This window comes from Malus domestica, chromosome 06, assembly GCF_042453785.1.
Source record: "Malus domestica chromosome 06, GDT2T_hap1".
In the NCBI taxonomy this organism is placed as follows: domain Eukaryota; kingdom Viridiplantae; phylum Streptophyta; class Magnoliopsida; order Rosales; family Rosaceae; genus Malus; species Malus domestica.
In genome coordinates, this window is record NC_091666.1 from 12152656 (window position 1) to 12224744 (window position 72089).

A 72089-nucleotide genomic window follows, 5' to 3' on the forward strand; every position below is an offset into this window, starting at 1 on the left:
TAAACTTTGCATTCATTTGATGGACTATATAGTTGCCTTAGGGCCTTAGGATGACTATGAACCTTTTGTTTAGATTCAACACGAGCCTAGTGTTGAATCTCGGTCTAGGGATGGTGATTGATTTTAGTTACACATTTAATCATATTAAGGTGTGTTGTCTTAGGGGCGTTGGACCCTCTACTCCATTTTCATGCATATCAAATAAAACAAGAAAGGAGTACTTCAAAGTAAAGATGAGCTTATGCTCTTTACAACATTTGAATAAAACAAATTACTTTAAAGTAAAGAAGAGCTTATGCTCTTTTACAACATTTGATCAAATCAAATTACAACCAAAATCTAAAGTACACATTCCCAAGGTTCAAACAAATTTGAAAAGGCCTTTCACATAGCTCGATTATCGTAGGCTTAGGTTCATAATCACCCTTTAATTAATTAACACTTTAACTAATTAAATTGAATGCAACATTTTCATTTGTTTTTTGTATCCATAAAATTGATTTAAATGGAGCTAAATGAAATGAAAATCCAATTCTCATTTAAAGAGACAAAACCATTTTGTTCTCAACCTAATTTGGGCCAAAATGCAATAACCTCAACCTTTTGGGCTATGTTGCAAAACTTAAACTTTTGAGCTCATTTTGTAAAAACACAAAAGTCCACTACTTCATGTAATTACAACTAGAACCCAAAAATTCAACAAATTGAAAAACATCATTAAAGGAACAAAACAATTTGTCCTTTAATGATTTTGGGCCTTTACGTAAATACGTAAACTTTTGGATCAAACTACAAATTACACAAAAGTACCAAAACTTTATGTAATTGCATAAAAGCCCCAAAAGCACCCCACTTGTAGGGTGGCCGGTTTTGGAGAGATTGAAGCCACAAAATTTTGAAAATTTTTCAACAATGTCATAAAGCCATGCAAGTGGAAATAAGTTGGTGTGAATAAAGCCATGCAAGTGGTGTGTGTGTAAGAGAAATACTTCTTACACACCCATCACCATTTCTATCACCTTTCAAAATTTCAATAAATGTTTTGTTGATAGATAAGTCACACCCACCAACACAAAACAAAGACTTTATGAAATCATCCAAAACTTTGAATCAAAACACCAAACCTTTTTGTTCTACTTCAAGAACAATGAAGAACATCCATGAAAACCCATAAGAGTTCCATGAACATTTTCAAGCAATAAAACTTAAATTTTCACTACTCAAAATGGGGTTAACATCCTAGGGTACTTAGGGGTTCCAAAAGACTACTTTGCATTATCCCAACCATGAGTTCTAATGTGACATGAATATAGAACTCTTCGTTGATCGTGTTCAGTGAACTCATTCTCTATTGAGCACCTACGTACTTGTCTTGATGTCACACACACCAATGACTCGAGACTAGTCACTCTCCCTGAGAGAAGACACAACACGTACTAATCTTAACGGACTGTCAATGCCCAATTGGCAATCCTATGATCAGGAACGTTTAGGATGTGTCTACGAAAGAATGGTCTCATGAATCTAACTTCTTTAGATCGTATTCTCCCAATCACATATTCCTTGGACTTATTGTTTAAGCGTATAACATTTATATGAGACGGCTCAAACAATAATCTTTGCCCTTGATATTAAACTAGATTAGTTTAACATGTGAAATGTCCGTAAAGTATCATCATATGATTGGTTTTAGGGCGCATTTCCAACACAATTCAAAGTGTTTGAATCTCTTTCTCACCCTTCTAGTTCACTTGATTGTTCTTCGATTGATGTGCTTGATTTGCTTGTTTTCAATAACTTTCTGCAGACATAATCTAATGATCCATTACAATTTGTTTTGAGTCAATCTCAAGATGATTTTGACGAAGAATCTGCATTCATGGAAGTGGTGGTTGCCTTGGAAGAATTAAAACCATATCCCTCCACTATTTCACTTCTTATAGAGTCATTACAACCATTTTCCGAGAGCTATCATTAGTGATGGTGGCAGCCACTTCTACAACAAACCCTTCGAGGCTTGATGCAAAAGTACAACATCACACATAAGGCGGCAACTCCATATCATCCTCAAATCTCGGGCCTAGTGGAGATTAGCAATAGGGAAATAAAGAACATTTTGATGATGACCGTTAGCCTTATGAGGAAGGATTGGTCATTTAGGTTGAATGATGCACTTTGGGCTTATCAAATAGCATACAAGACCCCAATTGGAATGAGCCCTTATCGACATGTGTTCGGAAAGGCATGTCATTTGCCAATGGAGCTCGAGTACCGTGCATATTGGGCCATAAAGAAGTTCAATTTTGATCTCAAAGAAGCTGGTACAGTGAGGCAGCTTCAACTTAATGAGTTGGACGAGCTCATAAATGAATCATATGAGAATGCAAAGATCTACAAAAAATGAACCAAGCTCTACCATGACAAAGCAATTCTGAGGAAAGAGTTTCAACTAGGTATGAAAGTACTTTTGTATGACTCACGTTTGCGACTTTTTCTAGATAAATTGAAGTCTAGATGGGTTGAACCTTTCAAAGTGATTCAAGTATTTCCCCATGGAGCTGTGGAGATAGAAAACATCAAGAATGACACTCATTTTAAGGTCAATGGGCAGCGTTTGAAGGCTTATTTAGAGAATGTGGAACAAGAGCAGGTCTATCTAGTTGTGGATTCTCTCAAGTTTCCAACTTAAACATGCTATCATGTCTTGCCTAGACATTAAATAAAGCGCTTGCTAGGAGGCAACCTAGTTGGGTTTGTGTTCTTTCCTTTTATTTGTGTTTTTTTTTCTTTATTTTATTTTCATTCCATATGCCCTCTACCTATTCGCATTGCATGCATTCCATTCATTTTTAAGCATCGAGGACAATGCTTAGTTTAGGTTTGGGGGTGTTGGAAAATGAAAATTTGCTTTTGATTTCAGTTTTGGTTAAAGTTTGCTTTTGCTTACTAATGTGAATGTATATAATGGTTGTGTATACAATCTAACTATGATGCTATCATGAAAAGTTCCATATCATAACTATGATTTCAGTTTTGATTAAAGTGTCATACTCAAATTCTGGAAGAAGAATAGTGGAGACTACCCTAGTGAGTTATTTTGAGCCTATTTGCTTCTTTTTGAGGGTTTAAAGTGTTACTGCTCCTACTTTTTCTTTCAATTTCACTTTAATGATCTCATTATTTCTCTTTGATTGAATGGTAAGAGTAATCCTATGTTGCAGATACCATGAGTTTATTATCACCTATGATTGAACTCAATGAGACGATGCTAGGCTATGCATGTTTTAACCACTAAAAGGCCTAATTCCCTACCTTTATGTGTGTGCCATTACCCCGTTTTGAAGCCCACTTTTAGCCTTTTTCTTTTCTCACCACTATATTTCCTTACCCTTTCATCTCAATCAGAGATACTTAGCCATTACAGCATACCCTATAGTTTGGAAAATACCAAAGTGATGATTAAGCTTTACATCAAGATAATGGCGTGTACCGAGGTAACACGTGCTGGAATTGCAAAATAAAAAGAGAAAAAAAAAGTTTGAAAAAAAAGAAAAGAAAAAAATGAATAAAGAAAATGCAATTTCCAAATCCTTCACTATCGCACGTGTGTCCTAGACGCCAAGAACAAACAACGAAGATCAATTCAAGAGGAGTGCTTACTGGTTTCACAACAAAGACACTTTGGTATGTCCCAGGCTCTAGTATTTCCTATCCATTATTTCGTAGCCCCTAGCCTAAGCCTTACATTACAACCTTGTGAAAGACCTAGCTAATCTTTGGGGATATATTCATGGGTGCTAGTAAGTATGTGTACTATCCATATTCTTAGTGTTTGATTCCTTTCATGAGAAATATTCAGCAATTGTGCTTTTATTTCATATTTCATATGTCAGAATTTTGATTCCCTTTTACATAACTTCACTTATATATGTTGGATGAGAGACAAAACCTTAGGATCTAAGTGAAAATTTGAGTGACAATCTGTGAGAATTAAAGTTAAGGCGAATTCTATCTTCCATCTTTGAGTATGGCGCTTTTGAAGTCATGATTCATGGAGCAATACTTTTACACTACACACATGATATGATTCTTTGAAGTCGCAGTGTTTTATTTGATGGTATGACTAAGCATGCATTTGTTCTTATTAGTTTGTTTCAAGTGAGTCTTAACTAATTTATTTGTCAAGTCTGTAGATGTTTGTGGGCGTCACTGCTGTAAACCCTCAGGAGACACAACTCCTCCGACTAGGGACACCTAGAGGTTTAAAGGCTTGTTGCACATGCTCAATGCAATCATTTAGCTACCGAAAGTGGTCTAGTTAGATTTTTCTTTGTTTTGTTCGTTTTCAATTTTAGTATTGCTCGAGGACCAGCAAAAACCAGGTTTGGGGGTATTTGATAACTCATATATTTCATACATTTATATCATCCATTCCTAGTTCCTTTGTGATATTTTTTAGTTAAACTTGTTACATTTTACCCTCTTTTGTGTTAGTGTGCAGCTTATCGTATTTTGGAGCTCAGTTGAGGACATATAAGGCAAAATGGTGCTAAATGTGTGATGTGAAAATTACTTGACACACAAATTAAACCTTATTGATGACAATTGTAGCAAAAGATATAAGTAGGGATTGTTCTAAATTGGGGATTAACTAGGGCTGCTAATCTACTCAAATTAAACTCTAAAACACTAAACTAAACTTAAAAACATAAGAATAGACTCTAAACTGACCTAAGACACTCAAATCTGCAAAACTAAGTTAAAAAGACTCAATTCTATACCTAACAAGTGATTTGGACGAAATTAAAACTTACTTTGACTCGAAGGATTAAAAGAAAATAGATTGTAACTTAACTAACTCATAATACACTTAAAAGACTCAAAACAGCACAATACTAACAATTAGACTCATAATAGATTCTAGGGATTAAATTGGACGAATTTAAGACTAAACTAAGACCCAAACAATGTTTATGGACTAATTATAACCTATATTGACTCAAAACACTCTAAAGAACCTAATTAGGACAGATTCTGACCTAATAACACAAAACAGAAAAAGGGGTTTGGTTTCTGACGAAATTGAATTAAAACTAAACAAATTGCAAAACAAAGTAAACTAAAACAAAATTGAGATGAATTCAAGGGTGAAAAGCTAGTTAGAGGATCCTTCTCTACACATGAACATATGCAACATAAATTGATTTCTAGTATTGTTTCTTTAAACCATGAATGAGAATGCCCCAAATTAATCGTGAATGCACAAATTAACTCTTAGATTTCCCTAAATTCATTGAATTGGATGAATGCATGCAACAACCCAAATCATTCTTCTCAAGTTCCCTATATGAACAGCATGATAGAGATACATTCAAAGATCATTAAATTCTATGGAAATCATAAGCATTGACAAGGCAATTATAACTATGAACTGCATGATACTCTTGCCAAGGATCTACTTAACAAGATTGTGACTAACAATCTTCACTACTTGTAATTATAAGTTCCTAACGATTAGGTGAAAGTCCCTTATAATTTAGCATCAGATTCAAGCATGCAAACTAAGTAGGCCTCCTTAATCAACATACAAGAATAAGTTATCAATCAAATAGATATGTAAATCGCATTCATGTTTTATGAAATAATAACTGAAAAGACTCAATTCATATTAAACATATGTCCATGGTTTCGAATTCACCACTAACTAATAAGAATTTAGTTACACATGTTCATAGCAGTTGAAAAGAAAATTGAAATAAACATCGAAACATGAAACGAGGGAAGAAAGAACTCTTAGAACTCCCAAGGATGCGGATGGCTTGTGCACAAGGCCCTCCTTCATCAATGGAATGCACGACAAGGCTCTCCTTTTTCTCCAAAAGGTGCGGCACAAATGTATCTTGATGTAGAATGATGTTTTGAGATGTAGAATGGTGGTTAGGGTTGCAGCAAAGGTGTTTCTGAGTGGTATGAAGGGTGGTGACAAATTTGTACTGAAAATATGTATATATAGGCTCAACAAAACGCTAGGGTAAATCAGATTAGGGTTAGAAATCAGTACACTAGGAGAATTAGGGCCCTAGGGTTTGGCACAAGGATTTAAATCCACTAAGGAAAAGGTTTAGCCCAATTAATTTCAGAAAAGGATTTGTATAACCCAAATCCACAAGGAATAAGGCCTAAGAGATCAGAATCCACAAAGGAAAAGGGATAGAGGGGTGCGGCACACATTGGAGGGAAAAGAGAATAGCTTGCAAGGCAAGGCAAAAGTCTTCTAGAAGGGAAATAAGCGCCACTTTTGTAGGGTTTCTAGAAACAATGTGTTTTTTGGCTGATTTGGGACTTCTAGAAGAGAATTCTTCTAGAAATAAGTTCTAGAAATATAAATTTAGGTCCCCTTGCAGATAGGATTAAGACATGATAAGATTAGGATAGGATAAAATAGGGTTGGTTTGGATAAGATAAGGTTGGATAAGGTTGTGGATAATGTTTCCTCTTTTGAGCTTATTCCTTATCTTTGTCTTGAATTTAATTTCTTCATCTCCTTATCAGATTCCTAGCCTTTTGAACTCAAAATTTGTCCATCCATCTTGGCCCATACATGTGCTATCCATTTAGTGCCCAAAATGCTCCAAAATGCACTTTATTGCCAACTTTGTCATTTGGACCTACAAACACAAGAAAATAGCTTAAAACACTATAATAACCATGAACTAACTATAAAAGTGCAAGAAAACAAGCTAACTAAGTGCAAGAAAACAAGCTAACTAAGTCGCATAAATATGCTCCTATCAATGTGGAGAATTGAATAAGGATGCTGATGTTGACAAAGAATTAAAAGTGGAAACTGAATATGGTGATGAATATGGCTCTTTATAAGACCAATAATAGCAAAAAAATGTGGGAAGTAAATGCCCAATTACTAGGATGTATTGGCAATTTGTAACAGCTCTTTAACATTATAAAACCTAGCCTTTCAGCCATTTTCATATACACCTTTCACTCTAAGCGAATTTCACAACTCTAGTAACTATTTTTTCTCTCATTTCATCCACACTCAAAACCCCACCCATTCTATACAGTCCAACATCATCGAAGACTCATCCCGACAGGCTGTTCTTAGAGAAGTTCCACATCATAATTGCTTCAAGAATTTCCTCTCTCTTTGATTTATTTTCACTCATGTTGTGTATTTCGAATTTCATCTCTATGAACATGATGTGTAACTAAATTCATAGCTAGGGATTTCAATGTAGCCTTGTTTTTATGTTAAAATATTCAATTCATCAATCTGTCTCTTGTTTCATTCACTAAATCTTTTGTTAAATTTGTTTGTAAATTTTAATGATTGATCACCATTAAGATTTCTTACAGATCTTTTGATAAAGATTATAGTAAACATCAAGCTTAATCTGGGTAGACATGTGAATGAATGAAGAGAATGCTATGCAAACATCCTACCATGTATTTTCTTTGGTAACGTTTTCTTGCATTCTAAAGACTCTTAATTTGGAGCCAAAGTTGAACATCCCAATTAGGTTGTAGATTAGGAGAATTTGATCAAAACCACACATCATATGGCTGATTATATATATGTAAAACAAACTCTGGAAACAGGTTGGTAATTGAATACGGTTTAATTTTATAAACATGGAGTTGGTTTTGTAATGGTGAACTCGAAATCCATAGACCCATCCTCATCGTTTCTCAATCAACATATCATTCGTTGTTACATTTTTCTTGCATTTTTAGTTATTATCATTAACAGAACAAAACCTACATTGAATTTGTTATTTTCATTGTTTAGTTGGGGTTCTATCAAGTCTAGTAATTTATAGACGTCTAATCACTCTCTGTGGTTTGACACCCTTACTTATGCCATTATACTAACCATATATTGCACTCGGAAGGAACGCAACAGGATGCTCAGCTATGAATGCTAGCTGGTCACATTGTGGGCTCAAAAGGGATGTTCCTCTAACGAGTAAAGGGAATCATATTCCGTAACACAAAGATCACTAGTTGGTCACATACAGAATGCTCAGCCGAGGTTGCCAACAGCTGGTCACAAGAAGGATGCTCAATTGCGGTCCATCATCATGGGCAGCCATCCAAAGGGTAAGCCATGGAGGCCATTGTGCACAGTTTACCCTTTCTTAAGGGGAGAGCATGGTTAATCCCCACAAGGGGCGTAATTCCTGCAATAAGTCCCTGATTGGGCGCGATCTTCGATGAAAGCAAAAGTTGTAGATACGCAATCAAGCCAAGTGATGAATACCTTTAGAAATCTAAATTAAAAAATGAGAAAAAGAATATCGAACTTAGCTGGAAGGTAGAAACTGCGTAACAACTGGATAGTCCTCGGCGTGCAAGGTAGTGTTCACCGAGCTGCTTGAGTCTTCAAGCTTTATTTCGTTCGAGCAAGGCTCAGGGAAAAGTAAGAGGTCATGAGTAATACTTATACAAGTAGTAGGCTTTCCACTACTTGTCAATCTCTTTGTCGTCCATAGTGGTAAGGGTGTAGGCACCCTTGTCGTCTGCTCCACTAACTTTGTACAAACTTTCTCATATAGGATTCATCTTTTTGGAGCCTTCTCTTTGGGCATTGATGAATGTTTTTCTTAAGACCAGATCTCTAGGCTGAAACTGCCGGATCTTTGACCTTTTGTTGTAGCTGGAGAGGAGCTGCTGTTAGTGATGACTTTCTCGAGTTCCTTCTCTGCCAGATCTAGATTTGTGGCCATGTCTTTTCTGTTCTCCTCCATTGTTGGTAGTATGGTGCTGATGTTCGACATGATGACATTAGGAATGATGATTGCTTTTGAACCAAATGCCAAGGAGAAAGGAGTTTAACCAGTTGCTTGTTGCTTGGTCATGCAATATGCCTATAATACACCAAGAAGTTTGTTTGGTCACTTCCGCTGCTTATCTGTAAGGGATTTCTTAAGGTAGTCCAGGATTGTCTTGTTGGATCTTTCTGCATACCCGTTGCCTTGGGGATATCTAGGCGTAGACACGTGTAGCTTGATGCCATATTTCTAGAAAAACTTTACCAAGTCTTTGCCCACTAATTACGGGCTGTTGTCTGTGATGATATATTATTGTATGCCAAATCGACAAATGATGTTCCTCCATATGAAGCGCTCTATGTCTGTTTGAGTAGTGGTAGTCATGGGTTCGGCTTCTACCCACTTAGTGAAGTAGTTAGTAACCACAATCATCATGCCCCTACCCTAGTAGCGAGCGACATGGGCCCTACCAGGTTGATTACCAACTGCATGAATGGCCATGGTCTTGTTTACAAGTGGAGCTCACTAGCAGGCAATACGGGTACACGCTTGAAGCGTTGGTAGCTGTCGTACTTTTGAACAAATTCCTTAGCGTCTTGATGCCCGGTGGGCCAGCAGTAGTCGGCATTGAAGACCATTGGTGCTAAGGATCGACCTCCTGAGACAAACACTTTCGTGGATCGAGCTCAAACCTTTTAAGTTGTCAGGAGACACAAGGCAACAAAGATGTAGGCTTGAAAATAACCTTCGGACGAGAATGTCGTTCCACATGTAGTAGCTAGCCGCCTTTATTTGGAGCTTCCTAACTTTTAATTTTTCTGTAGGGAGTGTCTGATGTGATGAAAGTTAAGCCCTCAAATTAAACCCTCTTGTTGTCAAATTGTTGTATAAATGCAAGTAGGGATCGTTCTAAACCGGTGATTAGGAGGGCTTGCTAAAACCTCTAAACTTACTCAAAAACATAGAAACAAAGTTAAAAATGTTTGAATAGACTCAAGGGACTCAAAATAGATTCTAAAGACTCAAAACAACTTAAAAACACTTAAAACTGCCTAAAAACACAAACTGGGCAGATTTGACTCTAACACAACTTTAGACGAATTTAGTGTTTTGACTTAAATCAAAACACTCTAAAACAAAAACGAAACAGATTTTAAACACTTTGGAACAAGAAAGTAAAATGGGGGTTTTGATTTGGATGAATTTGAAATAAACAAGCAAGTTATGAAACTAGGAAGATTATAAAATGAATTTGAGAAATAAAATGATGGATGGATTAGTTAGAGGTCCGTTCTTCACACATGACACACTTGTACATGAATCGATTTCCAATTGCTTTTCAATAAACTATGATGCTCAACACCCCAGATTAACCGTGATGCACAAATTAACCCTCAGATTTTCCTTTACTCATTGAATTGGATGAATGCATGCGACAACCGAAATCATTCTCTAAAAGTCCCCTATATGAATGCATAATAGAGATACAATCAGAGATCATTACGTTCAATGAAAATCATAAGTGTTGACGAGGCTATGAATGCATGATACAATTGCCAAGAATTCAATTAACGCGATTGCGATAAACAACCTTCACTGCTCATGAATATAAACTTGTAACGATTAGGTGAAACTCATTTATATTCTAGCATCTAATTCATGCATGAAAACTAAGTATGCATCCTTAATAAACATACAAGAATCAGTTATGAATAAAATAGATAATTGAATTGCAATCACAACTTATCAAATCACAATTGGAAGAAATCAATTCATATCTCAAGCATGTTCATGGCTTCAAACTTCCCCCTAACTAAATAGGGGTTTAGCCACTCATAATTGCAACAAAATTAGAAAATAACAAAGTAGACATTGAAAGCAAGAACGAAGTACACCTAAAACGCTCCAAAGTTCCAAGCTTGAAACGCCAAGGACCTTTGTTTTCACCACCTTGTTGTAGCACAAGTGTCTAGGCTGTGTATGGATATATGGATGGAATGGATTTGCACGGCTAAGAGATGAAAGTGTATGGATTGGTGAGATGTAAAATGTAGTGTCTTTGGATGATGGCCCCCCAAAATTATGGTGAAGGGTGGATGTATTTATAGGCTAGGGAGAGGAGTGTATGGAGTTGTAATGAGTGTATGTAATGGGTGTAGTGGGTGAGTGTTGTGGTAATGAGTGGATGTAATGGGTGTAGTGGGTGGATGTTTGGTAATGAGTGAATGTAATGGGTGTAGTGGATGAGTGTTTGGTAATGAGTGGATGTAATGGGTGTAGTGGATGGATGTTTGGAGAATGGATGTGTTGGGTGAAATGAGTGGATGTAGTGGTAGGTGAATGTGTTGGGTGAAATGAGTGGATGTAGTGGTAGGTGAATGGATGTGTTAGGTGAAATGAGTGTGCTAAAATGGTTATTTATAGGGAGAGGATAATGCACAAATTTCAAATTTCGTCCATTCCTTTTGCTTCAAGCATATGCTATCCATTCCATGCCCAAAAATAAACAAGCAAATAACAAACGACAAATAAACATGACAAATATGGCAAAGTAAAAACCAGACAGAGTAGAGTTTAAGAACGCAAATCTGGTTTTGGAGATAGTTCATCTTGTTGACTTTCCACAGCTTTGATTTTGAACTGGATTGGAATTGTACAGCGAAGCTTTGCTCTTTGGTGATGTTGCAGTTCCTTATTTGTTCTCCAAGCAGATGTGGTAGCTTCTTTAGTTCTTCATCTCAGACTCCTTGTGCTGGGTTGATTGTGCAAGCTGCATTCTTCTCTGCTTGTTTCTTCTGCACGACGGGCGGGCACGAGGTAAAGGTGTTGGTCTGTTTCTTTCTTCAATCTTTCCAAGTGCCCACCTCTTGCTTTCTTTCTCCTTGTCCCTAGTTGAGGATGAATCAGCACGTTGTCTCCACATGCTTCGAGGTATCATCTTCACTTCCCTTATACGTGAGAGACGAAGCGGAAGCATAAGATGATGAGTACTCGAGAGCAGGTGCTGGCTGGAGAAAGGACAGGGAGAAAGCATGATATGAGATACTCGTGCTCTCAACCTTTATGATATGAAATACTTGTGCTCTGGATGGGTTGTTTGCAGGGGTATCCCAGGGGATGAAAAATACAGAGTGACTTGAGAGGGTTTGTTGGAAAGCCATTTCAGAGAGGATGAAGGGTTAAGTGAGGCTGAAAGTTGGGTGAGACTGCTTCACTTTGAAGTTCAGCATTTATAGAATTTTCTTAATGGCTGGGAAGGCATTGTTCCATTACTCGTGTCGGCAAGCCTGGGATAATTTAACAGTAGTTTTCACGTGCATTCCGCTTCTCCAAAAATTTTTGACAGATTGCGCGTGATTTACGCAACGCAGATGTGCAAATTGACAGATGCTGACACGTCTCGATAAAGCAGATGCCTCTTTAATATCCAGAATTTACGCTTCGAGTTCTGAGCTTCGTTGAGGGTAGAGATTGCATGTGACAAGTGCTGACGAGGCTGAGAGAGACAGATGGTTGGAATCGATGCTTCGACAGACTGCCCGTAATTTTCGCAAAGCTGAGTTGCGTGTGATGGGTGCTGACGAGGCTGAGACAGTTGACACTCTTCGGTATCTGGAATTGGTGGTTTGTGAGTAAGCCCAACTTTTGAGAAAGCTGGCGTCTCTTCGATCTCCGAATGGCTTCTTCGATTTCTGAGCTCACCTCTTCGATCTCTGAAATCCCATCGCGTGCTGATTTTTATAGAGGTATGCAGGACATTCAAAGCACTCTTGAATTTCTGCCTGTAAAAACTCCCGTTTTGCACTTCTACGATCTTGACTTGTCTGATCTCCTCTTTCTTTAACACCTTTGAAAAATGTCTGGCCCTTCCGACCGTCGTTTTGACTTGAACCTTAGTGAAGGAGCAGCCCCTCATTCTCCAGACAACATATGGCGCCCGTCCCTCATATCCCCTACTGGTCCTCTCACCGTTGGGGATTCGGTGATGAAAAATGACATGACCGCTGCGGTGGTGGCCCGGAACCTTATCACCCCAAGAGATAACAGACTACTCGCTAGACGGTCTGATGAATTGGCGATTAAGGAGTCTCTGGCTCTGAGGGTGCAGTGTGCGGGTTCTGTGTCCAACATGGCCCAACGCCTATTTGCTCGAACCCGTCACGTTGAATCGTTGGCGGCTGAAATACAGAGTCTCAAAGAGGAGATTAGAGGACTCAAGCATGAAAATAAACAATTGCATAAGCTTGCACATAGTTATGCCACAAACATGAAGAGGAAAATTGACCAGCTGCAGGAAACTGATGGTCAGATTTTACTTGATCACCGGAGGTTTGTGGGTTTGTTCCAACAGCATCTGCCTTCGTCTTCTGGGGCGGCACCGCGTAGTGAAGCTTCAACTGATCAACCTCTGATACCTCCTCATTCCGTGGCCCCACCGACTGCGGAGACTCTGCCGACTACTGCAACTCCGTCGACTACTGCGACCTCTCCCAAGCAGCCTTTGTGAAGGCTCCCTCTTGTATTATGCTATGTTTCTTTATTTCCCAGTTTGCTGTTCATTTCCACGAAGTTTAATGTTAAAATCCTTTGCATATTTGTTAATGTTTCAAAATAGAAAGTCACAACCAAAAATAATTAAACAAGTAATAAAATTGACAATCAAGCAGAATAAATGGGTTACCTCCCTTAAAGCGCTTGGTTTAACGTCTTCCAGCCGGACGATGAACACAATTACTCCCCACTGGAGCCCACGGCATGCAGTGGGATCTCCTCCACAACATGCTCCACAAAGCTCTCGTACATTGCATCCTTGAACGAAAATGGATAGTGATGTTTGTTGATGGGTGTGTTGTGTTACCTAAGGTTCACGTTCCTGTGCCCACCGTCGGGGATCTGCTTGGGTATCTGCACCAAAGAAGGGAACCACCTATCAACTTTAATGGGAATTGGATTTGGATTAGGTGGCTTACCTATGTGATGTGAAGAAGTGGTAGCAATGTGAACATTCTTCCCCATGGTGCTTTTGGCCAATTTGAGCACTGTGAGGGCAGTGGCCGTATGGTCCTTGTACTTCACTCCAATTCCCTCGTCTTGCATGGTTGTTGATGCATCCTTTGTGCTTGGTGCTGAACGGTCCAGTCCTATCTTTTCAATTTTATCAATGGCACAACAAGAATGAACAACATTAGGAGTCTCAATGGATTCAGAAATTTTAAAACTAATCATGTCACTACCAAATGCCATAGTGACTAATCCTTTGGCCACATCAATCTTCGTTTGAGCCGTTTTCATGAATGGCCTTCTAAGGAGGATGGGCAATGAAGGGGCATGGTCCGATTCATCCATTTTGAGGACATAGAAATCCGCCGGGAAGATTAAATGATCAACCTGCACTAAAACGTCTTCCAAAACTCCTTTTGGATAAGCGTTAGATCTATCGGCCAATTGTATGATTACACCATCATTTTTCAATGCTCCTAAGTTCATAGATGCATAAATGGAATATGGCATAACATTTATAGAAGCACCTAAATCAAGCATGGCAGATTTGAAACGGGTATTACCAATGACACACGGAATTGTAAAACTCCCCGGATCTTTGCATTTGGGGGGTAGTTTATGTTGCAAGATGGCGGAGACATTCTCACTTACATGTACCACCTCTTTCTCCCAGACACGTTTCTTTGTTGTACAAAGCTTCTTTAAACACTTGGCATACTTCGGGATTTGCTTTATGGCATCAAGGAGGGGAATGTTGACTTGCACCTTTCTAAACGTCTCTAGAACATCTTTTTCCTCCTCTTCGTTCTTTGATTGCAAAAATCTGCTAGGAAAGGGGACATTCAAAGGAAAAACATTAGTAGGAATTGAATTTAACACATTCTTACCCTTATTGGACAGATTTGAAGGTTTAGGGGCCATGGACACTTGCGGCATAGGCGTGTCCATCTTTGCCATGGGTGGGCTTGATTCCTCCTCCTCCATTTGCAACATTTCATCCTCTTTGGGACCTGTTTTTGATGAAGAACCTACCCCAACCTCCTTACCACTTCTTAGGGTGATTGCTTTGGCTGATTCAAACCCTCCCTTTGGATTTGGAATGGTAGAACTAGGGAGCCTTCCTTGGTCTCTAATCTGCCCAACAACCTCGGCAATCTGTCCCATTTGTTTCTCTAGTTGGTCCACCCTTTTGTTTTGATTTTCCTGCCCATTAGTCAAAGTGGTTAGTAACTTAACAAGTGTATCATTATCCAAAGCATTACCTGAAGTATTTGGGGCAGATTGTGGTTGGATTTGAGGGGGTGCGTATGGTTTGGTGTAGAAGCCCGGGGGTTGTTGCCTAAAGCCTCCTTGTGGTTGGGCTTGTTGTGGATCTCTCCATTTGAAGTTTGGATGGTCTCTCCACCCCGGATTATACGTGTTGGAGTATGGATCATGTCTTGGCTGATTTTGGCTTTGAAACCCAATGGCATTAGCACTCTCCCATCCACCATTCTCAATGAGTTGAGGACACTTTTCGGATGCATGTCCTTGGATAGAACATACGCCACACACCATGGGTCCTTGAATCTTCATTCCCTCGGCCATCTGTGAAACAAGAGAAGTAAGATTAGCTAACTGAGATTGAATATTGGAAGTGGAACTTACCTCATGCACTTGTTGCCGTGGGGGTCCTCTTTGGCCTACACCCTCGTATTGTTGAGTGTTTAATGCTTGATTAGCAATCAAGATTTTTGCAGCCATGGGTGTTTTGTCTACCAATGCTCCACCCGCCGAGGCATCGAGCATTTGACGTTCTAGTGGTAGGAGCCCTTCGTAGAAGTATTGCAAAAGCAATTCCTCCTTCATCTGATGCTGTGGACAAGAAGCAACAAATGATTTAAATCGTTCATAATATGTAGGAAAAGACTCACCTTCATCTTGTTGAATTCCACTTATTTTTTTAAGAAGAAAAATGATGCGAGAAGTTGGGAAAAACTTCTCCAGAAACGCCCTCTTCATACTCTCCCAAGATGTAACTGTACCGGGAGCCAACTCGTATAACCAATCCTTGGCTTTGTCCATTAAAGAGAATGGAAAAGCCTTCATCTTTAAAATACTTTCGTCAACGGTAACCGGAGTCATACTTGAGCACACCACTTCAAATTCTTTCAAATGTTTGTTCGGATCCTCCATGGACAGCCCATGGAACTTTGGAATGTGGTGGAGCAAACTTGACTTTAACTCGAACTCTTCGGTTTTACCTTGAGCAGCCATGGGATATTGGATACATAATGGCGCGGCATTATCCAAACCCGAGGCGGCAAGCTCCTTGAGCGTATGGTTGTCCATGGCTATACCTTGCTCTTCTCCACCCACTTGTGCCGTGGCCTTCTCTTCAACCTCAACTTCTTGCTCTACTAATTCAGGCTCAGGACTAGGAGGATTAGACTCTTGCAATTTCTTTTTCCTTCTCAAAGTCCTCTCAAAATCACCGTCAAAGTCGGAGATATGCTCACGAACAGGTTGTGAGCTACGGGTCATAAACTAGTACCTAAAAACAAAGAAAACAAAACAAATCAGCAACTTAAATAGAAACTTAAACAAAATACAATAATTCGAAAGAAAACAATCCAAGAGATTAGCAAAGTTGCTAATCCCCGGCAACGGCGCCAAAAATTTGATGCGAAATATATAAGCACACAAATTAAACCCTCTTTTTATCAATTGTAGTAAAGTATGTAAGTAGGGATCGTTCTAGGCCGGGGATTAGGAGGGATTGCTAAATCACTTGGAAACTGACTTGAAAACGTAAAAACAAAGTTTAAAACACTAACTAGACTCAAAGAATGCAAAACTATACTTTAAAACACTAAAACAAACCAAAAGACTCAAAACAGCCCCTAAACACTCAAAACTACCTTAAACACACAATCTGGGCAGTTTTGGGACTCTAACACAAACTTGGACGAATTTTGGTTTTCTAATGAACTAAAACACTTAAAAACATAATCTAAGACAAGTTCTAATTAATATGACTCAAAGAAATAAGATGGGGTTGATTTTGGACGAAAATAATTAAATTAAGACAAGAACAAAGTAAACAAATTCTTAGACAAATTTAAGTGAATCAAAACAGATTGTAAAATGAATTTGAATGAAACTTATGGATGGAAGGCTAGCTAGGAGGTTCTTCTCCACACATGTCACACTTGCATACAAAACGATTTCCAGTTGCTTTTCGATAAGCTATGAATACTCAACGCCCCAAATTAACCGTGAATTGTACTAATTAACCCTTAGTTTTTCCACAAGTTATTGGATTGGATGATTGCATACGACAACCCAAAACATTCCCTACAAGTTCCCTACATGAATTGCATAATAGAGATACAAGCAAGAATCATTAAGTTCTATGAAAAACATAAGCATTGACGAGGCACTCGTTATTATGATTTGCATGAAACTTATGCCAAGAATTTACTTAACGTGATTGTGACTAGCAACCTTCACTACTTGTGAATATAAGTTCATAACGATTAGGTGAAACTCCCTTATATTCTAGCGTTAAATTCATGCACGAAAATTAAGCGTGCACTCTCAACCAACATACACAAATCATTTTTTATACGATCGGATAAGTAAATTGAATTCACAACTTATGAATCACAACTGGATGTAATCAAATCATATTGCAAGTATGAACATGGTTTCGAATCACCCCCTAACTAAGAGGGATTTAGTTCCTCATACTCACAAAGCAAAGATACATAAAATTAGACATTAAAATCAAAGGAAAGAAAACACCTAAAATGCTCCAACTTGGGTAGCAAGTGCATCCAAGAATTCTCCTTTGCTTGCTTACGGCAGATTGCTTTGTGGACGGATTTTTGGGTAGTTTTATGATGGGGAATTGTATGGAAAGGTTTAGGGTAAGTGTGGAGGAGTGTTTGAGGGTTGGAGGGTGGTGGAGAACTAGGCAAAGAGGGTGGAAGAAGGTGGAGTGGCTGTTATGTTTTCTATGCACTAGAATGGTGTTTTTGGGGTGTTTTGCTACCTAGAGGTTGTATGGACGAATTTTCTGTGATGAATGATGAATATGAGAGTGTGAACCCTTTGCCAAGGGGTGTAAACATGTATATATAGGCCCCAAAAACCTTAGAAAATCAGGTTAGGCTAGGGAGAATGCATGGCAAAGAGTGTATGTGGTGTGCAATGGTCCAAGGGTGAAAATGAAGTGATGATGCAAAGTGTGAAGGTTAAAATGGAGTGGTCTTGTAGCTAGGGGGCATGAATGATTGTGTACATTGCATAGAGATGGAAAGGGAGGTGAAAATGTGTCAACAAATGGGTCAAAGGTGCAGCAACATGTGGTACACAAGGCATGGGATTCCAAATGTGAATGATGGAGCATCAATTGGTGCATGTTATGGTTGTGAAAGTTGTATAAAATTTTGTGGGTGAAGGGAACAAGAGGTATCAAGCAATTAAGTGTAATAATTAAATGAATTGAAGCATGAAATCGGAAATTATGTAGGGGACAAGAGTGATCAAGCATGGCATGGGAATCCAAAGGGAATTCTATGTTGTTTTGCATGGCAATGAAGAAACGTTGGGGTGACAAATTTTTGGGCTGAGTTCTTCATCTTTTGGACCATAATTCTTCACATTCTTGGCCTCTTTAGTTCTCAAATTCGTCCATCCACTTTGGCCCAAATATGTGACATGCATTCCAAGCTCCATTTTGCTCCAAAATGCTCCAAAATGCATCTTCTTGCCTACTTTGTCCATAAGATCTGAAAACACACGAAAATGACTTTAAACATTAAAATAACTAAGGAAACACGACATAAATGCACAAGAACAAGCCAACTAAGTCACATAAATATGCTCCTATCAAATAGACTCAAAGGACTCAAAACAGATTCTAAAGACTCAAAACAACTTAAAAACACTCAAAACTGCCTAAAAACACAAACTGGGCAGATTTGACTCTAACACAACTTTAGACGAATTTAGTGTTTTGACTTAAATCAAAACACTCTAAAACACAAACAAAATAGATTTTAAACACTTTGAAACAAGAAAGTAAAATGGGGGTTTTGATTTGAATGAATTTGAAATAAACAAGCAAGTTATGAAACTAGGCAGATTATAAAATGAATTTGAGAAATAAAATGATGGATGGATTAGTTAGAGGTCCGTTCTTCACACATGACACACTTGTACATGAATCGATTTCCAATTGCTTTTCAAAAAACTATGATGGTAAACACCCCAGATTAACCGTGATGCACAAATTAACCCTCAGATTTTCCTTTACTCATTAAATTGGATGAATGCATGCGACAACCCAAATCATTCTCTAAAAGTCCCCTATATAAATGCATAATAGAGATACAATCAGAGATCATTACGTTCAAAGAAAATCATAAGTGTTGACGAGGCAATTATAACTATGAATGCATGATACAATTGCCAAGAATTCAATTAACACGATTGCGATAAACAACCTTCACTGCTCATGAATATAAACTTGTAACGATTAGGTGAAACTCATTTATATTCTAGCATCTAATTCATGCATGAAAACTAAGTATGCATCCTTAATAAACAACAAGAATAAGTTATGAATAAAATAGATAATTGAATTGCAATCACAACTTATCAAATCACAATTCGAAGAAATCAATTCATATCTCAAGCATGTTCATGGCTTCAAACTTCCCCCTAACTAAATAGGGGTTTAGCCACTCATAATTGCAACAAAATTAGAAAATAACAAAGTAGACATTGAAAGCAAGAATGAAGTACACCTAAAACGCTCCAAAGTTCCAAGCTTGAAAGGCCAAGGACCTTTGTTTTCACCACCTTGTTGTAGCACAAGTGTCTAGGATGTGTATGGATATATGGATGGAATGGATTTGCAGGGCTAAGAGATGAAAGTGTATGGAGTTGTAATGAGTGTATGTAATGGGTTTAGTGGGTGGATGTTTGGTAATGAGTGAATGTAATGGTTGAGTGGATGAGTGTTTGGTAATGAGTAGTGTTTGGTAATGAGTGGATGTAATGGGTGAAGTGGGTGGATGTTTGGTAATGAGTGGATGTAATGGGTGTAATGGGTTGTGGTAATGAGTGGATGTAATGGGTGTAGTGGGTGGATGTTTGGTAATGAGTGGATGTAATGGGTGTAGTGGATGGATGTTTGGAGAATGGATGTGTTGGGTGAAATGAGTGGATGTAGTGGTAGGTGAATGGATGTGTTGGGTGAAATGAGTGTCTTAAAATGGTTATTTATAGGGAGAGGATAATGCACAAACTTGAAATTTCGTCCATTCCTTTTGCTCCAAACATATGTTATCCATTCCATGCCCAAAAATGCTCCAAAATGCTCCAAAATGCACTTCTTTGCCACATTAACCCTTTGAACCTAAAACACACGAAAATAGCTTAAAATACTAAAATAACTACGAACTAACAACATAAATGCCAAGAAACAAGCTAACTAAGTCGCATAAATATGCTCTTATCAGTGTCCAATTGACGAGGTAATTGATGATGGGATTTTACGAGCTTGGGATTGTATTGACTTGTAACACCTCGGCTGTTGGTTCATCTTCTATACTCAGTTTTCCCAAGCCTGCTCTAGAGCCCTTGTAGTTGGATGAACCATCGACGTGCAGGCGGCAAAAGTCTTTGTCAAAAATGTTGGAAATGTGCCCTAAAGCCAATCATGTGATGATACTTTACGGACATTTCACATGTTAAACTAATTTAGTTTTACATATAAAGGGCAAAGATTATTGTTTGAGCCGTCTCATATAAATGTTATATGCTTAAACGATAAAGTCCAAGGAATATGTGATTGGGAGAATGTAATCTAATGAAGTTAGATTCATGAGACCATTCTTTCGTAGACACATCCTAAACGTTCCTGATCATAGGATTGCCAATTGGGCATTGACAGTTCGTTAAGATCAGTACGTACTATGTCTTCTCTCAGGGAGAGTGATTAGTCTCGAGTCATTGGTGTGTGTGACATCAAGACAAGTACGGTAGGTGCTCAATAGAGAATGAGTTCACTGAACGCGATCAACGAAGGGTTCTCATATTCCATTTCACATGAGAACTCATGGTTGGGATAATGCAAAGTAGTCCTTTGACCTGAGGCATCATAGTTGTCTTGTGGTTAAGTCCTTGATCTTTGATTATGTCAAAGTCACTCCATCAGGAGGGTGTCCACGACATCGTTGGGGTCAAGCCACTTAGCTATGGAGACAAGTGAATGCGCAACAAGGGATCTCTAACCTTCAAACCGTTTGAGGGAGAATACTCTCTGATATGATTTGAATCTCTGGCCAGAGTATGAATGAGATTAGGGAATGCGTTCCGAATCACATTCAAGGTAATCATATAAGCACAAGACACACATTGGATAGTAGACATGAGAAAATAAACTATCAAACCAAACAATGTGGTCAAGAGTATTAGATTAGAGAAAGACCGTATTGCATTTGTAATCTCGAACTGAATAGGTTCTCCACCTCTTCTGATTAGCTTGGATAACCATGATATGCTGCTAGGTGTCACTTATGGTTTGTGGAAGCCCTAAACGTGTGTAATCACTAAAGGGAGAATTGAAAATAGTTTCAATTCACAATCGATGTAAAATGGTTTTAATCGCCCACTACCTCGCTAAAAGGAACCTAATGGATCGCACACCATAAAAGGTAGAGATTGGAGATTAAACGGAAATGAGTAAGAATGATTAAATGGTTTAATCATTTATTTATGGCAAGGATTAATTAATATGTTAATTAATCAAACGAATAAGTTCGTTAATGACTTCGGGATAGTTTTGGACCTTAAGGCCCAATGGGCTTCGAACGTCAAGCCCATTAACTTAAGTTGTATGACAATTAATGAATAAAGATTCATTAAAGCCCAAAAGCCCAAAAATCCCTAAATGGCCGGCCATATGGAATGAATTAGGGTTTTGGTTATTTAGGTCACTTAAAGAAGTGACTATATAAATGACTTTATAGCCAAATATTCATTAAGGATTTAAAAGGGTTTATTTTTGGGGAAAATTGGTGAGAATTGTCTCTCCATTTCTCTCTAAAGAGGCCAACACCTTGGAGGGTACATCTAGCAATCGTACTACTCCAAGGTCACTCATTTCTTCTACAATCTAACCTTGGTGAAGAGACTTAGAGGTTCTCAATTTTGGGAACTTGGAGAACCTATTCTTCCATCCAAATCCATGGATCTAAGAAGCAAGGAATGAAGGCCCTATCTCTTTGGGTGATTAGCCTTTGCTTATGCAAAGAGGAATCTACAAAGGTATTAATTTCAACTCACTTTGTTTTGAGTTGATTATTGGTTCACCAATCTACTAGGCTTTGAATTTCATGGTAATGTTTTGTTTTTGAGTGCATACAAGCATGATTCCGCCTTTAATTGTTAATTGCATGCTATATGATGTTGCTCAAATGAACATGTTTTCCCAAAAGATTTCCTTCAAAAAAGGGTATGTTCAACCAAGGCATCCTCGAATGCGTCTTTGGGCCGTGTCGTTGCATCTCTCATACCAGGAGTGAACTTTGCTATGAAGTCTGCCAAGTCCTGAGCTTTTATTGCCATGCGAGGTTGGTAAACCAAGACATATTGGCCAAGTTCCAACACCCACTTCATCACTCATTGAAAAGCGTCTGGACCATGTAAGATAGATCGTAGGGGATACTTAGTTAAAACAATTACCGTATGCACTTGAAAGTATGTTTTGAGCTTCTGAGTTACAACAACTACTGCTAAAATTAGCTTTTCGATCCTCAGATATCTTGTTTCCGTATCAAATAGAGCTTTAGAAGTGTAGAATACCATCAGTTTGGGCCCTAGTTCTTCTCGTAAGAAGGCAGAGCTTACTGCTATGTTTAATATTACCAAGTAGATGTATAATTCCTCGGCTACTTCAGGCTTAGATAGTAACGAAGGGGATGTCAAACATTTCTTCAAGTCTTGAAATGCTTTCTTGCACTCGTCGTCTCACTTGTCTCTTTGTACCTTCTTGATGACCTTGAAGGGCTTACATCAATTGATAGAATGCAAGAGGAAAAATGGTTGAGCGTGATTGGGCTTAATCGTGAGCCGATTCTAGCTCTCTTCTTCAGCTACTCAGGATCAAGAACGATGTATTTAGCGTCATCTTCTGGCTTCCATCCTTTTTCTTATGTCAATGTGTCCTTTTGAATGGCATCATCTTAATCCGCCTGATGTGGTTGCTATGTGGTAATAAGCTTGTCCTTCTGAACCTTGGTAGCTTCTACGGGAATGAAGGACTTCTTCTTTGACTCTTTCAGCATTTGCACCATGCATCGTCAGGATGCGGCCTGGTTGGACTTAATCTCTTCGACTCCTTCTTACGGGACATGGAATTAGATTTTCTAGTACTCAACAGAGGTTACAGCACCCAGTTTCTCAAGCCAGGGCTTTTCCAGAATCCCGTTATAAGGAGACAGGTCACTAACAATTATGAACGTCTGCTTTAAGACTATTGGTGGTGTTCTCTCATTTAGTGTTATGTTGCCAATAGCTATTGAGGTGTGTCCGTTAAATCCGATGAGTACCTCTACTCAACGTATTACCGTACTTTTTAGGCCCGTCTTCTGAATGATGGATAACTGAAGTAGATTTACTGCGCTGCTGTTGTCCATCATCATTTTGTTGACTATAACATGCCCCAATTGAATGGACACTACCAAAGCATCGTCGTGTGGGAAGTCAACTCCCTCAGCATCCTGCTCGGTGAAACCAACAATGGGTCCAAGTTTGGTGTAGGCTGCCTGAACCTAAGAGATTGCTATAGCCTATTAGATTTTTCTCTACTTAGAGTTGTTTGTGGCTCCCAAGTATTCGAACTCAGTGAAAATGTTGTTGATTCTGATAGTCTTGGAAGGCAGCTCCTTGTCTACGTTTGCCTTCCTCCTAGGTTGCACAACTAGCTTGTATAGTCACCTGTACATTTACCCTTCTTCACCAGCTTCTCTAGGTATTCCCTCCAGGTATAACAAGTGTTGGTCGTGTGACCAGGACCTCAGTGGAACGCGCAGTACTTGGTGTGATCCAACTTGGAGGTGTCTCTTCTAGATTGTCTTGGCAGCTTGAACTAAGGCTCACTCTTGAGGTCACGGAGGATTTGGTTGACCAGGATCGAGAACTTGGTATAGTTCTTGGTGGCTTAGCCTCTTCTTGCTGGGGACCGGTCTCTACGCACGAGTGGATAATGTCGATTTAGCAAAGAGAAAATAACATCACCCCCACCCTCAGCCCGATCCCTCTCCCCATTGTGAAAGATCAGAAAGGTAATATGTGTTTGTTACAACGAAGTTCTCATTCCGTAAGAACTAGATCTTTGTTTTGTTCATTTGGAATTGTTTTTTGTTTCTTACATTCTTGGTGTTGATCTGTTTTTAATCCCTTTTTAGGTTTTTCAATTCGGTGTCAGATTGGAGTATATGGTACAAGAATCATCATAAACGCTTCTAATATGTCAGGGGTATACCATACTAGCCACCTTTGTAAATCGAATTCACGAACAGAAACACAACGGTGGAGATTTAATGATTTTTTGGTTTCTTGCAGGGGGCTGGTTCGAAGCGTGTAGATGATCTTGTAAACAAGTTCGCACCAACCCTTTCATAGGTTCGATTCGTTGCACACTGCTCTGATGTTTGGTTCTCTATGGTACCCCTGCTTTTTGTTTGATTACTACTGTGTTTGGGCGATTACAATTCGTAATTAGTTAAAGGAAACTAGGCTTTTAGATGAATCATCACTTCGCTTTCAGACGACTTTTACTGAAATGTGTGCTATTTATTGATGAAGGTAATGGTTTCGTGTTAATATTCTTTTGATAGTAGACCTTGCCCCTCGTTTTAGATGAATTATGGTAGGAATTTGTTTATCTAATTAAGATTCGTAATCATGGAAAGTCTAAATTATTTGTGTAAGGGGCGACATAATTTACCAGCTTCTATTCTTTTAGCAGTGTGCCTGCACCTACGGTATTCATCAACTTCCTCATCCACCCTGGTCATCTAAGAACTTTGAAGTGTTGGTGTGGTCCTCTAAAAAGTGCTAACTATGGGAAAATACAACAAAATACAAAATAAGCTCTGAAATATCTGAGTACTGCACCTTTTAATCCACACCCTTATGAGCTCAACCACCCTTGAGAAGATATCACTTATAAAGGTTAAACATTTGATTCATGTGCTTAGTTCTCTTTTGTTTTTTTTTTTCTTCTTTTGAAATGGGTTCCCTTATTTCATTTGGAAATGTTTCATGTTTGTTAAATTCCATTAATTTCCAATTTTGAAACTAATCTGTTATTTATTCTCAAATGATTATTTTAGGAGCTACTTTCAATGAGAGGAAAGACTTCTGTTATTTCATGATTGTCATCCTTACCGTATTTTTTAACATGCCTTTGTATTTGTTTATTACAAGTGTTCTCATTGTGATAGAGTTACTCATTGTTAATAATCTATATATTGCCTTGTTTCCTATATTTTCTCTGCAACTGATTGGAGTCTAAGACAGAAATGGCTCATCTCTTACGTTTTATCACATGGCAGCTCATTTAGAAAGGACCGACTAGAGATTCTACGGGTCTATGATTATGATAATCCCATTGGTAGCTCATTGGAGACTATATGATAATCCCATTGGCTTTGGCAGCTCATTCGAGTCTGTATATTGCCTTTGGTTCGGTTCATCCACTACTAATCACCGTCAAATGCTATATGCATAATAGTTAGTATATATTCGTATTTCTTAGTATATGTGTGTGGATGTATATAAGGACATGTCATGGCCCTGACGAAGGAAGTGGAAACCCTAGAAGGTAAGATTGCGGTCCAAGTAACAGCTTGGGATGCCTGGGAAGCCCATATTGCAGTCAAAGAAGTAGCTCGGAAAGCCCAGATTGCAGCCCAGTTATAAGCCTAGGACGAGAAGATGAGGATGATCCTACGGACCTTATAGATGTCTAGCCTTCAAATTCCAATGCCAGCATATGATCTTGCTCCACCTTCATCCTCCCAGCCACTTCACCCAGTCGATAAGTAGCCTGATGCATCTTGTATGTACATTTTCATATATTTTATAATTAAATACTTTTTCTTGGTTTATTAATTATTCTTTAGAATTTAATTACAATATTTATTAAAAATTAAATAAAAAATATTTTTTCCAAAAAAAATAAAAATATAAAAAGGGTTTGCTGGACAAAGAAGTAACCTGTGTCACACAAAGACACTTTGCACGACGCATGTCCGTATACCGCACAAAACTCTTTGCGCGAAGCATGTCCCTCCGTCTTTGCGCAACGGATAACCTACGTTGCGCAAAGTAGTTTTGCACCAAGTAGGGACATGCGTTGCCCAAAGACACTTTGCTCGACTGAGGGACATGCTTTCACTGCCTTGGCGCGATAGTTGGCACGCGACAAATGTTTCGTTGGGCAAATTTTCAAGCAACATTTTTTTTATTTTGCACGACAAAGGTACCTGTGTTGCGCAAATTGTTTTTTGTACTAGCGAAGTTAGGGTGTGATGACACACCCTGTCCCGAAGGAGGGCATGCTGGCCGTCACGTGAGAGTGACGTAACCATTTACATAGTTCAGAAGCTTTTAAAGAATACGATTACTAAAGTATAACACCCGAGGGTGAATCCTACTTTTGTGAATTCTGCCAAAACACCGTTGGATTCCTCGTGGCCACCAAAGCTCTGCTAGCTTGAACCTGGAGGGGCGCAAAACAAAATTGAGTGGGTCAGTAAAACAAAGTTTTTCGAAAACATTTCAATTAACACATTTCTAACCCCTCGCTGTAATACCTGTATACTTTCCCAGAAATTAACATATATATACCATATATAATCTCAAACTCAAATCTCAAGTCTTTAACACTTTTCAAGAAAATATGCCATGCAATGCATCAAAACATAATAAAGATGCATCAATATAACAGGTGAAATAATAAATCAACCGGAGACCCTAAAGTGGTCCTGTACGGCTGATTCTATAGCTCACTATCCCATCCAGTCGGAGTCACCAACTGTGACCTGTACGGTCCTGCCGGAGTCACCAACTGTGACCTGTACGGCACTACACTGCACATAAGTCGGAACTACCTATAGTAGTCTGTACGACTAAGATGGTGAAATAATACGCTCTAGTGCTTCTCTCATCAATCATCTGTGCACATAATCTAAGGTCACCTACCAGTCGGAACCCCTCTAATGGTCTGTACGACTGGCATGTCGGAACCACCTCTAGTGGTCTGTATGACATCCACCTACTTGGATCCAAGGCGAGCGTGCGGTGTGGTGAATAATATAAGCACTATCACCTAGGGTGCAGGTTATGAGCTTCCAATGCAAATCACATCATCATTAATTCATATAAACCATATAAACTCACCTGATACTCACCTGTGCGTCCACAGCACCAATTCACACATATATATACATCAATTATCAATTCATATATTTCATAATGTGCATGCATGGCATTTTAAATCATACTTTCATTTAAATTCAATTTTTGGGAAAAATCAATAGTATATAGGTAAATACAGAAAATACTGCCCACTCACCTGGAGTTCGCCCTACAACTTCCTAGCACAATACGCCAAGGCGTCATGACGATCGGCGCCTAAAACAATAATCAAATCCAACCTCAGAATTCATATCGATAGAATATATAACTTATATAAAATACGTCACTACGTAGTTCGATCCGGAAGATATGCCACTCAGATTTTAAATCCATAACTTCCAGAGGTCCACAATATATCCCTAGGACAACATCCTAAAATTTCCTTACCATCCAACGGTCGGATCTCCGTCAATTAACAAAAGCAAGTGACGGTTAACATTCTATATTATGGACTTACAACTCCAATTCCGGAAGATCCGCAAATTGGATTCCCAATCCGTAAGTTCCTATAATCCTCAAATATTACGCATTACAACGCATCAAATTTTGGTGACGATCCAACGGTCGGATCGTCAATTCACATTTTCACCTAAATGCGAAAACTATAAAACGTTATTTAAAGCACCTAACCAACAATTCTTAATAACTTCTCATACGGTGCTCAATTTGGGTATATGAATATACCACATTGACCTACTCGACGTCACGGACGTCGACAAATTTTTAAAATAATTTTTTGATGTGGCACGCGCCCCCACGCGCACCTTCTTCCTCGTGAGCTCGCCGGACTGGTTTTTCCGGTGGCCGGAAAACTGGGGAATTTTCAAATGCTTCGTTATCCTTCGTTTCTCAACCATTTTCTTCGTATAATATATAAATTTGAAGCCCTCAACATGTAGAATCACAATATACTACTTTTAAGCTTCAAAAACAACTAAATCTCACCGGAAAAATCCAAGCAAAACCGGCCAAACTTAACCCTCGTGATCCCGACGTCCAAATCCTTCCAACGATGCACTCCGAGCTTCCTTGGGACCTCACTAAGCTCACTATAAGCTTAGAATTCCCTGAAACACAACATATTACGAGTGCATGAACAGTGACAAAAAAATGAAGGTTCGGGTTTCATGTGATTCCGAGGGTTTCACTTCCTAAAACTAGTACCATTCAACTCAGAACGTCAAAAGGATGAAGAACCATACCTTAATAGCTTCGATCCGTGACGTTTGGGAGGTTTTTGGGTGATGCCGTACGTATGGGTGTGAGAGAGAGAGAGGGTGAACGGAGAGGAAGAGAGAGAGAATCACGGGGAAGAGAAAGAAGGGTCCTGCGTGGTCCAACCAAAACCAAATCCTCCCCATCCATTTTTCTAAATCCCTAACTACAATATTTTACAACCCAATAAATTAATCCAAACTTATAAAATTAATCCAAATAACGTCACACCCACGTACCTTAATACCCGCTAAGGGTAAATCCGTCTTTTCACGTCCTCGATGAATAAAATCCCGGGACGGGCTGTGACATGTGAGCCATATCTTAGCTATAGAAATAAATTCTACAACTAAGATATGGTGGAAAATTAAATTAAATTATAATGATTACACCATACATCAACAAAATCTTTACATAAATTTTTTCGAATACACAGTGAAATAACAATAGTGCACAAATTAATTCACAACAAAAACTACCAATTAGATAATAATTAAATTGTAACAATTCTTTCAAATGCATGAAATATATGCAAATGAGATGGATGAATTTACTCACTCCCTTCTAATCCCCCTAACACATACCTAAGGCATCCAAGTCTACACGTCTCATACCATGCTTATACCACTTGACTTCAAATACCTTAGAATATGAGTTAACTCCCGTTCATCCCTTAAGCCCAATTCTTAGAATTAAATTCTCAATTTCTACTTTATTTATGTAGGAACTTCCCACGAAGTCCAATTATATATTCAAGCCCTTCCCCTGACACCTGACATATACAAGATTTCATTGTTTTATTTTCAAGGCATTCTCCATCCCTTGAATAACTTCACAACTCAAACACTTTACACAAGTGAGCACTTGACACAACACAACTCTTTTCCTTGGATTTGCATGAATGCTTATGTATGTGCATAGTAATATGGATATCAATAATCACCTTCTATCATACAATCTGCAAAACTAATCAAATAGTTACCTCTCAACATTTGCTTGCTTATAAGTTTAAGTTTAAGCTAGTGCTATTACATGCATCCTACATTTAATTAGTTGATAACTTAAGAGAAGCATTAAGATATGATCATTATTACAAGTTTTACTAATTAATATATATGGCTTTCTGCTTGTTTTGGACATATAGGTGGTCCAAGATTGCAGGCAGATTGCCAGGGAGAACAGATAATGAGATCAAGAATCATTGGAACACCCATATCAAGAAAAAGCTGCTTAGGATGGGAATTGATCCTGTCACGCATGAACCCCTCCACAAAGAAGAAGAGTTGCCTTCCAATATTAAGGAAAATAACTCATCATCATCTTCCCATGATCATGATGATCATGACAATAATTTCCCAGCTGATAAGTCTATAAATGGTCTTCACAATTCACAAGAAAATGATCAAAGCGTGGTGAATTCATCAGGATCGGAGGGCATAAACTCATAGACTGAAAACTCCTCAATGTTGCTAGTTATATATTAGTTAGAGTATAAATAGTAGTTTATTGTCCCACATTGGTGAAGTACATATGTAAGACCAATTGTAACTCCTACATATACTCCACTTTGGAGATTAATGAATATATAAGAAATTCCCAAATATTGTCATATATATTTTTGGTATTTACCATGTTTAGTTTAATATTGGTATTTGCCATGTTTAGTTCAATATGGTATCAGAGCAGTTCACTCTTGGTGACCTGTGTGCTTTAATTTTGTACCCACATTTTTCGTGATTTGCTTCGTAAAAAAAAAAAAAAAAAAGTGAATAGTGGTGCGCTACAGTACAGTGCGTGAATAGTGGTCTGCTTTGTGAACAGTTGTCCTCTACAGTGCCGTAAACAGTGATTACAGTGCCGTGAATAGTGCTCTGCTACAGTGCCATGAACAGTCTCTTCTACAGTATCTGGTAAATTGTTTTCATTCCGCTGCGTATCTTTTATGCCTTTATTGTTCGTGATTTTTGTTTAATGGCTCAATATAATCATAGTGTTGTTATGCATCTTGGTGGAACAATGATCGGATCATATTTATATATATTTTTACTTCAAATTCACTCGTCTTTTCTTAGTTAGTTCCTTATATTTTTGAGCTATTTACGTTATTTTTGTGTTTATAGGATCTGTTATGCAAAGAAAATAAAAATAGCACAAATGAGTTTTAAATAATAAACAGAAAGAAGGAATAAAAAAATTAAAAGGAGCTGCCTTTGCAGCTGGAGGAAAGCAGGTCAGCAAGGGACAAACAAAAGGGGGAATAATAGCATAGACGAGGAAAGAAGACAGTGGGAAGGTAGTGGAACAAAAAGAATGGCAGAAAATAAGATGAAGTGGACAGAGTTAGGTGAGATAGAAGAAGAATAATAAGGGGGAGAAAGCGTGCAGGAAGGAGGGGAGCTGCCTGTGGGCAGCGTGAGCTGGAAGACAGAGGGGAGAGAGAGCAGAAAGCTGCCTTAGGCAGCACACGGAAAGAAGAATAAGGGGCGTGAGGAAGAACGGACCAGAAAGAAAAGAAAAAGAAAATAAAAAGGAGGACTGACAGAGGAGCACAGCGCCAGGCGCGGGACAGGAGGTCAGACGGGAGTGAGAGAAGCAGCAAAACTGCAAGCTGCACAAAAAAATATAAGAGACGAACAGCGCAGGGAGAGACTGGCGGGGAAGCACAGCAATACAAAAGAAAAGCTCCAGAGAGCAAGGCAGCAAGAAAATTAGAGGCTTCACTCCATTTCTCTCGGTTTAATCTTTCCAAACTTATGTTTTACTTTTGGTTTAATTTGATAATAATGTGTAACTAAATTTATTTTGGCTAGAGGTTAATTCGAAACCATGAATATATTTGTAATATGAATTGATTACCTTCAGTTGTGATTTATGAGTTGTGATTTAATTTGCTTAACTGCTTGATTGATAACTTATTTTTGTATGTCGATTAAGGATGCATACTTAATTTACATGCATGAATTTGATGCTAGAATATAAGGGAGTTTCACCTAATCGTTATGAACTTATATTCACAAGTAGTGAAGGTTGCTAGTCACAATCACGTTAAGTAAATTCTTGGCATAAGTTTCATGCAAATCATAGTAACGAGTGCCTCGTCAATGCTTATGTTTTTCATAGAACTTAATGATTCTTGCTTGTATCTCTATTATGCAATTCATGTAGGGAACTTGTAGGGAATGTTTTGGGTTGTCGTATGCAATCATCCAACCCAATAACTTGTGGAAAAACTGAGGGTTAATTAGTGCAATTCACGGTTAATTTAGGGCGTTGAGATTTACAATTTATTGAAAGAACAACTGAAAATCAATTTAGGTTGCATATGTGTCATGTGTGGAGAAGAACCCTCTAGCTAGTCAGTCGCCTATCCTTTCACCTTAATTTCATGTTTTTGTCAATTCTGTAATTTATTTAAGTTTAATTTACTTCTCGTCAAAACCAAACCCCCCCCCCTCCATTATTAAATTATATTATTTAGTTAGTTTTCATTGTTGTTAGTCTTTTAATTCAATTTCCGTCCATTTCAGTTCCTAGTGTCTAATTTGATTGTTTTCATTATTTTGAGTCATTCTAAGTGTGTTTCGAGTTATTAGAGTTTTTAGCCTAGTTTTGTGTCCTTGAGTCTTGTTTAATATTTTTAAATTAATTTAGAATAGATTAGCAATCCCTCCTAATCCCCGGCCTAGAACGATACCCTACTTACATCTATACTACAATTGTCAAAAAGAGGGTTTAATTTGTGTGTCAAGTAATTCTCGCATCAAACAAATAAATGGATAATAGATACTGGGGCCACTGATCATGTGACTAGTGACCCTAGAGTGTTTGATGAGTTATGTGACTATGTTCGTGATCCGTATGTTGCTAGTGCAAATGGAGCACATTCCTCTGTAAAGGGTGAAGACACTATCTTTCTGACTCCAACCTTATCTTTGGTCCGTGCTTTACTTGTTCCTGATCTTAAGTGCAATCTTTTGTCGGTAGGAAAACTTCTTGATACCTTATATTGTTCTGCTCACTTCTACCCTGCGTATTGTTATTTTCAAGATATTCAAACTCAGAAGATAATTGGTCATGGTAAAAGAATAAGGAGTTTGTACATCTTGACTATGGAGGATACTGTTGTTTCTGGTTCAAATAATCATCAAGTTTTAAGTGCTAAAGTGGATGACAGACATTAAATTTGGTTGTGGCATCGACAATTGGGACATCCATCATTCAGTTATATGAAACATCTATTTCCTTCTTTATTTCGCACTTGTAGTGATTCAGAGTTCAAGTGTGAAACATGTGTCATGGCTAAGAGTCATCGTGCTTCATTTCCTGTAAGTCATTCTAAAGCTATTTTGCCATTTGATTTGATACATTCTGATGTGTGGGGTCCAGTGAAAGTTACTTCTAATGGATTCCGTTGGTTTGTTACTTTTATTGATGATTGTACTCGGTTAACTTGGGTGTTCTTGATGAAGAATAAAAGTGATGTTCCGTTACTTCTTCAAAATTTTTGTACAATGGTGTCTACTCAGTTTCAGATCAAAGTTAAGGTCTTCAGTGATAACGGGGGAGAATATGTGAATCACTCTTTGGCATGTTTTTTTCGTGATCATGGTATTATTCCCTAGACGACTACTCTGTTTACACCCCAACAAAACGGTGTGTCCCAACGGAAGAATCGTCAAATAATGGAAGTTGCTCGCTCCTTGATGTTGGATAAATGTGTTCCTAATCATTTATGGGGTCATGTTGTTTTGGCTGCTGTGTATTTGATTAATCGTGTTCCAAGTAGAGTTCTTGATTTTCAGACATCGTTCGATGTGCTACAAAAACATGTTTCTCTTGTTTCTGTATCAAAGCTTCCTCCGAAAGTGTTTGGGTGTATTGCGTATGTGCATGTCCACTCTCATCAGCGGAGTAAATTTGATGCATGTGCTCTCCGGTGTGTCTTTATTGGGTATGCTAACAATAAGAAAGGCCATAAGTGTTATCATCCTCCGACTCAAAAAACTTATATTACCATGGATGTCACCTTAGCCCTCTTCCGACTCTCCACTTCAGGGGGAGAGGGGGAATGAATAGCAAATTTGAAGAGATGGTATGGATAATGTGTTACAGGCAGAGTTGGGAACAGAACCTATTATGTTGCGTGATACTGATCAGTCGACTACATATAGTTATCGGTCACCTATTATTCCCGGAACTATTTCTACTGACGATAAATCAGATATGCCCAGCGAGTTGCCTGTTAGTATGTCTGACGAATTACCTTGTAATGATCGGTTGCTTGCTGCTGATATGTCTAACGAGTTGCCTGATGATGGTTCGTCCAGTGATGATTCTTCTAACAGTTTGGTACAAGATGATGGCATACATGAGGTAAATTCTGATGATTCTTGGACTTATCAGTTGCCTCCATGAGCTAATCATGGAAAACCTAAAGTACAATATGAGTCTGATATGCATGCCAAAGCCAAATATCCTATCAACAATTATGTGTCTACTCATCGTTTATCCAAACCATATGCATCTTACATATGTCAGCTATCTAGTATATCAATTCCAACAAAATTGCACGATGCTTTGTCTGACCCTAAGTGGGTTAATGCCATGCAAGTTGAGATGGAAGCTTTGGAAAAGAATTCTACCTAGGATTTGGTTCCTTTACCAAACGGAAAAAAAAGCCGTTGGATGTAGATGGGTGTTTACTATTAAGCACAAAGCAGATGGTTCTATTGACCGGTATAAAGCTAGATTAGTTGCTAAGGGTTATGCTCAAACCTATGGGGTGGACTATTAGGAGACATTTGCTCCTGTTGCCAAACTTAATATTGTGCGTGTTCTTCTGTCCTTAGCAGCAAACCAGGATTAGCCTCTGTTGCAGTTTGATGTTAAGAATGCTTTCCTTCGTGGCGATCTTAAGGAGGAAATGTATATGGATCTCCCACCTGGTATTGGAACATCTCCTGGAAAAGGTGTTGTATGCAGGTTACGAAAGGTCTTGTATGGTTTGAAACAATCTCCTAGAGCGTGGTTTGGGAGGTTTACAAGTTCAATGAAGAAGTTTAGGTATATCCAGAGTCATTCAGATCCTACTTTGTTTCTAAAGCGACAAAACGGTGAGCTAACTGCATTGATTATTTATGTTGATGACATGATAGTGACTGGTGATGATCAGAAAGAGATACAACGCCTTCAAAAGTACCTAGCTACTGAGTTTGAGATGAAAGAATTGGGTGAATTGAAGTATTTTCTTGGAATCGAGGTTGCACGATCCAAGCATGGTATTTTTCTGTCTCAACGGAAATATGTTCTTGATTTGTTAGCTGAAACAGGTATGTTAGATTGCAAGCCTGTTGATACTCCGATTGAGCAGAATCATCGTCTGGGCTTATTTCCAGATCAAGTTCCTACTCATAAGGAACAGTATCAGAGGCTTGTTGGGAGATTAATTTATTTATCTCACACTCGCCCTGACATTGCTTATGCAGTTAGTGTGGTAAGTCAGTTTATGCACTCACCTGGTGAAGCTCATATAGATGCAGTAACCCGTATTTTGAGGTACTTGAAGATGGCTCCTGGCAGAGGCCTGTTTTTCTCCAAGAATTGTCATTTGAATGTTGAAGGATATACAGATGCAGATTGGGCAGGTTTTATCACTAATCGGCGATCTACATCTGGATACTTTACGCTTGTGGGTGGTAATTTAGTTACTTGGAGAAGCAAGAAACAAAAAGGGGTGGCTAGGTCAAATGCAGAAGCTGAGTTTCGTGGTATGTTGCATGGTGTATGTGAGTTGTTGTGGTTGAAAAAATTGTTGAGAGATCTTGGGTTTAACCCCAAAGGTGCTATGAAACTTCATTGTGATAACAAGGCTGCTATTGAGATTGCTCATAATCCAGTGCAACATGATCGAACAAAACATGTGGAGATTGATCGACATTTAATTAAGAAAAAATTGGATGCTGAAATTATTATGTTTCCGTTTGTGAGATCTGAAGATCAACTTGCTGATGCTCTTACTAAAGCTTTGTCTAATAGTGTGTTTTCCAACTCGCTTCACAAGTTGGGCATGCGTGACATCTTTGCACCAACTTGAGGGGGAGTGTTGCGAGTTATATATTAGTTAGAGTGTAAATAGTAGTTTATTGTCCCACATTGGTGAAATACATATGTAATACCAATTGTAACTCCTATATATACTCCACTTTGGAGATTAATGAATATATAAGAAATTTCCAAATATTGTCATATATATTTTTGGTATTTACCATGTTTAGTTCAATACTCAACAGCGCTGAATCGATGTTGTTAGACAGCATTTGCAACGACAATTTGTTAACGAACACCCTGTGGATGGATGAAACACCTCTGATTGATGCATTGTGGAACGACAACAATCAAGTAGAACTTGATCAAGGAGGGATCAATTACAATATCACTGAGAATAATGGAATGGGCTTCCAATCTAATTGGGATGACAATTGGACATGGCTTTTGGACTGCCAAGATTATGGTATTCATGATTTTGGTATGGATTGCTTCAGTAACGTGGAAGTAAATGGTATCAACACATTAGAGGTGGGAGAAAAATTAAGCACAACTATAAACTAATCAAATACAAAGCATGCAGTTAATCTTTATTAATAATGTACTAGTGAGGAGAGAGTAGTATTCAAAATTCAAATGTGCTTACATGTTACAAAGTACCATGTCTGCTGCCTCACTTTTTATTAAGTTCTTGGTGTTGAATTTTATCTGTTACGGTTCTTGGAAGGTCGACGATTAGACCTGCTTCTTAAGAGGTTTCCTCACCAACCAAAGAAACAGCTAGCGATACCAAATTACCTAATAATATGTACAGGTGGTAATATTCGTAAAAGTGTATGTTAGGGAGTTGAACAATATTGTAAAAGTATTCATAGTACTGCTACGATGAACCTTCTGTACATCAATTATGTACTTAAATATTTATGCTGAAATTAAATAGAACAAAAGATTAATTTATTTGATTCAATTTTATTTGTTTATAGATTAGGCGGAATAAAATAAAAGATTAGGCGGAATTAATAAGTGTGAGTTCATTTTGTTATGTACTACATTCATAAATGAGAAATGAATTATAATGTGCACATGAAACATGCTTTTGAGATAAATCATGCACGATCCCCACAAGTAATACATATTTAAAAAAAATAAAAAATAAAAAAATAAAAACACCATTCAAAGGATCCCCAGATTAATATGTTAATTAGCCTTTGCATAGGCATCAATTGATCCAGACCCTTGATCTGTATTGCATCATGAATTTTCTTTTCTTTGTTTAGGTGCTTTTTAAAACTAAACTGAAGCTGTATACATAGCATGCCATCACTACCATTTTCGAGTTTAAAGTTTATAGCTGAAATCCAATTACCCACTTCCGAAGAGGTAGGGATAGCAATTCAACCCGTTAATTCTGATAAATGTGGGTAACCATTCGAATGGGACGGATTTAGGATTAGAATTCGGATATTTTTTGAATACGGAGAAAAACTGTGAATATTATTTGGTTAAGGTTTTCGATATGGTTATAAGAGTTCCCGATCAATAACCGTCCCCAAATCTATATATAATGTGATATACTATAGGATAAACTAGTTTCTCATCCCTTATTTATCTTTCTCATTAATTGAAACCTTATTCCTTTGTCATTTTTTATCAAGGTCTCTTGACTTTTCTTCCTATCATTTTTTGAATGTTAAATTATTTATAATGTTATATGCCTAATTTATTGAACAATATAAAAGACAGAGAGGGGGGTGTGGCAACAATAGAGAGAAAGAGAGATCTGTAATTGTGAGGTGTATGTTAGACCACCCCATTATGCTGTTATTTATAGTAGTAAGGAAGCTAAATTCCTTAGCCCAATAGGATTGCAACTCTAGTCTAAGAGATATGGTAGAATGCCATAAGGATATCATAGACATAATACGATTTACACAATCACATTCTCAATCTAATATGATGCAACACTCCTTCTTGAGTGTGTAAATACTCAAACAAAACATCACATCAGGTCTTCAGTGGATGAAGTAGATCAGTTGATGAAGTTGTCGGCACAATGGGTGAATGTTGTCGAAGCAAATTTCCTCCATCTCTTGCTTTGACGAAAATGCACCTGCAAAAAAATCAACACCTTTGATCACATACCTAAGCCTCACATGCTCACGAGGTCTAGAAGGGGGGGGTTAGGCCAATGGATCTTTGATGCCTTAGTTAGTTTCTTTGAAAAGAGTATGTGTTTAGGCTTATATATATATATATATACATACATATATATATATATATATATAGGAATTGCTTAAGGGGAGGGATCCCCATTTTTTCAAAAAAATGGGGACACGCTCCCCACCGTTGGATTTGAATTAAATGAAATCCTGTGGTTGAGATTCTATGGCCTGTGTTTTAATCTCAACCACACAATTTCATTAAAGTCAATCTAACGGTGGGGAGCGTGTCCCCATTTTTTTTGAAAAAATGGGGATCCCTCCCCTTAAGCTCTCTGTATATATATATATATATATATATATATATATATATATATATAGGGGGAGAGGTTGACCATGGTGTAAGGTTTTTGCCTTAGACATGGTGGCATCCTATTGGCCAAGGTGTATGTAGAGAATATTTTCAAGATATTAAATAGGAAAGAATGTCTTGAGATAATGGTGGCATCCTATCAGTCCAGGATGTGTGCCTCATCAAAACATCGTTAAGGTAGCAAAAACCCAATGCAAAAAATGCTCCTAATCGTAGGGAAAAATAGTATAATAAGATCAAGTGAGTATGATTCTAAATACTCCCTTGAGTTTGACATAACTTCTAAATAAGAGAACAGACAAGCTATTCAGGTCAGAAAGTTTACGCATATTGATTCCTTGGACGAGCTTTTGAAATGTAGATTTGGGCAAATGACTTGATGAAGAGATCAGTCGGGTTGTCCTAGGAACGGATTTTCTTGACTTCAATGTTCTGATGCTATTGTTGCTGGTAAGAATACAAGAACTTCAACTCAATATGCTTAGTCTTGTCTGCCTTAATGTATCCCTTCTTCAATTGATCGATATATGTAGTGTTGTCTTGAAAGATCATTGTGGGAACTTTAACAACGGTAGAAAGACCGCTAGTACTTCGAATATGTTCCATGACTGCTCTCAACTAAAAGCATTCATGTGAGGCTTCACGCAAGGTGAGAATCTTAGCATGGTTCGAAAAAGTTGCAACTAACGATTGCCCGGTAGACCTCCAAGAAATTATGGTGTCTCAAACAGTAAAGACGTAACCCATTTGAGAAAGTGCCATGTGTAGGTCAGATAAATAACCTGCGTCAACATAACCAACAAGGCGAGAATCAACCCGAGGACTGAAGGCGGCGGCAACTCCTTTGGAGGATTCATGGGTAAAGAACAAAGTCAAATCTGTCGTACCCTTTAAGTAGCGGTAAATATCTTTAACACCATTCAAGCGTCTGCATGAAGGCACATTGCTTTATCTTGCTAAAATATTCACAGCGAATGCAATGTTGGTCTAGTGCATTTAGCAAAGTACAATAAAGCACTAATTGCACTTAGGTATGGAACTTTGGGCTCCAAAATCTCTTCCTTATACTTCTTTGAATATAAAGGATCTCATTTAGCATCTAAAGTACGAACGACCATATGAGTACTCGAAAGCTTCGTTTTATCCTCATTAAAACGCCGCAATACTTTCCAGGTGTAGTTTGATTGATGTACTAGGATTCCATCCAAACAGTTACCAAGGTATTATTGAGTTTTCTCAAAACCTTTCTGTAAACACAAAATTTTCCTGAAACGAAAGAGACAAGAACACGTGTACAAAATAATATTTGTATTTGTGATTTAGGGGTTACAATCTCTCTCTAATTTGATCATCTGATTCTATCTCCGTAAGGTGTTGATTTGTGGATGTACGATTGATTCAGGGGCCGTCGAGGCTTGATCTTGGATGAACGGTTAAAAGTTTCTTCAAAGGCCGTTGAGGCTTGATCTTGAATGACGTTGATGAACGGATCTTCAAGGGCTTTTGGGCTTGATCTTGAAGAACAATGATGAACGGATCTTCAAGGTTTTTGGGCTTGATCTTGAAGAATTGTTGATGAACGGATCTTCAAAGGCCGTCGGGGCTTGATCTTGAATTGGTGGAAGTTCCTTCAAAGGGTCGTTGGGGCTTGATCTTGAAGGTGGATGATTGTTGATCCAAGGACCGTCGGGGCTTGATCTTAGAAAAATGATGAACGAAGAACGAAAAGGGCTTTCTTGATTCTTCGGGAACCTGGATGCTTGAGAGCTTCGGAGTTTCAGAGTTTCAGAGCTTCAAGGTTTTGGTGTAATATGAATTGGTTAAGAATTGGTTATCTATTGGTTCTGAATTCCCCCCCCCCAATGAATGAAATTGGCTTCCTATTTATAGAATTTTCCAAGGCCTAATTTTGAATATAATATGCAGATGAAATAAATCGTTTCTGCCAGGTGTTGACATGTGTCCTATTTGATGACTTTTCCAATTTATTTTGATTTTTCGTTTAGTCACACGCTACGTGTAAAATTTATGTGACACGTGAGCGTTGAAATTGTAACTATTGGTAAACATTTATTTCACCGAAATTTTGATGTCTACAAATGCCCCCACTTCAAGGCGCGTCGTATACATGTGCTTGTCGCGTGTAGGAGATGCGTTTGATGTCCCCTAATGTAGATGTCGACCCAAGGGCCATCGAGGCTTGATCTTGAATTGGGCTGGAGATTTCTTCAAGGGTTGTTGAGGCTTGATCTTGAATTGGGCTTGAGATTTCTTCAAGGGCCGTTAAGGCTTGATCTTGAATTGGGCTGAAACTTTCTTCAAAGGTCGTTAAGGCTTATTCTTGAACTTTGTTTGAAATTTCTTCAAGGGTCGTCAAGGCTTGATCTTGAAGGTTGAAATTGGACCACAAGGAGCTTCATGTGGTAGATGATCTTTGGCTTTGGTAGTGGATGAATTGGCACATATTTGTTTTTGTGCTTGTTGACTTTCCACAGCTTTGATCTTGAACTGGGTTGGAGGATTTTCTGGATTCCTCCAATTGTTGACTTTCCATAGCTTATTCTTGAACTGGATTTGATTCAAGGGTGGTGGACGCTTGATCTTGAATCGGACTTGTGATTTTCTCAAGGGTCGTCGAGGCTTGATCTTGAATTTGGCTGGAGATTTCTTCAAGGGCCGTTGAGGCTTGATTCTTAAAGGTTGACTCGAACACATGGCAAGTAGGCACGAGGTGAAGGTGATGACTTGTTGCTTTGTTCAATCTTTCTAATTCACACCTGAGCAGTTTGGTCAACGGTATGATCTTCAAGATTGATGGGCACTTATTCCAGTTGGTGACTTGATCTTTAAGGATTTGACTCAAGGGTGGTGAATCGGCATGTGCTTTTTTACGCTTGTCTCCACATGCTTCGAGGTATCATTTTCACTTCCCGTATCTGTTCCACAGGCGAATGTGGCACCTTATCGAGTTCCTCAACTCAGACTCCTTCTGCTGAGTTGACTGTGCAGACTGCATTCTTCTCTGCTTGTTTCTTCTGCACGTTGTCTCCACATGCTGCAAGGTATCATTTTCACTTGCCTTATCTGTTATCCAGGCAGATGTGGCAGCTTCTCTGGAAGTACAGCAGCAGTGGAAGACGAGTACTCGAGAGCAATACCATGTAAGCAACCAGGCAAAGGTTCAGGTAGTCGATTCCTTACCTGAGTTTGAGTGGACGTTCTGACATATTGCTTTCTTTATCCTTGTCTTTACAGGTAAGAACAAGGACAAAGGAAAGGATAGGGAGAACGCATAATATGAGATACTCTTGCTTTCTACCCTGGTGATATAAGATACATTTGTTTTGGTGTCATTTGTTTGCAGAGGTACCCCAAGGAATAAGGAACACTGAGTGACTCGAGAGGCTTTGTTGGGAAGGTATTCTCGGAGATGAAGAAAGGTTGTGTATGTCTGCCTTGCTATGGAGGGTGAATGTCGACATTTATATGAATTAATAACCAGTACTATTCTTTCACTCTTATCGTCAACCGTTAGATGATTGAATAGTAAACTTCATGTGCTTTCTACTTCACCAGAAATCTTCGACAAATTGCCCATGATTTGTGCAAAGCTGAGTGTGCATGCGACAGATGCTGACACGTATGGAAAAGCAGATGCCTCTTCGATATCTGAAATTGGCGCTTTAACAAACTGCCCGTGATTTCCGCAAAGTCGAGTGTGCATGTGACAAGTGCGGACAAATCTAGAAAAGAAAATTGGCCCATGGTTTCTGAGCAAGCCCAGCTTTTGAGAAAGCTAGCGCCTCTTTGATTTCTAAGTTCGCCTCTTCGATCTCTGAAATCCCGTCGAGTGCTGATTTTTATAGAGGTATGCAGGACGTTTCAAAGCACACTTGAATTTCTGCCTGTAGAAACTCCCTTCTTGCACTTCTACGATCTTGACTTACCCGACCTCTTCTTTCTTTCAACACCTTTGAAAATGTCTGGCCCCTCCAACCGTCATTTTAACTTGAACCTTGGTGAAGAGGCAGTCCCACCTTCTCCAGACAACATATGGAGCCCATCCTTCATAACCCCTACTGGTCCTCTTACTGTTAGGGATTCAGTGATGAAGAATGATATGACCGCTGCGGTGGTGGCCCGGAACCTTGTCACTCCCAAAGATAACAGACTACTTTCCAAACTGTCTGATGAGTTGGCTGTTAAGGATTCTCTGGCTCTCAGTGTGCAGTGTGCAGGTTCTGTGTCTAATATGGCCCAACGTCTATTTGTTCGAACCCGTCAAGTTGAATCATTGGCGGTTGAAGTGATGAGTCTCAAACAGGAGATTAGAGGGCTCAAGCATGAGAATAAACAGTTACACAGGCTCGCACATAACTATGCTACAAACATGAAGAGGAAGATTGACCAGATGCAGGAATCTGATGGTCAGATTTTACTTGATCATCAGAGGTTTGTAGGTTTGTTCCAAAAACAGTTACCTTCGTCTTCTAGGGCTGTACCGCGTAATGAAGTTCCAAATGATCAACCTCCGGCTCCTCTTCTTCTTGTTTTTTTTTACTGATGTAAAATGTACATTTCTGTAAATTTTCAGAGAAATCAATAAATGAGGTTTTTTTCATTCTATATATATATTCTTTTCTTTTCTTGCACATGGTGCCAGATGGACCACCACCTTCCTTTCCCATTTTTTTTTAATCATGCACCCACTATCCTTTTTTTCGTATGGTGCCAGATGGACCATGTTCCCTCATTATTTTATTATTTTATTTTATTTTTCTTCAATCATGGTGCAGTGTTCCACCATATTTTTTTTTATTTTTTATTTTTGTATAAATTTGGATGACGGGTTGAGGAATTTGCAGGGAAGGACGAAGACGGACGGAGAGCTGGGGTCAAGCTTGGTGGTAGTGCAACGTGTAGAGCTTCATGACGAGCTAGTTGTTTAATGGCGGTCACTGAAGTTCTTCGCCGATTCGAAGGTAGCAGCAGAGGCACCGAGCACAACCCTCAAGCACAGCCACCAAGCACAACCACTGAGCATAAACACTAGACTCCGCCTCGTCAATTCTCGAGCTCTTCGACTCCAGCTGGCCTCTCCACTTTCACAATGGCAGTCATCATCGTAGTATGCATCTGTTGCTGCATCTGTTGCTGCAGAGATGGAAAGGATGAACTCGAAGGGAATTTCTCAAGACACCCCCACTCCCCCTGGTGAACGCGCAGCTGCTGCGGTGGGTGCGATTGATGCGTAAAATTACTTGACACACAAATTAAACCCTCTTTTGACAATTGTAGTATGGATGTAAGTAGGGTATCGTTCTAGGCCGGGGATTAGGAGGGATTACTAATCTATTCTAAATTAATTTAAAAATATTAAATAAGACTCAAGGACACAAAACTAGGCTAAAAACTCTAATAACTCGAAACACACTTAGGATAACTCAAAATAATGAAAACAATCAAATTAGACACTAGGAACTGCAATGGACGGAATTTGAATTAAAAGACTAACAACAATGAAAACTAACTAAATAAAATAATTTAATAATGGGGGGTTTGGTTTTGACGAGAAGTAAATTAAACTTAAATAAATTACAGAATTGACAAAAACATGAAATTAAGGTGAAATGATAGGTGATGGATTAGCTAGAGGGTTCTTCTCTACACATGACACATATGCAACCTAAATTGATTTTCAGTTGTTCTTTCAATAAGTTGTGAATTTCAACACTTCAGATTAACCGTGAATAGCACTTTTTTAATCTTCAAGTTTTCCTTAAGTTATTGAATTGGACGGGAAAACGCATACAACAATTCAAAACATTCTTCAAAAGTCCCTACGTGAAAAGCACAATAGAGATACAATCAAAGATCATTAAACTTTGTGAAAACTATAAGCATTGACGAGGCATTCGTAACTATGAAAAGCATGATACTCTTGCCAAGAATTCACTTAACACGATTGTGGATAACAACCTTCACTACTTGTGAATATAAGTTCATAACGATTAGGTGAAATTCACTTATATTCTAGCATCAAATTCATGCATGTAAATTAAGTATGCATCCTTAATCGACATACAAAAATAAGTTATCAATCAAGCAGTTAAGCGAATTAAATCACAACTCAGAAATCACAACTGAAGGTAATCAATTCATATTACAAATATATTCATGGCTTTGAATTAACCTCTAGCCAAAATAAACTTAGTTACACATTATTAAAATAGAAATAAAATATAAGTTTGGAAAGATTAAACCGAAAGAGAAGAAGCTTTGCTCTCTGCCCTGCGTTCCATGGACTGCGCTCTGACCTCTCTCTCCTGCTCTGCCCGCTGTCTCCCTGCACTCTGCCGTTGTCTCTGTCCTCCTCCCAGTCCGTGCTTCTGACCTCACTGCCAGTCTCTCTGCTTGTTTCGCTGCCAAGGGCAGCTTTTCTTCCCGTGTGTTTTGCGCCCTCCTCTTCCTGCTGCGCAAGGGCTTCTCTCTCTCTTCAGTTTTCTTTTGTTTTTCTCTCTGTGCTGCCAGGCAGCTTGGCAGCCTTCTTTTCTTTCTTTTTTTCACGTTGGCCCTTCACTCCTTTCTGACTTGCGCCCTTTCTCCCGCTGCCCAAAGGCAGCTCCTATTCTTTTGTTTTTCTTTTCTGACCTGCCCGTTATTTTTTTATTCCATTTTTTTCAGCTGCCCCAGCAGCTTTCTTTTCCTTTCCGTAGCTGTCTCCCCCCCCGTGCTCACCTCTTCCCTTTTTCACGTTTTCTGCTTGCCTTCTTTATCTCCTTTGCCTTTTTTTCCTCGTCTATGCTATTATTCCCCCTTTTGTTTGTCCCTTGCTGACCTGCTTTCCTCCAGCTGCAAAGGCAGCTTGCTTTCCTCTATATTCTCCTCCCGATGCTCTCCATTCTGTTTTCTTTCTTTTTTTTACGCAAATTAAGTGGAATCCCCACTTTTCTGGCAAAGCCACACACCTTTTATTTTCATTTAGTTTCTAGCAGCCCCACATAGCAGAAAAATAAGTTCTTTCGATCATGTTACTCCTACAAACACAATATACCAAAAGTATCATAAATACTTAAAGCTTCCAACTAAATTAGACAAGAAAAGAAATATAAAAGGATGAAATATATAGTTTAAATATTGGTTTATTATTTAGCGTCACAATGGGTTAGCAATATTGTAATTTAAATTTGCTTTTGACGAATTTATTACATAAAACTTCCCTTGTTCTATTTTTATTTTCTTTGCATAACACATCCTATAAACACAAAAATAACGTAAATAGCTCAAAAATATAAGGAACTAACCAAGAAAAGACGAGTGAATTTAAAGTAAAAATATATATAAATATGATCCGATCAGCGATCTCTGCTTTAGACCCTTGCAAAATTAACCGGAATTGCTCATCCGTCTTCCTCAACGTCTTTTGGTTTCTTAGGTGCTTGTGCTGCCGGTCAAGGGAAGTACCAATTCCCCTAAGTTCCTGAAGAATACGACTTGTGTCACGCTCGAAAACATCATTGGAAACGGAGGAATCGTAGAGACGACTACACTGATCCAGTCACTGGCTTTCATCCCTATACCCCAGTATCTGTTCCTCAATCTGCAAAAGAATTTTTTTCTGGGAATTCGGATGGAGATCCACCCACTTGGTACCATAACTCACTGGAGTCATGTCGTTCGTAAACAAATACAATTACTGCTGCTGTTGCTGAATAAGGGCTCGAGCTTGAAGTGAATTTGATGGTGGATTAGACGGGAGATTTGCAGGAGGAGGCGGCTGTCAAGCTGGAGGGAGGCGCCGCATTGATTTTTCAAAGGCAAGCATAGCGTGTTGGAAATGTGCCCTAAAACCAATCATATGATGATACTTTACGGACATTTCACATGTTAAACTAATCTAGTTTAATATCAAGGGCAAACATTATTGTTTGAGCCGTCTCATATAAATGTTATATGCTTAAATGATAAGTCCAAGGAATATGTGATTGGGAGAATGCAATCTAAAGAAGTTAGATTCATGAGACCATTCTTTCGTAGACACATCCTAAACGTTCCTGATCATAGGATTGCCAATTGGGCATTGACAGTCCGTTAAGATCAGTACGTGCTGTGTCTTCTCTCAGGGAGAGTGACTAGTCTCGAGTCATTGGTGTGTGTGACATCAAGGCAAGTACGTAGGTGCTCAATAGAGAATGAGTTCACTGAACACGATCAACGAAGAGTTCTCATATTCATGTCACATGAGAACTTATGGTTGAGATAATGCAAAGTAGTCCTTTGACCTGAGGCATCACGTTTGTCTTGTGGTTAAGTACTTGATCTTTGATTTTGTCAAAGTCACTCCATCAGGAGGGCGTCAACGGCATCGTTGGGGTTAAGCCACTTAGCTATGGAGGCAAGTGAATGCGCAACAAGGGATCTCTAACCTTCAAACCGTTTGGGGGAGAATACTCTATGATATGATTTAGAATCTCTGACCAGAGTATGAATGAGATTTAGAAAAGTCGTTCTAAATCACATTCAAGGTAATCATATAACCACACGAATCACATTGAATAGTAGACATGAATAAACTATCAAATCAAACAATGTGGTTAAGAGTATTGTGTTGGAAATGTGCCCTAAAACCAATCATGTGATGATGCTTTACGGACATTTCACATGTTAAACTAATCTAGTTTAATATAAAGGGCAAAGATTATTGTTTGAGCCGTCTCATATAAATGTTATATGCTTAAACGATAAAGTCCAAGGAATATTTGATTGGGAGAATGTAATCTAATGAAGTTAGATTCATGAGACCATTCTTTCGTAGACACATCCTAAATGTTCCTGATCATAGGATTGCCAATTGGGCATTGACAGTCCGTCAAGATCGGTACGTGCTATGTCTTCTCTCAGGGATAGTGACTAGTCTCGAGTCATTGGTGTGTGTGACATCAAGACAAGTACGTAGGTGCTCAGTAAAGAATGAGTTCACTGAACGCAATCAACGAAGAGTTCTCATACTCATGTCACATGAGAACTCATGGTTGGGATAATGCAAAGTAGTCCTTTGACCTGAGGCATCACAGTTGTCTTGTGGTTAAGTCCTTGATCTTTGATTATGTCAAAGTCACCCCATCGAGGTGTCCATGGCATCGTTGGGGTTAAGCCACTTAGCCATGGAGGCAAGTGAATGCGCAACAAGGGATCTCTAACCTTCAAACTGTTTGAGGGAGAATACTCTATGATATGATTTAGAATCTCTAGCCAGAGTATGAATGACATTTAGAAAAGTCGTTCTAAATCACATTCAAGGTAATCATATAAGCACACGAATCACATTGGATAGTAGACATGAATAAATAAACTATCAAACCAAACAATGTGGTCAAGAGTATTGTATTAGAGAAAGACCGTATTGCATTTGTAATCCCAAACTGAATAGGTTTTCTCTACCTCTTCTGATTAGCTTGGGTAACCACGATATGCTGCAAGGTGTCACTCATGGTTTGTGGAAGCCCTAAACGTGTGTAATCACTAAAGGGAGAATTGAAAGTAAGTTTCAATTCACAATCGATATAAAATGGTTTTAATCGCCCACTGCCTCGCTAAAAGGAACCTAATGGATCGCACACCGTGTAAGGTGGAGATTCAAGAAACAATGGAGATGAGTAAGAATGATTAAATGGTTTAATCATTTATTTATGGCAAGGATTAATTAATATGTTAATTAATCAAACGAATAAGTTCGTTAAAGACCTCAGGATAGTTTTGGACATTAAGGCTCAATGGGCTTCGAACGTCAAGCCCATTGACTTAAGTTGTATGACAACTTAATGAATAATGATTCACAAAGGCCTAATTAGCCCAAAAATACCCAAGGGCCGGCCATGATGCTAAGGGTAGTGAACTTGAACTTATTTACAAGTTTGCCACTCAAATGAATAAAGGTATAAATATGACTTTATAGCCTAAAATTCATTAGGGTTTGTTTTGGAGAAAATTGGAGAGAACATGTCTCTCCATTTCTCTCTAAAGAGGCCGGCCACCTTGGGGGGTGCATCTTGCTGTTGGAAATGTGCCCTAAAGCCAATCATGTGATGATACTTTACGGACATTTCACATGTTAAACTAATCTAGTTTTACATATAAAGGGCAAAGATTATTGTTTGAGCCGTCTCATATAAATGTTATATGCTTAAACGATAAAGTCCAAGGAATATGTGATTGGGAGAATGTAATCTAATGAAGTTAGATTCATGAGACCATTCTTTCGTAGACACATCCTAAACGTTCCTGATCATAGGATTGCCAATTGGGCATTGACAGTCCGTTAAGATCAGTACGTACTATGTCTTCTCTCAGGGAGAGTGATTAGTCTCGAATCATTGGTGTGTGTGACATCAAGACAAGTACGGTAGGTGCTCAATAGAGAATGAGTTCACTGAACGCGATCAACGAAGAGTTCTCATATTCCATGTCACATGAGAACTCATGGTTGGGATAATGCAAAGTAGTCCTTTGACCTGAGGCATCATAGTTGTCTTGTGGATAAGTCCTTGATCTTTGATTATGTCAAAGTCACTCCATCAGGAGGGTGTCCACGGCATCGTTGGGGTCAAGCCACTTATCTATGGAGACAAGTGAATGCGCAACAAGGGATCTCTAACCTTCAAACCGTTTGAGGGAGAATACTCTCTGATATGATTTGAATCTCTGGCCAGAGTATGAATGAGATTAGGGAATGCGTTCCGAATCACATTCAAGGTAATCATATAAGCACAAGACACACATTGGATAGTAGACATGAGAAAATAAACTATCAAACCAAACAATGTGGTCAAGAGTATTAGATTAGAGAAAGACCGTATTGCATTTGTAATCTCGAACTGAATAGGTTCTCCACCTCTTCTAATTAGCTTGGGTAACCATGATATGCTGCTAGGTGTCACTCATGGTTTGTGGAAGCCCTAAACGTGTGTAATCACTAAAGGGAGAATTGAAAATAGTTTCAATTCACAATCGATGTAAAATGGTTTTAATCGCCCACTACCTCGCTAAAAGGAACCTAATGGATCGCACACCATAAAAGGTAGAGATTGGAGATTAAACGGAAATGAGTAAGAATGATTAAATGGTTTAATCATTTATTTATGGCAAGGATTAATTAATATGTTAATTAATCAAACGAATAAGTTCTTTAAAGACTTCGGGATAGTTTTGGACCTTAAGGCCCAATGGGCTTCGAACGTCAAGCCCATTAACTTAAGTTGTATGACAATTTAATGAATAAAGATTCATTGAAGCCCAAAAGCCCAAAACTCCCTAAATGGCTGCCATAGTGTATGAATTAGGGTTTTGGTTATTTAGGTCACTTAAAGAAGTGACTATATAAATGACTTTATAGCCAAATATTCAAAAAGGATTAAAAGGGTTTATTTTTGGGGAAAATTGGTGAGAATTGTCTCTCCATTTTCTCTCTAAAGAGGCCAACACCTTGGAGGGTACATCTAGCAATCCTACTACTCCAAGGTCACTCATTTCTTCTACAATCTAACCTTGGTGAAGAGACTTAGAGGTTCTCAATTTTGGGAACTTGGAGAACCTATTCTTCCATCCAAATCTATGGATCTAAGAAGCAAGGATTGAAGGCCCTATCTCTTTGGGTGATTAGCCTTTGCTTATGCAAAGAGGAATCTACAAAGGTATTAATTTCAACTCACTTTGTTTTGAGTTGATTAATGGTTCACCAATCTACTAGGCTTTGAATTTCATGGTAATGTTTTGTTTTTGAGTGCATACAAGCATGATTCCGCCTTTAATTGTTAATTGCATGCTATATGATGTTGCTCAAATGAACATGTTTTCCCAAAAGATTTCCTTCACTTGCAATCCCACTACTCCAAGGTCACTCATTTCTTCTCCAATCTCTCCTTGGTGAAGAGACTTAGAGGTTCTCAATTTTGGGAACTTGGAGAAACCTATTCATCCATCCAAATCCATAGATTTAATATGCAAGGAATGAAGGCCCTCTCTTTGGGTGATTAGCCTTTGCTTATGCAAAGAGGAATCTACAAAGGTATATTTCTCAACTCACTTTGATTTGAGTTGAGTCTTGGTTCACCAATCTACTAGGCTTTGAATTTCATGGTTAATGTTTTGTTTTTAAGTGCATGCAAGCATGATTCCGCCTTTAATTGTTAATTGCATGCTTATTGATGTTGCTTAAATGAACATGTTTTCACAAAATAATCCTTCAAGTGGTATCAGAGCCTAGGTCTAGTAGTTGATGAATCCTTTTGGGTTTTGTGGTTCATAGTTTGTGATTTAAAAGTTGTAATTGTTACAAGCTTTATTCTTGTTTCTTTGAATGTAAATTTTGTTAGAAAATTTGCCATCTCAAATGTTGTAGATGTAGTTCATATGAGCATGAATATTGGAGCTAAAATTTGGTGCCATGACTTTGGGGATTTTCGGCCAAATCCAAAGGGTGGATTTTTGGGTTCTTGTTTGACTTGTTAAAAGTGTTTTCAAGTGACTTTTGGAACCCCTATGTACCCTAGTTTGGTTAGATGTTATTTCCCTAAAGTTTGAATGGTTTTGGAATGTTTTTGGGTGGAAAAAGTTCATGGAAAAATTTTGGGTTTTTCATGAATGTTCTTCATTGTTCTTGACATTTTTGCCAAGAACAAAAAGGTTTGTGTTTTGATTCAAAGTTTTGATTTATTTCATAAAGTTTATATTTTATGCATTTTCAAATGTTTAAATGTTTTAGATATTTGTTTAAATGGCAATAGAAATAATGGTGGGTGTGAAAGGATTAATTCCCTTTCACACACACCACTTGTGCACTTGCATGCTTTATGTCAAAACTCACAAATCAACACACACATCACTCTATCCTCTTCCAAAACCGGCCACCCCCTAGTGGGGGTACTTTTGGGGCCTTTTATGCAATTACATAAAGTTTTGATACTTTTGTGTATTTGCACTTTGGCCCAAAAGTTTACGTTTTTACGTTTAGGTCCAAAAACGCTAAAGGACAAATTGTTTTGCTCCTTTAATGAAGTTTTTGCATTGATTAAATTTTGGGTTCTAGTGTAATTACATGAAGTAGTGGACTTTTGTGTCTTTACAAAGTGACCCCAAAAGTTTTGCAATATAGCCCAAAAGTTGAGGTTAATTGCTTTATGGCCCAAAAGTTGTGGTTATTGCATATTGGCCCAAATTAGGTAGAGAACAAAATTGTTTTGTCTCTTTAAATGAGAATTGGATTTTCATTTTGTTTAGCTCCATTTAAATCAATTTTATGGATACAAAAACCAAATGAAAATGTTGCATTCAATTTAATTAGTTAAAGTATTAATTAATTAAAGGGTGATTATGAACCTAAGCCTAATATAATTGAGCTATGTGAAAGGCCGTTTCAAATTTGTTTGAACCATGGGAATGTGTAGACTAATTTTGGTTGTAATTTGATTTGATCAAATGTTGTAAAAGGGCTTAAGCTCTTCTTTACTTTAAAGTAATTTGTATTATGCAAATGTTGTAATGAGCATAAGCTCACCTTTACTTTGAAGTACTTCTTTCTTGCTTTATTTGATATGCATGAAAATGAAGTAGTTGAGTCCAACGCCCCTAAGACAACACGCCTTAATGTGATTTAACGCGTAACTAAAATCAATCACCATTCCTAGACCGAGATTCAACACAAGGCTCGTGTTGAATCTAAACAAAGGTTCATAGTCATCCTAAGGCCCTAAGGCAACTATATAGTCCATCAAATGAATGCAAAGGTTATGTTAGTAGTATCATATACTCTTGCTTTAAAAACCGTTTTATAAGCATAGTGGGAGTATTATATACAACTAAAACAATCATATGGACCAATAGTTGTAATAGGACCAAAATTGTTTTAATAGCGATTAAAATGTATGTTTATATGTGATGAGACCTAAAACCCTCAACCAAACCATTATTAAGTTGATAAGCGTGAGAGTGCTTAGAACACTCTTTCGTAGGCCTTCCACCGTGGTGGGATCCAATCGTTTATGACTTGTACACCGGCTTCACCCTATCATGGGGGAGTACAAAGTGCATGCTTATACTCAGGAGGAATCCATAAACATATGATGAGGTTGATGTAGGCAACGAGGATGGCCAATATCATATCATTGTGAGGCTATTCTTGAACCCCTTCATGAACTAAGCATGGTGGGAATGACTTAACTAAGTGCAATGGAGCCAATATCATATCATTGTGAGGTGACATTCTCTAGAGGCCAAATAAGATGGGTACTTGCATTAGTTGCAAATGAGTAAGCGTACTCTCTCATTATTATTAATGCTAGCCAATATCATATCATTGTGAGGTGGGCTTGGTAGTAGTGAGCCTCCCATAACCTACTAAGAGTTTCATCCAAAACTCTCGAATTCCAATGAGGGATATGGACATTGGAAGGAGAAGTCAAATGAAGAAGATTAAAATTAACTCCTAGGGAACAAACTTTCTTTATGAAAGGATGGACATTGGAAAGGGTATTTGCAAGAAATGTCTTGTAAGTGTCAAGAACGCACCTTTCGAAGGTGTTGTAAATTGTTCTTGAATAGTTCAAAACAGTTGGTTCTTCTACTTGAATGCTTGATTCCGTATTAGTAACTATGTTTTACAATCGTTGTAAAAGTGTGACTAATAAGAAGTAGAAGATTAATGAGAGAAGAGAAAGTACTTCACATTCGAAACGTGAATCAAATGTAGATCTCTGCGAAAGCAGATGGTACTTACTTCCTCATATGAACTACCAAAGAAATTGGAAAAACCAAAGATTGTCTTTATATTCCAATTTTAAGGAACTAAATTCCGTCACTATGTGAAATGGATAAATGTTTTGTTTGACAAAACAAAGTTCTTTATTAATCAATGATTGGATTATGGTAATCTAATTAATTATCTCTATAGTAGAGATAATATGGTAGTGTTAACTGTTTAGAAAATAATGATGCTTAAAACCCAAAAGGTTGCAAGGTAGTGACTAATCCCAACTAAAGTTGTGATACCTCTAAAACATAAATTACGAGTTGGTCATAGATGGACGCTTTGGATCGTTAGATCCGGATCCAATACCTTCTTGTTAAAATTGTATAGAGGCGAAATGTTCGAATCTTTATTCTTTTGGAAAGAAGAAAGAATCACAAAGTTGTTGAGGTTAATTCACTTAGATGTTAGTGGCACTTGTCCACAAACATAATACTACTCATGTTATATGACATTCACCGAAGATCACTCTCGGTTGGACTATAGTTTATTTTGAATAAACACAAGTTCGAATACTTTGCAAAAGGTTTCAAAGAATTCAAGAAATGTAAGTTGATGAGTAAGACGTCTAAAGTATTTACCTCCTTAGATTTGATCCAAGATAAGGTAACACTTTAGAACAGTTTCCTTGAAAGATATCAAGGAAATAAGCATCATAAGATAATGTATTTCTCCATTAGGAGAAGAACGAACTCGAATAAGATTTAGTTCGTTAGATGTTATCTATTACCCATATATAGGATATATACTTCTAAAACAATATGATTGTCAATGAGAAGATCTTCCAATATTTTCATGACTCCATAAGATGTAGTTGGAAAGAAAGACAAATCTTAAGCATGTTAAGATTTGGGGTTGTGTGCTAATAAGCAATATTTGTTAGATAACAATCTTGTGGGATATCGCTTCTATAAATTAACTGTTGGATATCGCTTCTATAAACAAACTAACAAATGTTGTTTTATTGGGTAGTTGATTGTAATCTTACAATGTGATTTGCCTAAAAGCAAATGAACTAGAGATAGAACTCAAAGAATGGGTTCTTTGAGAGACAAGAAAGTAATCAACAAATATAACAACCTAGTTCCTATACCTCAAGCTCCAAGGTAGTCGAGAAGGATTTATAAACCGTCTCAGTTGAATGGTTTGAACTTTATGACTATGTCATAGAGTTGCACCTCTTAATTCGAAAGAAATAAGAATGAAAATCCTTATGACTACATTGAGTGTATATATGATATATACTCAAGGAAATGGTAAAGTACCATTTAACCTGAAATAATGAAACCTTCATAGCTAATTGGTAGCTTAAGGTGACTACAATCAAAGAGAATGGTTGACTTTGAAGGAACCATTTTTGACGTAGTCTTAGTTTCAATTAATTCGAAGATTGCTAGCTACAACTAAATGGTGATTTAATGTTTGGACATAATATAGGTTTCCGAAACCATTATTAAGATAGTCTTGATAATATATGTCTAAAACTCTGAATCACAAGACATGTAAGTTGTAGAGATCCATCCATCATGGATCTTAGCAAGCTAGTGGGAGCTATAAGCATCTTATGAGAAAAAGGATCAAATCGTTTGATTTCTCATAAAGATGTAAATGAATCTTTTGTTTACTAGGTTTACAAAAGATTAGTGGGAGTTAATCATGTTCCTAAAATTTAAATATATATATGATATATTAATTTTGGAAATGAAATAAATACTTCTTCGTTAAAGTTATGACTTTAAAACATTATATGAAGATAGAATGTTTATGGGAGTTAATCATGTTCCTAAAATATAAATATATATATGATATATTAATTTTGGAAATGAAAAGAATACATCTTCGTTAAAGTTATGACTTTAAGCATTCTATAACAATATAATGTATATGGGAGACATAGTCTATAAACATGGGATGGAAATCTATAATGATAGATTTTAGGATATAATTGGATTATATCAAGCCCTAAATAATAGACAAGAGTTGCTAGGAAGTTTCTCATATGATGATAAACTTCAATTAGAAGGATGACTCTAGTATGACTAGCAAGTTGCCCTTCTCAAAGGGAACGTACCCTTTGACTCCCAAAGAAATAATGCGTAAATAGAATCCTTTATGCATACGCATAAAGGTGACTTATGTATTTCATATTGTATGAAAAACATTGATATGAGTTGTACCTAGAACGGTACAAGCCGATATCAGTGCAAGCCCAGGATCAGAACCATGGCAACTGTCAAGTGAGTCCTTAAGTATTTAAGAAATACTAAAGGAAAGATTCCTTAAAGAATGAGGAAGAATTAGAGTAACGTAATGGAAGCGTAAATGTATTAGATTATGAATCTAATCCATCATTGGATGTTTCTTCATTATGAATGAAGAGATAAACAGATATCTCTTTATTATGACTAAAGAGATATTTGGATGGAAACATTAAAGTAATGACTTTAGTGTGTTCCATTATGAATGCAAGGTATATTGCCATATAGAAGTTTGCAACAATGTTGTTTGGATGGGAAAGTTCATTTATGAACTCTCTATTCGGTTCCAACCAGAAAGTGTATCTAGTGTATCGACACTATGACACTAATGGGGCGATAGCTTAAGCCAGGGAATCAAGGTCTCATCAAGGTCCGAACTCAAATGAGAGACTGAACCACATGATTGAGAATCATGTATAATGGTGACGTCGATATTCTCAAGGTTGCTTCTATGGATAACATATAGATATCCATTGTCTAGGCCTACTACTCAGCCATTTATGAAATGACTACAGAAGAGGTATCATCACTGATGACCAAGCTGATTGGCTCTAGTGCAAGTGGGAGATTGTTGGAAATGTGCCCTAAAACCAATCATGTGATGATGCTTTACGGACATTTCACATGTTAAACTAATCTAGTTTAATATAAAGGGCAAAGATTATTGTTTGAGCCGTCTCATATAAATGTTATATGCTTAAACGATAAAGTCCAAGGAATATGTGATTGGGAGAATGTAATCTAATGAAGTTAGATTCATGAGACCATTCTTTCGTAGACACATCCTAAATGTTCCTGATCATAGGATTGCCAATTGGGCATTGACAGTCCGTCAAGATCGGTACGTGCTATGTCTTCTCTCAGGGATAGTGACTAGTCTCGAGTCATTGGTGTGTGTGACATCAAGACAAGTACGTAGGTGCTCAGTAAAGAATGAGTTCACTGAACGTGATCAACGAAGAGTTCTCATACTCATGTCACATGAGAACTCATGGTTGGGATAATGCAAAGTAGTCATTTGACCTGAGGCATCACAGTTGTCTTGTGGTTAAGTCCTTGATCTTTGATTATGTCAAAGTCACCCCATCGGAGTGTCCATGGCATCGTTGGGGTTAAGCCACTTAGCCATGGAGGCAAGTGAATGCGCAACAAGGGATCTCTAACCTTCAAACTGTTTAACGGAGAATACTCTATGATATGATTTAGAATCTCTGGCTAGAGTATGAATGAGATTTAGAAAAGTCGTTCTAAATCACATTCAAGGTAATCATATAAGCACACGAATCACATTGGATAGTAGACATGAATAAACTATCAAACCAAACAATGTGGTCAAGAGTATTGTATTAGAGAAAGACCGTATTGCATTTGTAATCCTAAACTGAATAGGTTCTCTACCTCTTCTGTTTAGCTTGGGTAACCATGATATGCTGCTAGGTGTCACTCTTGGTTTGTGGAAGCCCTAAACGTGTATAAACACTAAAGGGAGAATTGAAAGTAAGTTTCAATTCACAATCGATTTTAAAGAGTTTTAATCGCCCACTGCCTCGCTAAAAGGAACCTAATGGATCGTACACCGTGTAAGGTGGAGATTGAAGAAACAATGGAGATGAGTAAGAATAATTAAATGGTTTAATTATTTATGGCAAGGATTAATTAATATGTTAATTAATTAAACGAATAAGTTCGTTAAAGACCTCGGGATTGTTTTGGACCTTAAGGCCCAATGGGCTTCGAACATCAAGCCTATTGACTTAAGTTGTATGACAACTTAATTCACAAAGGCCCAAAAAGCCCAAACAAAACCCTATGGCCGGCCATTTAGAGGAGGGTAGTGAACTTGCTTTAATTACAAGTTTGCCACTCCAATGAATAAAGGTATAAATATGACTTTATAGCCAAAATTCATTGAGGGTTTTCTTTTAGGAAATTGGAGAGAACACAATGCTCTCCTTTCTCTCTAAAGAGGCCGGCCCCCTTGGAGGGTGCATCTAGCAATCCCACTACTCCAAGGTCACTCATTTCTTCATCAATCTTACCTTGGTGTGGATACTTAGAGGTTCTCAATTTTGGGAACTTGGAGAACCATATTCTTCCATCCAAATCCATAGATTTTAGATGCAAGGAATGAAGGCCCTCTCTTTGGGTGATTAGCCTTTGCTTATGGAAAGAGGAATCTACAAAGGTATAAATTTCAACTCACCTTGTTTTGAGTTGAGTCTTGGTTCACCAATCTACTAGGCTTTGAATTTCATGGGTAATGTTTTGTTTTTGAATGCATGCAAGCATGGTTCCGCCTTTTAATTGTAAAATGCATGCTATAGATGTTATTCAAATGAACATGTTTTCACAAAATCATCCTTCATAGTGGTCTCGAAGAAGAAGAGGGAATTATTGTGGCCTTCAGGAACCAAACGAAGTAGGAGTAGAGATTCTCGATGGCATTCCAGGCTGATCGATTTAAGATCGTATCAAAGTGCGAGCTTCATGACCAAGTCAAAGCGGGAGAAAATAGTAGACGGAAATGGTGGAGCTTTATGGTGACGAGTGACCTGCGGCAGGTGTCATAGATGGTGTTGGCTCGAAAATTGAATATGATGTGACTAAACTCCAAAATTGAATATTTGAGCTGCCTACGTACCCCTCCAAAGAAGAGATCAAGTCATAAAGTAGTTCAAATACATTTGTTTTTTGTGCCGTACGTAGTTTATGCTCTTGCGGGCCAGGAGTGATTGGTGTCGTTTGCAGTTTCAACTCGTGCAGATAATGAGCATTTGGTGTTGCCTTCTATACTCGTACAGACCAGGAGGTTTGTGCCATGCAGTTTAGACTCATGCGGGTGAGGAGAAATGGTGAATTTGTCAAGCAATTTTGGAGAAGCGTTCCTCACAATCTTCATAGCAAGGAGCCTTGACCGAGTGATTGAAGAAGTCTTCAGGCAAGAAATCGTGCATTGTGATGGGGACGGATGATCTTCGTGTCGAAGTTTCATCATCCTCAACACTTTCATGTAGCTTTGAAGGTTGACAAGAGCTGTTTTGCCCCCTTTCCGATTGGCGAACTTCTGGATGCAACGTAGGTTTCATGTGCAATTTCTTCGGAGCGACATGAGTCCATCCTTTAACTTCGCTTGACTTGGAGCATGCCCCCAGTGGTTGAGGTGAAAACTTTGAGTCGGAAGAGCCAGAAGTGATGGTGGTATAGTTTGACTTTACCACATCGTCAAGATCTCGCTCAATGATTCGTTTCTGAGCCAACTTCATGATGAGATCTTTCAGTACGAAGCACTTTTCCGTTGGATGACTTATGAAACGGTGGAATTTACAGTACCTTGGACTGTCAGTACGATTCATCTCTTCCGGCCGTCTGCACTCAGGTAAGTCGATCATTTTTTTGTCAAGCAAGGCTTTTAACATGGCAACCACATCAGAGTCGGGGAATGGATAAGTCTTCTCCTCAAGCTCCTTCAAAGTACGTCTACGCATCTCTTGATCACGAAAAGCTTCTGCTTGAATCGCCTTGCCTCGTGTAGAGATTTTGAGGGGAGCTGTGTTGACCGTCATTGCTTCCTTGGTGGATTTCCACGCAGCCTTCTCCACCTTTGTCCCAAGAACTTTGTCGTTCTTGTAGTCGGTGATCAGTTTTTTCTTCCTATGATGGGCGATGCTCAACTCCATGTCATGGGCGTGGGTGGCTAACTTCTCAGAGGTCCGTGGTTTGATGCCTTGAAGGATGTAGTGTAATCCCTATTGCATGCCTTGAACACACATCTCGATCGAGGAAGTCTCTGAAAGTCTGTCTTTGCAGTAAAGACTTAGAGTGCGCCATCGGTTGATGTAGTCCACGACTAGCTCATCTTTCCATTGCTTCGTACTTGTCAGCTCCAGCATGCTTACAGTGCGGCGGGTGCTGTAGAAGCAGTTAAGGAATTCTCTTTCCAATTGCTCCCAATTGTTAATAGACTCAGGCTCTAGGTCTGTGTACCACTCAATGGAGTTTCCTTTCAGCGAGCGCACAAACTGCTTGGCGAGGTAGTCTCCCTCCGTCCCCGCGTTGTTGTAAGTTTCGACGAAATGTGCAACGTGCTGCTTTGGGTTTCCTTTTCTATCAAACTGTATGAACTTTGGTAGTTGATATCCCCTCAGCATCTTCAGGGCATCAATCTTCTTTGAATAAGGCTTTGAGTAGAACCCGAAGGTATTTGAGCTCCCTTCATACTGTGCCTTGACGGTGCTGGTGATCATCTCTTGCAACTGCTTGATGGAGAGAGATCCCATGATCGCCGCTGCTTGGTCTGGCTCCGGCTTCACATCGATTTTCTCCATCGAAGGCTTCTCTTCTTCGCCAGCTCCTCTCTTTAGTGGATCATCCTCTGGGTCGGGGTTCTTGCCGTCTTGTGGCTCCAGTCGGCTAACAAGTGCAGCAATTTGCAAGTTTTTTTCTTCCACAATCCGTGTTAGCCTTGCATTCACTTCATTCATTTGAGCCAGTTGTTCTTCAATTGAGATAACGCCGATGGTCATGACTTGTGCAACCAATAGACGTGACTTTCCTTTAGACATCCAGGATGCTGACGAAGAACGTCGGTGGCTGCTTTGGGATGTCATCTTGTGTGCCTCAGCAGCATGCTTCGGTGCCCCCAGCGAGGTTAGGTTAATGACAGACTCGCGTCTTTGATGCTTCCTTTGCTCATTTAGCGGTACCAACTTTGAAGCGGTATGTTAAGGAGCGTTTGTGGCGCCAATGGATTGTCCGTTCGTGGTAGAAGTGCTCAGGATCCTTCCCTTGGTGGTTGCAAGAACGGCTTGTCCCTTGCTTGATGCCATTGATTTTGAGGTGTGATTAGATTTCTTGAATGGAGAAAGAGATGAAAGGTAGAGATTGTCCCACTGGGCGTGCCAAATTTGTAAACACAAAATTTTCCCAAAACGAAAGAGACAAGAACACATGTACAAAATACTATTTGTATTTGTGATTTAGGGGTTACAATCTCTCTCTAATTTGATCCTCTGATTCGATCTCCGTAAGGTGTTGATTTGTGGATGTGCGATTGATCCAGGGGTCGTCGAGGCTTGATCTTGGATGAATGGTTGAAAGTTTTTTCAAGGGCCGTTGAGGCTTGATCTTGAATGACGGTGATGAATAGATCTTCAAGGCTTTTGGGCTTGATCTTGAAGAATTGTTGATGAACAGATCTTCAAGGGTCGTCGGAGCTTGATCTTGAATTGGTGGAAGTTCCTTTAAAGGGTCGTTGGGGCTTGATCTTGAAGGTGGATGATTGTTGATCCAAGGACCGTCGGGGCTTGATCTTAGAAAAATGATGAACGAAGAACGAAAAGGGCTTTCTTGATTCTTCGGGAACCTGGATGCTTGAGAGCTTCGGAGTTTCAGAGTTTCAGAGCTTCAAGGTTTTGGTGTAATATGAATTGGTTAGGAATTGGTTATCTATTGGTTCTGAATTCCCCCCCCCCAATGAATGAAATTGGCTTCCTATTTATAGAATTTTCCAAGGCCTAATTTTGAATATAATATGCAGATGAAATAAATCGTTTCTGCCAGGTGTTGACATGTGTCCTATTTGATGACTTTTCCAATTTATTTTGATTTTTCGTTTAGTCACACGCTACGTGTAAAATTTATGTGACACGTGAGCGTTGAAATTGTAACTATTGGTCAACATTTATTTCACCGAAATTTCGATGTCTACACTTTCATCTCAAATTCTGATTTCAAGTGAGTGGCAGTCTTGTCTAGCTCTTCGGGAGTCCCAATGATATTCATGTCGTCGACATAAACTGCAACGATCGCAAATCTAGAACTTGACTTACTAATAAACACACATGGCATACTTCATTGTTCACATAACCCTGACTTATCAAATACTCACTCAGACGGTTATACCACATTCGTCCGAATTGTTTCAATTTGTAGAGTGATCTCCTCAGTCGAATCGAGAGGAAGTTCTGTGAAATAGAACTATTTGATCCAGTCAATGTAAGTCATTCTAGAGCATTCATCTAGATTTTTGTATCAAGATCCCCATATAGATACATAGTTACCACCCCATGAGCTGCATATTTAGATTTTTAGAAACTACCAAACTGATAAGGTAGCAAAACGTGATGACATCCATTACCGGAGAATATGTCTCCTCGTAATCAACCTTAGGGTGTTGAGAGAAGCCTTCTGCTACGGGACGTGCCTTATATTGCACTATTTCATTCTTCTTATTATTCTTTCTTAAGAAAACCAACTTATAGCTAATGGCTTCACATGTATTGGTGCGGGAGCTACGAGTCCAAACACCTTGTGTTTCGTAAGCAAACCGAGTTCGACCTAGATTGCTTGTTTCCAATTGGACAAGTCAATTCTACGTCGACACTCATCAACGAAACGTAGTTCAATATCATCACTAAACATAATGTTAGTAGCTACTGTGTATGCAAAGGAATCATCAACGATCATCTCATTTTGATCCCCAATCTCATTTAAAACTGTATAATGCAGCGAAATTTCACGATTCTTGGGAGGTCGATTCATCTCATCTAAGACTTTACCGTAATCTAGAATAAGCTCATGCGCCAGAACGGTTGAGTAAGCGATGGCCGAATTTAGACTAGGGTACGTAGTGGCAGCGCCATTGGCACATAAATTGCGCACCAAAACACATGACGGTCAGGCTTGTACCTAGTAACCAACTGTAACAGTGAATAAGGTTGGGTAGTGGTGGGTCTCATGTGGACTAACATAGTTTCATGCAATAGTGTATAGCTCGAGGAAGATATTGGCAATTTGGTTCCCATAACCAAAGTCTGAGTTATCGATTGAAAGCGTTTTATGAAGGCTTCTGCCAAGCCATTTTGGGTACATACGTGGGGTATTAGATGTTTAACTTCAATCCCAACAGACATGTAATAATCTTCCAAAAACTGTGATGTAAACTCTTAAGCATTATCTAGTTGAATCGAGTTAATCAAATAATTAGGGTTGTAATCCGTAACCTTAATGATTTGAGCTAGGAGTTTCGTATGTGCATCATTACGTGTGGACAGTAAGTAGACATGTTACCAATAAGTGGATGTAATCAATTCATATAAAGCATATAATCATGGCTTTGAATTCACCTCTAACTAAAAAGAAATGAGTTCCTCATGTCTTTGAAAACATAGAACCAAATTAAAACAAACATTGAACTAAAACTAAAGATAGAATACACCTCGAAATGTCCAGCAATCCAAGCTTGAATGGCAGGGCACGACTCCAAGAGTCTCCTCTCCTTCCTTCCTTGCAAATCTACGTACAAGTATGTATTTTCTGATGTTTTGGCTCTTCTATGTGTGATGCACGAAATTGTGGTGGATGGTGTGGTGATTTAATGGTAGAGGGTGGTATTTATAAGCTGAAATACATAGCACAATCCTTGAGGAAAAGAACTAGGGTTTGGCAGAAATCCAAAAGGAAAAGGATTAAGGTTTCTAGTAGATTCTAAGGCTTCTAGAACAAGGAAAAACGCCAGATTTATAGGGTATTCTAGAAAAGGTGGTCACGGCACCAATTTAGGGATTTTAGAACAAAAGGGTGCACCATGAATGTAGGGAAAGGATAGGCCTTCTAGAAATCAGGTTTTTAGGTCCTCTTCCAGTTGGATTTAAGGCACAAACTGATTTAGATAAGATAAGATAGGATAAAGCTAGATTAGGCAAGGATAAGATAAGATAAGGTTTGTTTGGATAAGATAAGGTTGGATAATGTTTTGGATAATTCCTTATCTTCTTTGTCTTGGATTTATTTTCTTCATCTTTTCAGCACATTCCTAGCCTCTTGAACTTCCAATTCATCCATCCATCTCGCTCCATTCATAAGCTATCCATTTGATGCCCAAAACTGCTTCAAAATGCTCCAAATTGCACTTTCTTGCCAAGTTTGTCATTTGGACCTACAAACACACGAAAATAGCTTAAAACACTATAATAAACACAAACTAACTATGAAAATGCAAGAAAACAAGCTAACTAAGTCACATAAATATGCTCCTATCACCTTGCCAATTTTAAGGAGATTTCTTCCCCTTTGCCACTTTTTAGGAATGCTTTTGAGCTCCCTTTGCTTGTTTTGTGCCACATGTCATTGATGACTTGTTCATTTGTGATGAGTCATATGCCACGTAGAGCTTTATGATGCATAATTTGTATGCAACAAAATTTACATGTCTACAAATGCCCCCACTTCAAGGCGCGTTTTAGGCATGTGCTTCTCACATGTAGGAACCGTGTTTTGAAGTCCAGCAATGTGAATGTTCAAACTCAAGGGTCGTTGAGATTTGATCTTGAATTAGCTTACTTCTTCAAGGGCCGTAGAGGTGTATTTCTTGAATTAACATGATGAATTTTGTCAAAGGCCGTTGAGGCATATTTCTTGAATGAAACATTTCTTCAAGGGCTAATGAGGCTTGGTCTTGAATAAATGAAAACTTACTTCAAAGGCCGTAGAGGCTTGATCTTGGAAGAAATGAAAATTTTCTTCAAGGGCCGTTGAGGCTTGATCTTGAAAGCAATGAAATTTTCCTTAAAGGGCCATAGAAGCTTGATCTTGAAAAAAAATGATACTTTTCTTCAAGGGTCGTTGAGGCGTATTTCTTGGACGAAACATTTCTTCAAGCACCGTTGAGGCTTAATCTTAGGTGTGTGTTCTTGTCACAACACATTCTTGCTGTGCACATTGACTATGCTTACTACCATGAGTTGTAGCTACTTCAAGCTTGTTGCAATGGATCACTTTTTACCATGTGGTGTGGTGTGGTGTTGTACTGCAGGACAACGTCACAGTTTCTTGCACTGCACGGCAAGGTCACAGTTTTTTGCTCTTCGTTGCCGTGCAGTGCAAGAAAATGCTTGCGTAATTGCTGCAGGGTTACGTAGTGTGATTGCGTAGCATTTTGGTTTTCTTTACTAGTATAACTTTCTTTAAAGGATCGTCTTGTAACTGCCTTCTTTGTTGTGCTGCTCAAGCATTGTGGCTGATTTCTTTTTGTTGTTATTACTTTGTCATCATCATTCTTCAATGCTCAAGAGGTTTGTCTCGCATGTCTTTTGCTTTAGTGAAGCAATTTTTTTTTTCTTACTGCCCCATTCTTATGCTTATGTTGCCTTGTTTGTTTTGTTACAGCCATGGTATTTTTCAAGTGCTTTATGAGCAATACCATCACCATTCTTGCGAAGGAAGGTGATTCGCATGATAGGGGAACGACGTTAAAGCTTTGTGTGTCGTTGACTGGCCCCAAGGCGCTTGTTCTTCCTGCAAAAGACAGCTCAATGCATATCAAGTCGTGGTCTTCTGAAGTATCTTGGGAGGTGATAGATTTTGGTGGACCAAATACGAAGAAGAAGGTGTGTACGTTGAGGATTGTTATCTTGAATCCTTCAAACCATGTTCGTGACAGTTCACCGGGTTTGTTTAAGCTTCTTGGTGATTGCATCCATAATGGAGCTAGGACTTTGTATGGCATCTCGTCTACTACTAGAGAGGCCGTCTTTGCTGAGTTTTACTGGGAATGGCTTGAAGATGTCTTGAGCTGATCTAAAGATGTGTTTATTAACGTGGGCCTTTATCACGCCGTATACACATCTTTGTCTAGTTATGATTGTCATCCTTCCATCCTTCGTGCGTTCTTCAAGCATTAGTAAGACGCATTTTGTATGGATTATGAGATCCCACATCGCACTTAGGAGAAGAGGTGATGTACCGTATATGTACATGCCCACCTCCCCATAGTAACACACGTTTTGTGTGGAAACCCAAGAACAAAACCATGAGGGCATGGCCCAAAGTGGACAATATATTACTATGTCGACTAGGCTATAACAGAAGTCCTATGTGTCGTCCTATATGCCTAAAGTGCTTCGCTTATTTTTTTCATGCCAATCTCTCTTTGTTCCGCTGATCACCTTCTTTAAGAGGTTGCACAACATTTTGTTGAATGCTTCCGCGAGAAAGTTGGCCTGAGTATGATACATAGAAGACTTGTGCTGCTTAAACTTGTATTTCTTACAGAGCTCATCCATGAGTCGGTTCGAGAACTATTTTTCGTTGTCAGTGATGATGTAGCGAGGCACACCATATTGAAAGATGATATGCTCTTGGATGAAACGGACGACAGTTTCCTGTCAGTGATGATGTAACGAGGCACACCATATCGAAAGATGATATTGTGCTTCTTCCATGGCTTGATTGTCTTTTTCATCACCTAGGCATCTTAGAAGTACTCCTTAAAAACAGCGTTGGTAGAGTGTTTCTTTGTAGTAGAGAAAAGGAAGTGCGCGTCGATGTATTACAGAGCGGTGTCTATGATCGTTCGGAAGCTTTCCATGCTCCAATTAGTCGATCAGTGGCTGTCTCTACTCTTAAATGTCAACTAGAAGTATTGAGATGATGTTTGTATCATCTAGTAGCATTTTAGTGACGAGCGGGATCACCCATCTTTGGCAAACTGGCACGTCCGCAACTTCGTCTTCTCCTAGCGCCATTTCGGCTAGGTTAACGAGAACGTCCGCCATTTGATTTTCTTTTCTTGGCACATGTTCTAGCGTCTTGGCCTTGAACTTTTGTAGCAGTTGAGGTTGCTAGCCTAATGTATTGGATGAGACCATATTTCCTTACTTCATATTCAGTCAAGAGTTTATTGATTATGAGCTTGGAGTCGCCATACACTTCTAGCATTATGATTTCCATGTCGATCACCATTTAGAGTCCAATGATCAGTGCTTGGTACTCAGCGACATTGGGGGAGCATAGCTCGCTTGGCTGGAAGAAATAAGGTAGTACTTGTCTTTGTGGCAACATGAATATTACTCATGTCCCCGCTCTGTCCATTTACGTGAATCCATCGAAGAACATTGTCCATTTCGAGAAGATGTCGATGTAGAACAACTCCTCGTCAAGCAAGTTGTCTGAGATTTTCCAATCGACAAAGAATGGATGGTCGGCAAGGAAATTTGTTACGGCTTATTGCTTGATAGATTTAACTGGGACGTAGATGATCTCATATTGATTGAGAAGCAATGCTCTTTAGCTAGTCGCCCTGTCATAACAGGTTTGGACATAACGTACTTGACTGGGTCGACTTTAGCAACCAGGTGGATGGTGTAAGCATACATGTAGTATCTTTGGTTTTGGATTGCGAGGACTAGGGCAAGGCACATCTTCTCAATTGGTAAGTAGTTGAGCTCGGCACCAGTGAAAGTTCTACTTAGGTAGTAGAGTGCTTTTTCCTTTTGGTCTTCATTTTCTTGTGCCAAGATTGCTCCATTGAAACCCTCTTATGGAACAATGTATTGGATAAGCGGTTTTCCAGGCACGGGCACTCCTTAGGCAGGTAGGCTTGCTAGGTACCTTTTTATACCTTCCAAGGCATTGTGATAGGCGTCATCACATATGAATGGACCGTCCTTCTTCATGAGTCGACTGAAGGGTTGACAGAGTCCAGCAAGGTTAGAGATGAAGTGTCATGCCCCAATCTTGACCTACATCCATGATCGACACGTGACGTCATAAAAAACCCGTATATCTAACATACCTCGTCTCCGAGATATGTACCAAGCTCAACTCATGCCTCAAATTTGCGTAGTAATTTTTTTTCGTATACTTTATGGCTGCATCTAACCTCCTCGTTAGACTGCCTATGTATCATCAATAGGGATCAAGCTATTCGAGTTCACCATTCACAAAATCAGACATTTATCCCACTGAGTTCAAGCAGAAAAGCATAACATTCCTCAATCATTTAATATAACCCGATAGCATGAAATTCCTAGGCTCAGGCTACATAACAAACCCTCATGAAATCATGATTTCTCTTCCATCCTACATATAAATCATTATGTCTCATCATGATATCACAATTCACACCATACATCATATTTAAGAACCGACGAAACACAAAACCATTCTCTAGCCACATTAATTAATTAATTTGATCAAAGTAATAACAATCATTCCCATATCTTCTAAATTCATACCTTATGAAATCAAAATCTAATCGTCAAAAATCCTGAAAGAGTCACCCAGACGTCCAACATCTTTTCTAACTCAATTCATAAGATTCTCGAAACCATTGACACAAATATATACAAAACTAAGACTAGAGTGACATAGTTAGGCCAAGCCTACTTCTCCAAATAATGGGATTTCAGACCACTCTACTAAATCTAACAACCTCAAGTTTCAGACCATTCAATGGAACTACACTAAATATGATCGCCTATCAAATGTACCAAGTACAACTAATCATCATCACCTTTAGAATGTGTATGGTCCCCCATCACGGATATACCAAGTAGAACCATAGGCATAATCTCATCATGCAGACAGTGATGACCTATCGCGGATATACCAAGCATGATCACCCCTAACAGTCCCCCATCAAGGATATACCAAGCGAGACTGTATCATATAACTTTAGGTAGTGATCACCCATTGCGGATATACCAAGCATGATCACTCCTAGCATACGTATGGTCCCCCATCGCGAATATACCAAGCAGGATCATCCATGTACCACTACTACATGGTGCGGTCTCCTCATCACACAATATACCCAATTATACATATACACACTATCGATTCCAGATATCAACCAGCATCTAGTCATATGGAGCACAGCACAAGGATTTCCCCTAATTACTATTTCTACTAAAAATCTAATAAAGTACCGAACTTATCTCCTGACTTTCATCCCTATCACATACTAAGTAGTAATGCAGGTTCAAATAGGTACTCAGTTGACAATCATATCCAAATAATTATCAAACAATAATTAGATCCCATAATTGTTATAACATTCATCATAATTATCATTCACTTTATTAAAAAGATAATTAAACACATATATATCACAAATATCATCAGTACACAAGCCAAATCATATGTAATAAGCATAGGTCTATGGCTAAATATATAAAAATCACATTTCAATAGAAATCATATTTATAAGACCAAATCATATTCACAAATGATACCAATATAAGAAATTAAGATAATAATCATATCTCATATATTCAAGTCACTATCTAACCAATATAGGCCTACTAGACTTCAATTAGTCCCGTAGTACTAATTTTATTATATAAAACATTACGAGACATGTTGACCACAAGTCAACTCTCGATCAACGATAGGGTCCACAACTCTACGTAATTTGATCCTAAAGATCCGCACATAGGATTTTTTATCCATAACTTCCCAAGGTCCACATTATGCTTCTAGAATAACATACTAAAATTTCATTATGATCCAACGGTCGGATTGTTGTCAATCACACAAAGCATTCTTCAAAAGTTCCCTACATGACATCATAATAGAGATACAATCAAAGATCATTACGTTCAATGAAAATCATAAGCATTGACAAAGCACTTGCAACTATGACATCATGTCACTCATGCTAGGAATTAAACTTAACACGATCGTGACCAGCGACCTTCACTACATATGAATATAAGTTTGTAACGATGATGTGAAACTCCCTTATACTCTAGCATCAGATTTATGCATGCCAATTAAGTGTCGACCCTCAATCAACAAACACAAATAAGTTATCAATCAAACAGTTAAGCCAATTGCATTCACGATTCAAGAATTCATAACTGGAATTTATCAACTCATAGCCAAGAGGGGTTTAGCCACACTCTCACGCTTATCAACTTAATAATGGTTTGGTTGAGGGTTTTAGGTCTCATCACATATAAACATACATTTTAATCTCTATTAAAACAATTTTGGTCCTATTACAACTATTGGTCCATTTGATTGTTTTAGTTGTATATAATATTCCCACTATGCTTATAAAACGGTTTTTAAAGCAAGAGTATATGATACTACTAAAATAAGGTTTGCATTCATTGATGGACTATATAGTTGCCTTAGGGCCTTAGGATGACTATGAACCTTTGTTTAGATTCAACACGAGCCTTGTGTTGAATCTCGGTCTAGGGATGGAGATTGATTTTAGTTACGCGTTTAATCACATTAAGGCGTGTTGTCTTAGGGGCGTTGGACCCAACTACTTCATTTTCATGCATATCAAATAAAGCAAGAAAGAAGTATTTCGAAGTAAAGGTGAGCTTATGCTCATTACAACATTTGCATAAAACAAATTACCTTAAAGTAAAGAAGGGCTTATGCACTTTTACAACATTTGATCAAATCAAATTACAACCAAAATCTAATCTACACATTCCCATGGTTCAAACAAATTTGAAACGGCCTTTCACATAGCTCAATTATATTAGGCTTAGGTTCATAATCATCCTTTAATTAATTAACACTTTAACTAATTAAATTGAATGCAACATTTTCATTTGGTTTTTGTATCCATAAAATTGATTTAAATGGAGCTAAATGAAATGAAAATCCAATTCTCATTTGAAGAGACAAAACAATTTTGTTCTCTACCTAATTTGGGCCAAAATGCAATTACCACAACCTTTGGGCAATATTGCAAAAACATAAACTTTTGGGGTCACTTTGTAAGAACACAAAAGTCCACTACTACATGTAATTACACTAGAACCCAAAATTTAAACAATGTAAAAACTTCATTAAAGGAGCAAAACAATTTGTCCTTTAGCGTTTTTGGACCTAAAAGTAAAAACGTAAACTTTTGGGCCAAAGTGCAAATACACAAAAGTATCAAAACTTTATGTAATTGCATAAAAGGCCCCAAAAGTACCCCCACTAGGGGGTGGCCGGTTTTGGAAGAAGAAATAGAGTGATGTGTGTGTTGATTTGTGAGTTTTGACATAAAGCATTCAAGTGGTGCAAGTGGTGTGTGTGAAAGGAAATTAATCCTTACACACCCACCAATATCTCTTACACCATTTAAACAAATATCTAAAACGTTTAAACATTTGAAAATCATAAAACATAAACTTTATGAAATAAATCAAAACTTTGAATCAAAACACAAAACTTTTTGTTCTTGGCTAAAATGTCAAGAACAATGAAGAACATTCATGAAAAAACTCAAAAAAATTTCATGAACATTTTTCACCAAAAAACATTCCAAAACCATTCAAACTTTAGGGAAATAACATATAACCAAACTAGGGTACATAGGGGTTCCAAAAGTCACTTTAAAACACTTTTAACAAGTCAAACAAGAACCCAAAAAATCACCCTATGTATTTGGCCGAAAATCCCCAAAATTATGGCACCAAATTTTAGCTCCAATATTCATGTTCATATGAACTACATCTACAACATTTGAGATGGCAAATTTTCTAACAAAATTTACATTCAAAGAAACAAGAATAAAGCTTGTAACATATTACAACTTTTAAATCACAAACTATGAACTACAAAACCCAAAAGGATTCACCAACTACTAGACCTAGGCTCTGATACCACTTGAAGGAAGATTTTGTGAAAACATGTTCATTTGAGCAACATCATATAGCATGCAATTAACAATTAAAGGCGGAATCATGCTTGCATGCACTCAAAAACAAAACATTACCCATGAAATTCAAAGCCTAGTAGATTGGTGAACCAAAACTCAACTCAAAACAAAGTGAGTTGAAATCATACCTTTGTAGATTCCTCTTTGCATAAGCAAAGGCTAATCACCCAAAGAGAGGGCCTTCATTCCTTGCATCTAAAATCTATGGATTTGGATGGATGAAAAGGTTTCTCCAAGTTCCCAAAATTGAGAACCTCTAAGTATCTTCACCAAGGTTAGATTGGAGAAGAAATGAGTAACCTTGGAGTAGTTAGTATGGCTAGATACACCCTCCAAGGGGCCGGCCTCTTTAGAGAGAAAAGGAGAGACAAGTTCTCACCAATTTTCTCCAAAAGAAACCCTTAATGAATTTTAGCTATAAAGTTATATTTATACCTTAATTCATTGGAGTGGCAAACTTGTAAATAAGTCCAAAACCCACTCCATCTCTAATATGGCCGGCCATTGGGATATTTTTGGACTAATTGGGCCTTTGTGAATCATTATTCATTAAGTTGTCATACAACTTAAGTTAATGGACTTAACGTTCAAAGCCCATTGGGCCTTAAGGTCCAAAACTATCCCGAGGTCTTTAACGAACTTATTTGTTTGATTAATTAACATATTAATTAATCCTTGCCATATATATAATTAAACCATTTAATTATTCTTACTCATTTCCATTGTTTCTTCAATCTCCACCTTACACGGTGTACGATCCATTAGGTTCCTTTTAGCAAGGCAGTGGGCGATTAAAACCATTTCAAATCGATTGTGAATTTGAAACTTACTTTCAATTCTCCCTTTAGTGATTATACACGTTTAGGGCTTCCACAAACCATGAGTGACACCTAGCAGCATATCATGGTTACCCAAGCTAATCAGAAGAAGTGGAGAACCTATTCAGTTTAGGACTACAAATGCAATACGGTCTTTCTCTAATACAATACTCTTGACCACATTGTTTGGTTTGATAGTTTATTTATTCATGTCTACTATCCAATGTGATTCGTGTGCTTATATGATTACCTTGAATGTGATTTGGAACGACTTCCTAAATCTCATTCATACTCTGGCGCCAGAGATTTTAAATCATATCATAAAGTATTCTCCCTCAAACGGTTTAAAGGTTAGAGATCCCTTGTTGCGCATTCACTTGTCTCCATGACTAAGTGGCTTAACCCCAACGATGCCGTGGACACCCCGATGGGGTGACTTTGACATAATCAAAGATCAAGGACTTAACCACAAGACAACTGTGATGCCTCAGGTCAAATGACTACTTTGCATTATCCCAACCATGAGTTCTCATGTGACATGAATATGAGAACTCTTCGTTGATCGTGTTCAGTGAACTCATTATCTATTGAGCACCTACGTACTTGTCTTGATGTCACACACACCAATGACTTGAGACTAGTCACTCTCCCTGAGAGAAGACACAGGACGTACTGATCTTAATGGACTGTCAATGC

The 72089-nt window shown here is 38.3% G+C and overlaps 1 pseudogene; it reads left to right on the forward strand.

Annotated features, from left to right (window-relative positions):
- The first annotated feature begins 29602 nt into the window (after window positions 1-29602).
- LOC114825441 (MYB-like transcription factor ODO1) lies at window positions 29603-36095 on the forward strand (annotated as a pseudogene).
- Window positions 36096-72089: the final 35994 nt, after the last annotated feature.